Source organism: Eupeodes corollae, chromosome 1 (assembly GCF_945859685.1).
Source record: "Eupeodes corollae chromosome 1, idEupCoro1.1, whole genome shotgun sequence".
NCBI lineage: Eukaryota > Metazoa > Arthropoda > Insecta > Diptera > Syrphidae > Eupeodes > Eupeodes corollae.
Window position 1 is genome coordinate 229,933,644 of NC_079147.1, and position 71,674 is coordinate 230,005,317.

The window sequence follows — 71,674 nt, forward strand, 5'->3', positions numbered from 1 at the left end:
TTACGTCAAAATAGGTTCTCTCTCAAAAAGAACACACTCTCTTAAGAGACCCCATATTATCTATGCTAAAAGTTCAGGGTCAAAAATTCGCCCGAACCACAATCAACGCCACGCCGCGCCGCGCCGCCTCCCACTTTTAACATAGATAAAGGATTTCATTTTTACTCACCACTGCATCGGAATTAAGTTGTAAATATTGTGAAGTTGTTTTATACCTACCTACGGACCAAAAGCTTTCTACATATTTTCTAAAACGAATGCGCCAACTTCGTCTCTGATCAACCCTCTTTTTGTATAACATAAAATTCCAAGTGTCAACCCGTATAGATTTCATCCATATTAATTTGTCGACTTCCCCTATCAGTTTAGTTTTCGACTCTATATCGTAAACACGATATCAACGGTTTCTCACCGTAAAAGTAAGCGTGACTTTGAACTTGAAAATTAAAACCTGAGAAAAAATAATACAAAAAATCTATTAAACAAGTTGCAAATATATCGCTTTTCAATTGACACCTTACCGAGTAGTTTTATCGCCTAGTAAAAAAGTTGCAAGCACAAAATTATAATAAACTCAAGAAAAGAAAAACCCTTGAATCTTTCGCCCATAAGTGAAGTATCTACTTACAAAAAAAATCCAAAGGGAAGCAGCTTAGAAAAAATTTGATATAACCATGATGAACAATGGTGGTGCCTATGGCGGTGGTAAGGCTGGAGGGACATTTGATCCAATAACCTTTGCTCAGCGGCCACAGGTTATTTTGCGAGCCTTGTGTTGGGTAGGTTTGTATTGCATATATGCAGATAACATTTTGATTTAAGTTATTTTCATATTATTTGAAAAATCATTTATCGATTTTTGAAACTGATGCATGTACTGGTACATAATGTATACACAACACAATTGGCCAGTTTTGTGGGGGGGGGCTGTTGTGCAAATATGTATATCATATGTACGAAGATTCAAGTTCTACTCGTCAACGTAATAATAAGAAAGCTTTTTTCGATGCCATTATTCGCCCCAAAAATTAATGTAAGATTCTTGAAGACACCCACGGCCTCAAGGATTTTAAGGACAACAATGAAAACGATGTAATTTCTTGTTTTTAGAAATCAAATGTTTTCTTAATATTTTATTACAACTTGTAGTTTCTTTATTCTGAAAGGAAGAAGCGTAACAACAAAACAAAACTTCCGAAAATATCTCCAACCCCAAAAGTAGGTCAATCATTTTCGATTTTCGAATTTTTCAAAGCTTCAGTTTCAAATTTATTCATTCATCTATCCAAATATAACAAGATTTAACCTCGAAAAACAAAAACACAACACATCATCGAAGAAAGTGTATCTATGAAAAGAAATGTGCATGTAAAGGAATGGTGTACTTGTGGGGAAGTATCTGGAGGTCATGGCACATATACAAAGCGTATAGACTTTCTCGTTACCGTTATTGCAATTAAATTAGGAACATAGGTACCTAGATATTATATGAGATCATTCTTCATGAAATGCACATAGCTGATAGTTTATATGAACTTGGAAAAAAGTTATAAAATATACTTTATAAAACTATGATTGTAAAACACATTATTTGCCTAAGGGTTCAAAAGACTTACATAAACAATATCTTTTATTATAGATACCTATTGCTTGTTTGAGCTTTGAAATTTGCATTTTAATGATTTAATTTATTGTAATTTTATCTCAAAATTATCTTATTCATTATAAGGTTTCATTGATTGCTTTTGGGTTGCAGTTTGAATGTTCGAAATACATATTTTAGTTTTCAAAGGTGATGTATGATAAGAAATTTGTAATGATTGATTTTTGAAGCTTGTATCTACAGACATGTGCTTATGAACATTGTACATCCATAAATATGTGGAAAAACAGTCTTATTTTTGTGACATAGGAGATATTTATTTTACACATATAAGAAAACTAAGTATGTAGGTTTTAATTACATTGATTGTTGTTGTATTTCGAGCTGTAAAACTTTACGGGCAACTGCTTTTGAAAGTGCGAAGGCAAGTTGCATTAGCTATGAGTACATAGATACTCATGTCACTTTCTCAAAATCAATAAATTATGTTCGTATTAACATCTCAATAGATGTTATTGTATAATCGGTCCAATATACATATAATATAATAAAACAGTAGGTACACGAATATACATAAGTGCGTATAGTGAAGAGATTTCCGGTATATAACTTCTACATAATATAGAATAAAAATGTCAACCAATTGGCAAATGGAGAACCATTTTCCAGAGCTATTAGAATTCCTTAACTTGAGTGATGACGATTTTTTCTATAGGTTTACTCATCTAATAGTCCAGTGTCCAAAAATATGTATGTATTTGTCAGTCAAATAGTCATAAAGACTATTTCAATTTTGGTCGTCCAAATCTCATTAACTACATTTGATTATGTATTAACATACTTGTTGAAGCAGAACTATAGATGATTTTATGAGAGTGAGTGAATCTAAGTGACATTGTTTTTGAAAAAACTGAGTAAGTTAATTTTTATCTTCTACTTATATTTTTGCAAATGGAATCGAAGTGATATTGGACACATTTGTTAAAAACAAAAAATAGTGCAACAGCCCGTTGAGAACTACCTTACTCTACCTTTATAATATTTTTGAAGGTTCTATTTTACACTAAAAACAAGTTTAGGGACGTATAAAAGTGTTTTGACCTTCAATATCTCCCAAGTCCAATGTGATGGGATGTTATCACGAGGTGGAATCAGCTTAGGTGCTGATTTTTTTTATAAAGAAGAAATTATTAAATTATTTGCTTGTTTACAATTTTGATGATTGGCAACATAAAACATTGTAAATTTGGATGATTTAAAACATGAAAGGTTACAATTTTCAATGGTTAAGAACAAACATTTGTATTTTTAAGATCATTTAAAAGTTAAAGTTGAGTAGGTCTATATAGAATTTGCATTATTTATTAGTAAACTACTAAGTTAAATATTCCAATGAGAAGCGAGAATAGAAACCTGAGGTCTTTTACAGTTTTAATGATTTGAAATATAAAATCTTGTTATTTTAGATGATCTAAAACATTACGAGTATCAATTTTAAATTATCAAATATTTTAAAAAATATCTCATAACTTTACGATAGGACATGATTGCAAAAAAAGAACACAATGAACCAATCCCGAGAAGCATTTTAATGGGACTATTTAACTTCAGAAAACTTTGCTGGAAGTACATACATATAACCTTCGAATTTCCTGTAATATAGGACAATCTGCCATAAAATGGAAGATATTTCCAGGTTCTCTTCTGTTGCATAGACTAAAGGTTTGCTGAAGATCTGCTCTATGAGGTATAAACGCCTGCACTCCATGACACAATCACGTTTTGACATTAGTGGTAAAGACTTGATATTAAGAGGCAAGATCAATATTTGAATTGGGGAAAAATTTCCATAACAATGATTCTGCGTTTGATTCCGAATTTAGCTTCAGATTTTGTGTTCTTTCCATTTTTGCCAACATTTAAGTTTGATGGAAACAATATATTGAGGTATTTAAATTCGGTTACCACATCTATCGCCCCCTTTTCTTACCTTTTTTTAAATCATGATTTTCGTGTTTGATCTGTTTATATGAAGATCCCATATTATAATACGTTTGTGATCCATTTATTTGAAGTTAAAGCGAAAAAGGATTATCTGATTAGCAGCACCAAGTCATCTGCATAGAGAAGAACCTTTATAAAAAAAACTTTCGCACAGTGTACACCCCCCCCCCCCATTAAATTTCAATATCAAAATGTATCCCTATGGTTCACGTGCAGACGTATCAAACTATTCTGAAAGCTGCACTTGATGACGTCAAAAATTTCATATACATTTTACATTTTATTCTCTTGAACATTTTCATTGCAACTTGCATAGAGGAACTTGTAGTTCGGCGCGCCATCAACTGAACAAATATCCCTGATAATACGAAAACCAATAAGTTTATGTTGTAAGTCACTAATGAAGATTGTTGATTCTGCAAAAATTGTTCTTGAATCTTCATATGATTGCTTGAAAATGGAGAGTAAATTTATCTTTAATAGCTACAAATTGCCGCAAAAACTGTTTCAAATTACGACTCAAAAGTTGGTATTTAAAGATAGCTATGTATCAAAACTGTGACTGTCATTTGCAAACTACAGAATAACCTGTTCCAAATTACAACTCAAAAGTTGCAATTTAAAAAAAATAAGTATCAAAACATTAGTTGTCATTTGCAAACTAATGTATTTGGTCGCAGTCTAAGAAAATAAGGATTGAAATTTACCACTCGTGTTTATACATTTAAAAAAAAAACGATTCACAAGAAAACAATTTCAATCTACAAACTATTGCTGATATTGACGATAAACACAAACATTAAATTGATACAAATTAATATCAAATCGCAATTCGCTGTTTGCAATATTTGGTTTTTGCTACTGAAATAAAGTGAAATATAATTTTTGAATGTCGTTATCTTCATTTTTCTCATTAAATGAAATTAAAAACAAAAAGTAGCAATTTACTTATTTTGAATCTAAGGTACAAAGCTGGATTCATTTTTCGTGATTTGTAGCTTATTTTTCTTGATCTGATCTAAGAATTTCCGTGCATCATTTAAAATTTTGTTGAAACTCCAATCGTTTATAAATCAATGGCTGCCTATTAACAGTATAGAGTGCAAAGTCCACAAAACACACTTTTTCCTCTTTTCAATATTTCCTATCAACACTAGTTATATCAAAAATGTGATTTCTAGTTGAAAATGCAAAAGGGAAAAGAAATATTTATGACATTTTTGTCTCAATTCCAGATCCTTACAAAAAAGACTGCAACACTTTCTGAATAAGCTTCTATCCCTTTCAAAAACAAAAACTTTAACGCCAAAGCTTACGACTTTCGAGAAGAAAACTAGAGCAAGTAAATGGTTTTCCAATGAAACGCCTTGTTTTGAAATATACCATAATTTTCGGGCAGCTGTCAATTTTGAAGCAGCTTGTTGTTGTTTGTTTTTAATTAAAAGCTAAGCCATAGCAAGAAAAGTTTCGCGATCGTATTATTTTTGAACGATTACAACATTGAACTTTTTTCTTTGAAGCCACGTGAAAGGATGCTCCACGCTTTGAGAACCTTTATGATGTAATTGTAGCTATTGAGGAGATATTGGGTGATATCGTTTTACATTGTTATTCGTAAATGTTCTTCGTTACAATGAAATAAACATTAATTGATTTCTTTAAAAAGAATACTTTATTTTCAATACCAACATGAAAACTTTTATTAGAAAACTATTTAACCAAAAATGTCATACGTTTTATCAATTCTTAACTTCTTTCCAAACAAATATAAACATCAGGACTAATGAGTATGTGCATCATTCCAAAGTTATAAGTTTGCTAGTTGCAATAATTGTGGATACATTTTAATTTAATCTGAGAGGACGCTGCGAACAATGTTCACCTGTACTCGCCACAGAAAATTTAAATTTGTCTCCTTTTGTCGAATAGATTTTGTAGTACACGCATCTAAAATCACAGAGATCCCAATTCAAGGATTCATCTACTAGGTATGGGTGAGTGGCATCAACAATAGTTATGGTAGCCATGATAGATTTCTCTTAAAATCCATGGCACAATTGAGTCTACCCTGTGCATAGACATTGTACAATTTCATAGAGTTTTCAGCAATAAGGGTTTTTTTTTTTAAATTATTTTAAGTTTTTTTTACTGATTTTTGTTTAACATTTGGTTATTATTTTGATAACTGCCAACTTTTTCAACCTGAGATTAATGTTGTTTCAAAAGATTTAGCATCCGTCAAAGTGACAATGAGATCTCAATAAGATATTGCCTACTTACAAGAACTGAACTGAAGCATATATCCAATCAATACCACGAAAATCACCACTCTTTATTAAAATTATCTTTCTTAGGGGCCATTTCAATCATTGAAATTTGTTTGATAGGTCTGGTAGTTTACAGCTTACCTACATGAAAATTTCTGTTATTGATGAAAATGTCTTAATTGAAATTTTATGTGCATTTTTTTCTGACAGAAATCTGTCATTGGAATCGTGTAAACTGATTCAGACAACATAATTGGACTTTATTTACAGTCAACTGCGTTCTTTGAACGTACATTTAAGCAATGTATATGACAACTAGTCATATACATTTAAAACTCAGAACTTAACTTCACTATCCTCTACCTTCAGTTGACCTTGCAAAAAGTATAAAATATTACATAGTCGTTTTCCAATTTGACAAGGAACCCTTCTACATAAAACATTAAATCAAGTTTAGCTTTCAGTTGAATGAAAAATTATGATAAGCTGTCATTTTGACACAAGTGGAATTTACTTGAGAGATTTTTCTTCACTACCTTTCCAGTCAACTTTCCAATAAAGTTGCCTTTGAATTGTTTGAAGGCAATTTTTTGACAGCTGGCCAATCAGATTCTGATAACTTGCCTAATTTTCATTGAAAAACAATTCAGTGGAATGATTTATTTATTTTTTGGACATATGTAAACGAATCAGCTATTCAGAAAAACGAATTTCCGCCCGAAAAAAGAAAAATACATTTTTAACGACAACTACTGTGCAACCAAACTTTTGTTTCTCCAACAAATCTTTGTGAGCTTTTTAATCGTTTAGTACATAATTTGCAATTCTAATTTAAGACAACCATAATTAAATATCCATTCAAAAAATGTTTCGTATTAATTTTAATGATAGCTATTACTGGCCCCTATGCCAATGTATAAAAATAAATAATTTGTAAGGTTTTTGCTCTTGCAAATCTCTGAAAAAGGACAATGTGTATTTAAATGTTTACTAACTATATTTCAGCTCTTTTCAATAATTGTTTTCGGTTGTGTGTCCTCGGGAGCTTGGCGTGAAGAAAATGGCAAAGAAGTATGCCTCTTTGACAACGATGCAGCAGCATGTAAATACGGTTCGATTGTTGGAATCTTTGGGTTTTTAGCCTCAATGGGTTTCATTGCTGGAGAATATTTTTTCGAACAAATGTCATCCGTTAAGAGTAGAAAACACTACGTCCTAGGTGATCTAGGATTTTCGGGTAAGAAAAATATTAAGAATTGTTTCATTATTTTTGTTAATATTTCATTAATTTGTTGGTTTATAAGGCTTTTGGGCGTTCCTTTACTTTATTGCGTTTGTCTATTTGTGGTCTCAATGGAGTTCCGCTACACCACCACCAAATGGAGAAGGTGTGGGCTCGGTTCAAGCTATCATAACATTTTCTTTCTTTTCGATGTTTACATGGGTATGCCTTTGCTTTAAATATTACGTTTTATGAACGTTTAGTTATTTTTTTCAACATTTACAGGCTGGATGTGCGTACTTAGCCTATAAACGATTCTTAATTGGTGCAGAAGCTGCTTTCGCCTCAACATTTGAATCAGATCCAGCAGCTCAGGAGTATTCAAATTATCCAATGGAAAATGAAGCAGATCAATATAGTCAGTCACCGTTTACTGGACAGCAGCAACAACAACAGCAACAAGGTATATACTTATCCTAAAAACATAAATAATTCGTCCATACCTCAACAATAACTTGTAAGTGATCATTTCCTTAAGGAAAGCGACTTTGTAGAAGATAACCATTTTAACAACTTTACTAATTTACCATAAGACCCAAACTACCGATCGTCTCTCACGGAGATTAAAAAACCTGTCAGTTTGTTTTTCGAGACCGCAATCCTATTTTTGAGATTATAAGTCATGTTTTAACTATGTTTTTTATTGGAAAACAGACACCATTAATATATGTACTAAAAAACTGCTCTGTACTTTTCGGTGGAATGCTTTCATATTTTACAGAAAAAATACATTATTACTTTTTCACTATCCATGTATTATCAAAAATATCGTGTGCTCGACAATTTCAATGACAGAAGTTAACATCGTTGGAGGTATAGAAATAAGGATTAATTTGACGGATACGACACAAACTAAAAACGAGATTCTATTTATAAGACATTTTACACAATGTTTACAGTTTTACACTAATAAAAAGTGTAATTACGAAAAACTATTTTCAAATACTTTTGTAGTGAAAAATGTAATATATTTTTTTCCTATGAACTACGAATTTGCAGTGTACTGCATTCTTTTAACGTTAATACACCCATTTCAAACTTGAAACATAAATCACTAAACGTCACTTTCAGTTATTCGCACAGAAAACACCATAAACTTATATTTTTTTTTAAATCCTCACACGCTATTTCAAGTGAAACAGTACTTATTTCTTTTTCAATTTCATAAGGGATCTTTCTTTCCAGTCATTTAAAAGGAATCTGCTCAATATTGCGTGTCGTGAATAACCGTCCAAACTTTCCAATCAAAGTCCCAATTAAGTTGCCTAAATTGAAATGCAATGTTTATTCGGATATTAGAAACTTGTTTCACCACTAAATCCCTTATGTCATCCGAACTTACCCAATGACTTTTTGTCATTTTTACCATGGTAGGAACGTCAAAGCTGACATTTGATTCTCAACGCACAGTACGTAATAGCAATTACGTATAGCTATCAATGGTTTCTAGATGTATTCTACGAACATAAGACATACATTATTCAACCCAGAAATGTTCTTCTAGTTCATTTTTTATTTTTTAATGATGAAATAAGTATCAATGATCAGCTGGGGTGGAATCACCGATTTTTCCGTCATTTTACAATCATTTTGGAACTCAAAATCTAAACGTTTGACTGCTTTTTGTGAACATCTAGAAGTTATTTTTATGTCTTGACAGCTATCTCAATTAAGGTATCCGACTAGTTCAATAAGGTATATAAAAATTCACCTACACAGGATACCCTTTTCAACACGATATTGAACGCACCCAAACGTTCCACTAAAAGTAATTTCTTTGTTGTCCTACATGTCAGTTTTCCTTTCAATGATTAACTGTAACTCACATGCTTAATTTCAATCAAGAAATTTATGGCAGACATTGGGCAGGTTCAAACGACATAAGAGACTTGAAAGTAAGGCATGTTCTTAGCATATGATTGGCCAGCTGTCAAAAACTTGCCTTCCTATTAAGGCAACTTTATTGGAAAGTTTACTGGAAAGTTAGGCAAGAAAAATCTCCCTAAATATCAAGTCAAGTCAACTTTGAACTTGAAGTAGAGGTTGGTGAAGTTCTGAACTTGAAATTTATGACACTTAAAAAACCAACTAGTTGCTTTGATCAAAATTTACTTCAAAAAATGAAGCTAACTGCAAATGAAGCCCCTTATGTTTTCTGAAGCTGCCCATTTTCAATAAAAGCTATAACACCCCTGTCAAAAAATGGCGTTTTTCAATGGTGGTGTGGATATTTTTTTTCTAAACACACCAAATAAGTGATATCGAAATTCCGTTACAAAAATTACAACAAATTATATTGACCCAAATTTTAAACGACTTAATAAAATGTTAAAGCCATTTTTAGCACCTTAATTAGCTTAAAACATGATTTACCTAATTTTGAACGATCTTAAAATTTTACTATCTCTTACAAATTTTCTAAAGTTAAAACCACAGAATGGCTACTTTAACTTTTAGCATTTTGTTAAATCCATATGAATGATATCTTTACAATTATTCTTATAAACTCATTGGATGGAATGGTCCATTCGACAGTTGGGAAATTCCAATTTATAGGTCCGTTTAAGCTCATTTGCTTTGATTATTTTCACGAACTGTGACTTTTTAGACATGTTTGGATACTCTCGTTTTTAAGTAAAAGTTAATAAGCAATTTACTAGTAAGTAAATCGAAAAGAAAGGTTTAAAATGTTGGACTCCCTTAATAAATTGTTAAATATTAAGTAAATTGTTAATGCTTAATAAAAGGTTCTTTAAAATTTTGCGCCATCATTTTTAAAATTTCCTCAACTTCAAAATTTCTTTTTAGTTAAGCAATTTACTAGTTAGTAAAACGAAAAGAAAGGTTTAAAATGATGGACTCCCTTAGTAAATTGTTAAATATATAGTAAATTGTTAAAACTTAATATTAGGTTCTTTAAAAATTTCTTTTTAGTTAAGCTTAAATAAAAAGCTCTAATAATTACACTAAAATAAAATATGATTTTACGTTTTCTCCATATTATTGCAGTTCAAGGTGAATACCAACAGCCAACCTATTAAGCTTCAAACTACACTCACTATATAACATCTGCAAATGTACGATACCAAAGAGCAAAATCTTGTGTTTTAATTAATTAATTGGAATTTAGCAAACTACTGAAAAAAAAAGAAAATTCAAATTTGAAACAACTCAAACACCAACCAATAAAAATAAATATTATTATGAACAAAAAATATAATGATTGATTTTATGGTAAATAGCTACAAAAATGAAATAATATAAATAATAAAACATAAGAATTGTGAAACTTTAACAACAATCAATAAATAAAAATGTTATATTGTATATAAGAGTCATGTAATGTTAAACTTTACTTAGAAAAAAAGCAAAGAATATATAAATACTATTTATTAAACTGCGCATCGAGTTTGTAAATTTATTGCATGAAATAGGTATAAATATTAAATAATAAAACAAAATACATGTTTTTTGTATTATCGTATTTTTTTAAACAATTGTCAGGTCAGTGTCGTTTTAGGCAATTGGTCAGTAGTCAGTACCAAGACCATAATGATGTATTATTTGTTGTCTCCTGGAAAATGAAAATTACGGTTTGAAAGTTTTGTGTTTTGTAGAGAAACAGTGTAGTTTTTAAAGTCATTTCAATGCTAAGTAAATGGTCATTTTGAAGAAGAAGAAAAAGTATTAAAACTAAGCGTAATTTTGTTATGCTTTTCAACATAATGCTGGAATTTGTTAGCGCTTATGGACTTCTTCAAAACTGCCGATTTAATTTTAAGATAAAGATACATACATATTATGAATAGACATATGCCAAGTTATAATTTCTCATAGCTATAGAGATTATTTGATTCCAAATTATATTATTGGGAAAGTAAATGTTGTCAAGCATCGTAAAAACATATAAAATTAGAAAAAAGAATATGTTAAATTAGAAAAGTCAATGTTTTATGAAATAAAATATATAAATACCTCCAGAAATAGCAAATACAAAAATAACATCAGCAGAATTCAGATACTCGAAAATTAAATTTAAATAAATTAACGAGTATTTATATAAATTCATAAAGTACAAAATAACCACCTTGTTCTTGTGAATAGGTACATCAAACATTTTCACATGGTAGTGTATATTATTTGAAACCAACAATTGATTTCATTACCACACAATATAAAATACTTATAATGTCACACCATACCTAAAATGATAATGTCATCCTCCCATTAAGAAAAACTATATAAATGAAAAATAGAACAAGTTATTCAACCGAAAAAAACTAAATTATCATTTATTTAACAGAGATACTATAAAGATAAATATAAAATAAAATTATAAAGTATAAAGCAGAAAAACAAAATTCTAAACTAAAATTCAAACTGAAAGGAATATAATATCATGTTTACATTGAACAAAAAAAGAAAACATAAATAAATACCAAATAAGTTAAGATAAGCGTAATAATTTAAAGTTTAAGAAATAATTATAATTGAAACCGTTTTATTGTTAGTATATTTTTGTGTATACTTGAAATAGTTAATATTTTGTTATTAAATTCATTGAATAATTGTATTAGTTAATGGCGTTATTATGATTAAAAGTTTTAATTTATTTATTAATTATTGTTTGTGTCGAAGTTAAGTTTAAATAAAGAATTACTTATATATGGAGATCGGAGTGTAGTTTTATGTTCAACAATTGAGCAAAACAAACTTTTTCTAAAAATTGATCCAGTTATATTGATTTCGATTTAATTTTTTTCGAACTCAAAACTAAGTTAATTGTAATATCGATAATTGCGATTTTCAAGTGATTTGAATTAGACCAGATTAAGGTTAAATTTACTTACTTACTTAAGATGGCGCTACAGTCTTGTGTGAACTAGTTCCTCACTTAAGAAACTTCTCCATCACGCTCGGGCCCCAGCTACATGTCTCCATTTTCACGCTCCAAGTTTTGTGAGTTCGATATCCACTTGTGCGCGCCACTTGATCCGTGGTCTTCCTCTACAAGGCTGTCCAGTGGATGTTGATTCGAAGACTTTCCGGGGCGGAGCATTGGTTTCCGTGACCCAGCAATCTTAGTCGTTGGACTTTTAACCTTCTGGCTAAGTCTACGTCGCTGTACAGCCCGTACAGATCGTCGTTCTATCTTCTCCTCCACTTCCCTTCGATGCATACGGAACCGTAGATCACACGAAGAACTTTTCTCTCGAACCGACAAAGGTGCTTTCATCCGCTTTTGTCATAGTCCATGCTTCTGCACCGTATAGCAAGACGGGGATGATAAGGGTCTTATATAGCAACACTTTGGTCCCTCGGAATAGGACCTTACCACTCAATTGCTTTCTTAGTCCAATGAAACAGCGGTTAGCAAGAGTTATTCTGCGTTTGATCTCAGCGCTGGTGCTGTTTTCTGCGTTTACAGCGGAGCTTAGGTAGACGAAGTCCTTGACTACCTCAAAGTTACGTCTGTCGATGGTGACGTTTTGACCAAGACGTCGGTGTTGTATGTCCTTTCTTGACGACAGCATGTACTTTGTTTTGTCCTCATTAACCGTTAAACTCATTTTTGCCACCTCTGCCTCAATACTCACAAAAGGTCCATTGACATCACAATGAGTTCTTCCGATTATGTCAATGTCATCAGCATATGCTAGTATTTGGACAGACTTTTGAAAGATAGTGCAATAGTAGAGAGTAGATAGTACAATGTTAAATGCATGACAGCGCATCACTTTGTCTTAAGCCTTTTCTGACATTGCGAGGTTCTGTTAAGTTGTTTATAACCTTTTTGGTGCAGCGTGAGTTCATTATAGTCATCCTGCTGTTGACGATGGGCTTTAGACGTTAAAATATCATGGCAAATAAGATTTTGTAAGCTATGTTAAGCAGACTGTTTGCCTCTATAGTTGGTGTAGTTTAGAGGGTCTCCTTTGTTCAGGATCTGGCATGCTTTCTTCCGACCATATCTTACAGATTATAATGTGCATGCTCCTAACCAAATTATGTCCAGCTGCTTTGAAGAGCTTTGCATTCAATACATCTGCTCCAGTGGCTTTGTAAGACTTCAGCTTTGATATGGCAATCTTTACTTATTGTAAGTCGGAAAGACTGCCTGACGACGGAATTCGGTTCGTCATCGCCGTTATACAGTCTGTAGATGGAGGTGTATACTCTGTACGACTGAAAGTAAATCTCTCATTCCGCCTTCCCAGCCATAGTAGTGTGTTCTAGGCGGAGCTTTCGGCGATGAAAAAAGTCTTGTCCTGGCTTACAGAAAACGTGATATCAACATCTGATATCCGTATTTTCTAAGATAGTCAGGCCGCTATCAAATCTCTGGACTCTGTCTCTACAAACTCTATAACAGTCCATAACTGTCGATCATATCTAAAGGAGATAGCGGAACAGTTTAATATTCACCTTTGCTGGGTGCCAGGCCATGGAGACATTCTAAAAAATTGTTAAGCAGATAAACTCGCCAGGAATGGTACAGTACAACTCATTCTACAACGTTTGGCAAATGCTGGCATACCAATCACCTGTCATACCAATTACAGGACGCTTTGAAGAAGGAAAACACCAGATGGAATAACATCACCACATGTAAGGTACCAAAAATCATCTGGCCTACACTTGATTTAACTGGAAAGCACTCCATGCATCTAGGCGTATTCCCAAATGACTTTGCAGAAGTTTTATGGATGAAGAAGAAGAGGAAACAGTTCTTCGCCTTCTATTTACAGGCCCTGCTAGCTCAAAAACGCAAAAATTACCTATGAGAACTCTTCTATAACGATCTAAATCATTATTAGCTTAATCAGCGTCCCACGGTTTTTAAGGGACTCAAACTGGTTTTATTGAGCATAGAAGTAAGCCTCAAGATTTATGTGGTATATCACAATGGGCGATTAAACTGACCTTAGTGTTTCCTACTCCATCACGAACAACCACTTTAACCTAACCTAACCTGAGTGGTTGTCCCATATCCCCAGCGTTGTATGCTGTTCCGGGTTCTACATTTCGATATTTACGATTTTTAACTCATTTGAATACTACCAAATTAAGTTTGAATTTGACAAGAAAAACTCACATAAAGCGAATAAAACCTAAATTTTTACAAAATACACTTGGTTCGTGAGAAGTTGCAGCTTCTACTTTGTATTTGAGGACAAAACATTTAAAATGATTTTTCAACATACCAAATATCTTTCCTATAACATTTCCAATAAAACAAGGTTCTTTCAAGACACAATAAGAAGCTAGACTTTGACACAACCGATATTTGGAAACTGCAATTAACCTCAAATCTGCATAACGATGAATAAAAATTGTTAATTGACAAATGTGATATATTGAGCCTTTTCCGCCATTTTATGGTAAGACAATTTCAATAAAAAAAGAAGACTTAATTATTAAAATTTGCTAGTAACTCATGAAGCTTTGAAATCTTTGATTAATAATTAATAATTTTCAATACTGACCTAAGTGGTTTGAAGGACTAGCAGTAAGCTTTTGATTTGTCGTTTACGATATTATTTATTTTGGCGCTTATGACGTTTTGGGCGAAAAGGCCTCGATATGTCAGTTGCTTTAATTTGACTTCAAGTGATTTCGAAAACTTTTCGAAGTTATGAAATTAATCAAATGATAGATCCCCGAAAACTCTATTTTCAATTTAGATTTCGAGAACCTCACTGATAGTTCATGTATCATTTTCAATAAATAAGTACTCTTTTATTCAACTATACAAAAAAGGGAATTTCCATTTACCTAATGATTTATGTCAATTAAGACCTTGACAAATTTATTACCGATTTTACGTTTTCATGTTTCATTCAGCGTGACCCAAGAATTTGCAAAACGTGAAGTAGCTTCAAAACTCAGGCCTTGGGAAGAAAGTTTACTTATTTTTACACTTTTTAGTTTATTTATCCATTTCTTATATTTTGTTTTACAAATTTAACAAAAGAATGGAAGACCCCGCTAAACACACATTCTGAAATAAAATAAACAAAACTGCAATGACAATACAGTTGTCAGCTGTCAATGCCACACAAAATTTGCTTTGGCTTGAGCTTACGATATTTACGATCTAAAGCAAGTTCAAAGCTTAAGGTAACATTTTAAACTACCTTATAATTTCTGAAACACAAACAAGCTTCAGTTTTGACTTCGCCTGACGTTTACGAGTTCGGCCATAGGAATTCAATGCATGCTATCACAATGAAGCTTCGACCTCACGTGACAATCGTAAGGAAATAACGTCATGTGACTCCAAACGGAAGCTCTAGTTCGAATTTGCTGAACATTTGCTTTGTCTGACAGCTGAACAGCTGTACAAAAGTCAACAAACAAAATATATTTGCTTCTGGAGGAATTCCCATTGGTTATTATAGACTGTCTAAGCTGCTTCCGCCATAAATTTAATTTTTTCGATTTCAAAACTCATATTTTTTTTTATTTTGAGAAAAAATAACAGCTGTTAATGACAAAAGTGCCATTTTAGAAATGTCATATTGGAAGTGTCATTGAAAGCAACCTTGAAGCAGGCCCAGCGTAAGGCCGAAGAAGCCGAAGCTGAAGCGTGTTTGTGTTTTAGTCATAATAGTCCATTGATTCAATTCAATATGTCAAAGTTTGTACGACCAAACGCGTGATTGTGGTTAAACTATAAATAAAATATATTTTCTAATAATTAAATTCACCAAATTTGAACATGGTAGAAAACTATAACCAACATTTTAACGCAATTCAAGCAGACCCTTAAGAGCTGATGCGGTTTTCTAAGTTTCACCACGAACAGCTGTTCGTTCTTCACCGCTTTCAGGCAGAAACGACTGACATATAAGGTTTTTCATCGTTATACTTGTTATTCTGTGTTCTATAATTTATAATTTGTTTTTGCCGTGCGGTACGCTTACGCATCCTTATACTTTAACTAATGTTGAATAACAAAATACTTAAAACCATTTTTATAACTTAAATATCTTCAATAAGTTTATCAATTAACGTTTTCCTACTTAAAAAAGTTAAAATAAAGCTTAGAACATCCACACTCACTAAAAAGTCAACCGCCTGTAAAGTTGCCAGCGGCTGTTCCTTACGTGATAAATAACACATTGTTTTTTGTTTTATAAACTGAACTCGTATTGAAATGGATTCAAAACCTCACATGATCGATACTTATAGCATAAAATATGAAGAAAAAGAAGTCGAGAAACGCGACACCTCATTGGACATAAACTTATGCAAAAAAAAGTACGCCGAGTTAGGCGCGATCTTCGAACAAGTCTTGAAACTAAAAAAAGACAAGTCAACAAAGTCTGCCGCAGAATTGAAAGCTAAACGCCATGAAGCTTCATTGATGATTGTGTTGTTGAAAAAGGTTAATCGACTGGAGAAGTATCGAATTCGCACTGGACGGGAAGTTTTGCAAAAAGAGAAACTCCGCGTGGACAACAATAGACTTCACCTCCAAAATCTTCTCTATGAGATTAGTTATCTGAAGAAAGAAATCCAACGTTGCTATCAATTCACAAGCTGTGATGAGTACATTAATCTTGTTTCGGAAGCTGAATTCTATGAAAAAGCTCCATTGTCTATATCACGACCCGAAGCAACAAAGGTTTCGGAGCACATTAAGAGATTAGCAATGCTTGAATGGGAGCTACAGCAACGCAAGGAATTATCGCTGCTGTGTGAGGACTTGGTATGTCGCAAAGATATTGAGATTAAGAAAATCTCGAGCACAAACGAGCGACTAGAATCATTTGGGCCATCTCTATCAACGCTACTCAAAGCTACCAAGCGTTTGCAGACTATTTTGGGTCTCGACATAGAGAAAGAGTGGGAAGTGAATGGCATCGCTAAGCTCCTACCGCAGTCATTGTACATGTTGTACATGAAGCTTTCTTCCTTTGCCCAGTCATTTTGTCCTTCTTTGAATGTCACTGTAGAAGGCACAGAAGAAGACGTACGTCAGTATGAATTAAATAAGGGCGAAGATGAGTCTCAGGACTACGAACAAAATAGTGACGGAGAGGAAGTCGAATCGAAGCGAAAGAAACACTCAAACAAATCTGAGAACACTGAAAAGAAAACGAAAATTAACTTCGAGCCCTTTCCGTTGTTAATCAAATTCACTATTAGTCGGTGTGAAGAACCAAAAGGAAATATTTCAATCGAAGTCAGGTATTTCCCAACTCTGGGTTTCGCTACAGCTGCGTCTAGCTTGAATATGGATAACTTGCCCATGACGGATGTTATTTCATCGGAGAACATTCTCAACTACTTGTACGAGGCTGATTCCGGTGATATAAACCCATCGTTGAAGTCGAAATACCAGCTCCATGAAATAATGGGAAATGAAAAGGATTGCCTTAAATGTCTCGAAGAAAACAAGCATGGAAAACCCTATAAATGGGTTCAAAAACTATGTGGCTTAGAGTTTTTCGATCATGTTCAAGCCAATGAACCACAATCAAACACAGATAAGGATGTAACCGTTGGGGAAATTATCAAGAAAATCAAATCTCAATGGAGTTCCCGATTGAACTTGTACAAGCAACTTTATCAGTTGGAGAGCAAGAGTAGTAATATATTCTTGAAGAAGTTCAACTTTATCAATGTTTCGTTGTGCAGCAGCATCACACTGTGGGCACCAATCACCTGGGAAGACTTTTTGCAGAAGAACTCGCAGCACATGTTGAGCAAGAAGAAGTTTTTGAAACCTGGAAATTTACTTTATCGTGCTGTCATAACCCGAGGCAGCAATAAACTAGAGTGCTTTATAAGCATTTCACCAAACTTCCCAACGAAATCTCCTGTTTGGACATTCTCTGTATCAATGGATAGTAAGAACGCAGCTAGCAGAAGTACTGCTATCAAAGACATGGAATACTGGACGAACTCGCTGATTCAGTCACAATTGAAGAGCAAGTCGTCGTTGTTGCTATCACAGATGGTTCGAACTCTGTGCAGCTTTGATATATTTGTCGAAACGGAGGCGTCTGAACAGATATTGCCGGAATTTACACAGGATAAGGTTATGTTGAAATCACACTCGAAACGGAACAGGGGACTTCCGCTGAAATATCTTAAAAATTCTGTCTTTAAACACTTTTAACTTTAAAAAACTTATAATTACATAATTTCTTTAAGATCAGAAATACAAAAACAATGTTCACTTTTCAATGTCTCAGTTTTGTAATTTTTGTAGAAGACGTAAGACGTACAGCAGTGCCTCTTATCAAGGCCTGAATTTGCTAAAAGTGGTCGGGAATGTTTTTTTTATTTTTTTAATAAATAATTAATGACATATTTATTTGTATTTATGTTTTGCCGTTGAAATGTAGATTCTGCTTTTCAAAGCCATCCGAATTGAAATTGAATCCTGAAATTTTGGTTCGTAGGTACAGATGTGAATATCTTTATATAAATGACGCTGAGGGTGAATTAACTTTTATTAGCGGACAAGGACAGTCGGTTATAGACATATGTGCTGTATCTGGCCAATGGTTGATACCGATTGAAGATTTCGAGGTCCTGGCTGCGACTTTTTCTGCTCATTTACCATAGTGAAAGCTACTTTCTCTAAAGGAACTCGAAATATCGCAAACAACATGAACAAGTTGAAGTGGGTTGACTGCAAGGCCCTTCTTTATCACCCTTGTATGGCTTCCTCCATCACTACAATCTACGGGAGAAGCCGACCAAGTCGCAAAATGTGTAATGAGGATTATCAAGATGTCAGCACTATTCACACTCAGTAATAGCAAAATGTTTAACGCTGCAAAAATATGAAAAAAAATCGTTTCTTAAAACAATTCAGAACTACTAACGCCGACTTTTTTCAAAACCAGTACATTTTAATAAGGAATATAAACAGCTATGATCCTCAAAAAAGACTGAATATCTTCAAACTACTGCAAAAAACTTAGTGCACTGCAAGGACTCTAAAACATTTTGGAATAATGTTAGAGAATTAGGAGGGCGTAAACATACTCCTTCTAATAATAATGCTCTCGGAGCTGAGGTTTTGGCAGATTACATCAAATGATTGTTATCAGCAGACGAGTCTCTGTTATCGTTTAGTTACGCCATGCCAAACAAAGTTCAGGAATATATTGATGAACCAATATCCTTGTTTGAACTAGAAAGTGTTTTGAAAACAATGAAGACCAACAAAGCACCGGGTGCTGATGGAATTCCAACGGCATTTTACAAATATTCTACTGCTTACTTCAAAAACTACTTAGTGGACTCTATAATGATGCTTGCATACCCATTTGCTTTAACACATCCATTATTTAAGCTATTTTCAAGGGAGGTGAAAGGAGTCTTGCAGAAAACTATAGAGGCATATCTATCCTCAACTCCTTAAGAAAAATCTTAAACTCTAATTACGAGATGGATAGAGACAAACAACCGCTTAAGGATCTTCCAAGGTGGGCTTCAACCCGGTTTCTCAAGGGTAGACCACATTTTTGACAACATGTGAAGAAAAAGCTTTACAGCTTCTTCATTGACTTTAAAGCTGCTTTTGATACAGTCAATCGACAAGCATTGATTTACAAACTATCTTCTCTTGGTCTCCGAAAGATTTGTACTCTTTTATTCTGAGTTCAACGAAAGCCTTAGTATGGGATGGCAACAACTTATCTCAAAGATTTGAGACAGGGGCGGAAGTTCCCCATGGATGTATTCTAAGCCCCATTTTGTTTCCACTTTATATTGATGCGGTTTGTGAAATCCTACCGGGAGGTGTAATATTTGGCGAATCTTTGATTGAAGTTCTGGTACTTTTGCCGAATAACCCATTTTCTTTACAACTGCAAATCAATTGACTTAAAGAATATTGCGAAACTTGGGGTTTACGGATCAATACTAGAAAAACGAAGGTTATGATATTTGAATCTAGGCGGCATGCACGTGCTGAAGAATCATGGAACATCATAACGAGTGTATTGAAATTGTAAGTTTAAATATCTAGGTGTATTGCTGACCTATAACCTAAACTGGAGCAATCATGCGAAAAAGAAAACCAGGGAGGCCAAACTGGCCCTAAGCCTGTAGCCCAATTTTTTTAGCAACCAACTTATCGACCTCTCATCAAAGTACAGAGTCTTCAATGCAAAAATTAATACTTGCTTATGTTACGGTGTCCAAGCCTTTGGATACGCTCAAATAGACGAATTTTAGACTTTACAAAGATACTTTTTTAAAAGGCTTTTTAAACTGCCTAACGCTACACCTACGTACGCCATACATGTCGAATCAGTAATAGCACTGATATATATTCAGAATCTGAAACGGTATTCCGACTATTTAGCTTAGGTTATGAAAAGAGAAAATGGGCTTCATAACCCGATCTCGATAAGACTGCATCTCCCTTCAGAAAATGGAACGCCCTTGCTGCAGGACTTGATATACTACTCTCCTTACGGGAAAATAATGTAGAAGAATGGCAAAATGTGTTCACGGTTTTGAAAGTTAAAATTGATAAAATAAACTTTGTTTAGAACACCTGCAAAGTGCATCCTCATCGGCAAGCATAAACATATACAAGTGCTTAAACCATCAATTATCATCAACTTCAAACTATTTTTGAAAAGAAATGACTCCGAAAGCTATCAGCACCACTTTTTTAAGCTAGAGTCGAGATCCTTAATTTCAACTTTGTCCCCCATAGATCGGACCTCCCACAAATTTGCACTCTGCATTAGAATTAGAAGAGACCTGGAGGATATAAATCATTTCATAGCAGTTTGTCCAATATTACAAGAAATACGACGGCTATATTTCCAAGTGAGTTTTTTATCTATGGACCAACTTATTGGAATTCTTAGCTTTTGAGCGGTCATGTATCCAGATATGGCGATTGAGAATTTAGTATTTTTTGTGTTTCAAATCACGGCAAAGTTGAACTTGTTTTCATGTACTATAATTGTTTTTAAAAACGGGAAAGTTTATTTTAAGGATTTTGTAACTTGACTGTAAAACGTTTCCAGTGCTACCAATCATTAATGTTGGTTACTTGCAGTTGCAATGTACCTTTAGTTTTACTTACAAAGGTCAGATTTGCAATGGTAAACAATATAAGAGTACTGTGTAGAATTGCATTGTTTCCGGTCTTTTTCACTTTTGATCGAAATTTATTTATTAAATTTAGCGTTAGACTTGTATTTAAGAGTTAATTCCCCTTTTACCCTTGGCGAATGAATAAACGTGTGAGTGTGAGAAATTTGTATTACCGTTGGCGAATTGAGAACCGTTGATTCGACTTAAATGTTATACATTTATCGAAGATTGATCTCACTCTATTGTCGTTATCGAATATTATTTGTCGAACGTTAATATTGTGTCTGTGTGAGAAAAGATCGAAGCTTATGCAAAAAAATTGTCGGAAAATAAAACAATGTAAGGTCATAGGTATATTTCATTTCTTTTATAAAATAACATTTATGCATTATTATTCAGCTGCAAGAGAACTAATAAAAATTAGTACGAAAAGTTAGTCGAATTGATGGAATGGAACCGACATTGTAGCAGAGGTGTTGAAGAATTTGGTTCTTAAAAAAAAACCGTAAGGAGTGTTGGGATCAATTTGCTGTAACCCTCAACTCACTTGGGCCATCTACTTGAACGAAGAAATAAAAATATAAATACTACCAAAGAACATTGAACGTTCTGCTACTCCCGAAAAGCTACTCCCGAGGAAAAAACTTACTATCACTGTAATATCCATTTCTGCTAAGGTACTGATGACGCAACTTAATCGGATCCCGTCAACACATCCTATTACTCCTGGTAACCTGGCCGTTAAAATAAAACTAGTTTCGTCCGTTTTGTGTCTCAACGGATGATGTGATGAGACTGATCCAGGTTGGACATAATTTGTCTTCAATTGCACACACAACTTCTTTTAATACTAAGGAAACCGAGCATTGTGACAGGCCTAAGGCAAAATCTTTTCCCACGCTGCTTGATAACTCCCACTAGCAAAAAATCTAAGGGCACAAGCTAATTTTAATATAGCACGGAATGAAGAGGTGTTAGCATTTTTAAATCGACGTTCCAACTTGTTTATTACGAAAACAAGCGCTTCCCTATTCAGTTGACAATATGATCTGAAAATTAAGGAATTAATCAAACTTTCAGTACAAAATATTTTTTCTACTTTCAGATTATTAGGGAGTTCCAAGACATTAGAGTTGTCTCGAATATTCTTGCGCAGTCGAAGCATTCTTTGTTTTTTTCTGTAATTTTCGTGTTCTCCAAAAAACAAATATGCTATTATCAATTAAAGAACACAACAGTTCTGTTTTTGAAATTTCATGTGTTGACGTTTATTTATGTGTTATTTTTTTTTGTATGATAGCACTGCATTTCGAACTCGAATTCTAAAGTTCGCCAACCGTAGTATGTCGAGTGTGTTAGTTCGCATCTCAAACATCTCACTTCGAACATTCGATTCGCCAACCATAATAGGGGTATAAAACTTATGAAGAATAGCGTTGAAATTTTTAGGTGAATTGCGTACCACGCTCTTATTTTATGGCCAGGATAAAAATCAACTTAAAAACTTATTGAGCAGGGTTTTGTTATTGAAGGTTATCTTATTGTGAACAAAATTTAAAATTTTGACTTCAACTCAGTTAAACAATTTGGACATTATTTAAAATAATTTCTTATCGAAATACATTATACTTTATTTATTTACTTTATATTATAATCGATATAATTTTTATTCATATAAATCAGTTGTCTTTAATAAATGCCAAAAAATCTGGTTTCTTTGAAATAGGTTTTGCTTGTTTAAAAAAAGAACATTTTACTTATTGTTAAATTTTGCTGGTCGCTTCTCAACAAACGCAGTCATACCCTCCTTACGATCTTCCTGCAATAAAAAATAAATTAATTAGTCAATCGTTATCTAATAGTAAACAAACAAAATTGAATCATACAGTAGAGAAAGTTGCATGGAAAGTCCTCCGCTCAAATTTCAATCCTTCTTGCAAAGTAGTTTCATATGCAGTGTTTACAGCTTCCTTAGCCAATTGCACAATCAAACCCGAATGTGATCCAATTTTCTCGCCTAGTTTAACTGCTTCATTTAGCAATTGATCAGCTGGCACTACCTTACTGACCAAACCCATTTTTTCAGCATCTTCTGCGTTAATCATGTTACCGGTGAGACAAATTTCCATAGCTTTGGATTTACCCACGGCACGTGTCAAACGTTGAGTGCCTCCAGCTCCGGGAATAGTTCCCAAGGCAATTTCTGGCTGACCGAATCGAGCCTTATCACCGGCATAAATGATGTCACACATCATGGCTAATTCACATCCACCACCCAAAGCATAACCATTTACGGCAGCAATGATTGGCTTCTGACACTTTGCTACACTTGTCCAATCACTAAGAAAGTTACCCATGATACAATCGGCATAAGTGTTTGATTGCATTTCTTTAATGTCAGCACCAGCTGCAAATGCTTTTTCGCTTCCAGTGATGATTATTGCAGCAATGGCTGAATCCTTTTCGTAATTGGCCAGAGCTGTGCTTAATTCTGTCATTAAACCATTGCATAGTGCGTTGAGTGCTTTTGGTCGATTCAAAGTGATAAGTGCAACATTTTTCTTTTCACCAGTTACTTCGGTTTTTATGTATTCTAATGGACTGACAGCTGCAGATAAAGTAATTAAATTAATAATTAATAATCAAGTTGAACATAATGAATTATGTAAATTTGTTTTAATATAAGATTTATTATAAAATTTTCTAAATTCAGTCAAACGAAGATTACTTAAAATATAAGTTCTTTGTTTAAATATTTTTGTTATCAATGCTAAATTTGTTTACAATAAAAGTAACATCAATCCATTATAGGCTGGAGGAAAAATAGGGTTTAAGGTTTGATTAATCCATGAAATTTTATGATTGGAATCAAAGCAGCAGTGTTTTATCAACACTAAATGGTTGAATACAATTTTCTAAAATATATTCTTAAAATATTCAATATTTTTAAAAAGTGTCCAGCGTTTAATTTCATGGCAAATATTTTCCTGCTGGTTCTGAATTGGCCGGGGATTGTTAGTGTATCTTTTTAATTTGAGCTTTCCCCATAAAAAGAAATCGCAAGGCATGAGGTCTGAAACTCTGAATAACTCCGTACTTCAAATCAAATGGGGTGGCGCAACAGTCCGTTGTGAACCAGGGCCTAGTGACTTACAACTCTCAACCATTCCTGTGTGCGAGTACTGTTGTCAGGAATGGAAGGGACCTACTATTTTAGGACGAATCCAAACGGCTAGTTTGAGAAAGCACTTTTCCATGACAAGAATTACTCTTGAAGGATTTGTCAATTCCTCGCAAGAGGCAGTACCCGCGAAAATTATTTTTTTTTTTAAATTAAGGTGGCACAGGCAGAGATTGAACCCAAAACCCCTTGCATGACAGTCCAACGCACTAACCATCATGCTACGGGTAATACCCGTACTTGCTGATCAATTTATTTGAAAAACGTCAAGTCGACACCGTAGCTATGTGCAGGGTGCCACCGTCCTGTTGAAATAGTGTTCGCTTGTTGCAATTGCGGTAACAAAAACCCATCAATCATACGGCAATACACCAAATACCCTGCTCTATGAAATGGCACACCAACCATCGTTTTTAAACAGGGTAAACGTTTTTGATAGGGTTTTCTATGGTTCTTAGGGCACCAGTAAGGTGTAAGACATGAGATTTAGGCAGTAAATTGCAACAAACTGCGTCCTTAAAATGACAGTATTGGTAACTTTCGATTAGCTGAATATACCTTAAGAAAATTAATTGAATTATAGAATGGGTGTAATTTGGTTCTATTAAGCTTAGTTCAAGAACATCGTTTTTGATTATTGAAACAGAATTCTTAACCATGGGGTTTTGACAGTATAATACAAAAACGATTATTGTTTAACAGTAAACAATTCTACCTTATTTATTTAGCTAAGTGAAATGTTTGCTTTTTTTTGTTGTTGGTAGTTTAATTCAAAACAAATTGGCAATCGATCAAGTTCATGATCGATTCTTTCAATGTCTAAAAGGTGATTTTACTGTTAAGCTGCAACAAGAAGTCGTAGTATCAGATACGATAAATATTCCTTCAACAATTAGATCAAGAAAATTTATCTTGTGTTTGATAAAATGTATTTTTGTTTTTTCGTATCATTTAAGTGTTTTTAAAAAGTTCGCGTTTTCCAATTATCTGGAAACCCTCATTTATAACGAAAGTGCACAAGAAAGGTCCTAAAAATTAAATTATGAGTTACCGACCTATTGCTAAGCTATCTGAGATACCTAAATCGTTTGAGTCAATCGTATGTAGTGTCCTTTTTTTTCATTGTTGTTCAATTGTTTGTTATAACCAGCATGGTTTTTCTTAGAAAATGTTCGACAGTTACTAATATATTTAACTGTACCTTCTTTTCTTTAGTGTATTTACTGCTTTTAGTAAAGCACAATTTTTTAAACTGTTTCGTGAAGGTTTTAACGTCAATTTCTTTAATAGGATTGCATCACGCTTTGAAAGTAGACAATATACGTAGTCGGTAGTCGTGCCATAAATTCTGTTACAAAACTTGAAGGCCTTCTTGGCCAAAACATTAATTAAATAGAAAATGGTTGTCTTATATTTCGAAACCTTTACATTAGTAAGCAAAGAATAAATGTAAATTTGGTTTCAGTTTCGCTAATGTTATCATAAAGTGAGTCGCTAAAGAAAAAAGAATCTCCACATTTGCCTACCATAGAAAAGAAATGAGTTCTAGCGAAGATTTTTCGTTATAAAAACCTCTGGGAACCGCAAAATTGTTCGGAAATCGGGTTCTTCTCAGGTTTCCCATATCTTCAAAAGAAGACGACTAGCCTAAAAAGTACATTACACAGCACCTTGAGCAACTAAGGCTATGAAAGGTGATAACAACACAAGACATTAATACAAGACAGAAGGACAGAAGAGAAAGAACAACAGAAAGAAAGAACACATGACAACAGCACGCGGTAGGTTTCGAGACGGTCCCCCATCTTTCTACTAACCACGCTCACTGATGCTTGATTTCGGTGATCGATGGGAACCGAAGCTTTATCAGTGACTAGGCCGGCCGTTGCCCAGCCTAAAAAGTAGTTGTTCGCGAGTTGCCTACATTTGAAAGCAATTGGAGAACGAATACCACAAAAACCACTTGGAAAAAAAAGAATTGGATATATTAAACAGATCCATTTCATCTCTACAGATCATATGTTAACACCTCCACTTCAAAACGTTATCGTGAGAAGAGTCAAAAGCCTTTTATTTTGGCACGAGAGAAATGAGGATGAAATCAATTTTGTTTTTTGAAAGAAAAGATTTTTAAAACTTAAAATATCATTCTAAGAGTCAAAATTACTTATCACCACCTTTCTGAATGATTTGATTGAAAGTCTCACACTAAAGTGTCATTCAAGTTTTGGGGAAAAATGTGAAACGGTTGACAAGTTATGCTATATAGAAGTGTTAGAGAGGGTTTGGTAAATTGTTTAATAAATACTCTTTTCAATAGAGATAGATGAATTCATCTACAAGATTCTGGTGAGACAGACAAAGCCAAGACAACACAAAATCGCCTTAGCGTCAAAATAGTAGGTTTTAAAGAAGCTTAAGATTGGCTCTTGGGAAGTCCATATTTTAATCCTAGTTTATTTTTTTTTGGTTAGATTTTGAGAGCGTGCCTCAAAGATTTCTTACAGGAATTTTTGAACTCTTAAGATAGGGTTAAGGGCTTTTATTAAAGCTAAGGTCAGTCATTTTGAGTAAAACTATTTTCTGAATTAAACTAATATTATGAACAAATAAATTTATGACGACAAAAAGAACTCGAAAAATGTATGTCGATTATTTATCAAAGCTCAACAGGCCTGATGGGAATGACATTTGCGATTTATCAAAGGGGTTTGCCTAAGAAAAAGCTCCATAAAAAAATCCTTAAATAGTCGTTTAAATAAAAGATAAATGCTAATGGAAAATAATGCAAGGCTTCAGAACTCGTGTCCAAGACCGAACCCCAATTACACTACGCCTATCTGTCAGTCCTCAAAGCAAAAACATTTTTTTTCGTTTTTTTTTTAGAAAATCGAAATATGCCTCACGAAGAGGCTTCGATACGACCGAAAAGCAAATGACGTATGCGCTGGACTAATCGACGCAAATGAAACAAACCCAGGCGTTAAGTCTGCGCACAGAGTTTACGGCCAAGGTTCACGATCGACAATAGTAATCGTGAAATTAAAGTCCCGAACAGCAGTCCTAAACATATTGAAAAATGCTAAGCAACTTAAGGGGACCAGCGTAAGTGTCTACAAAGACCTGCCACTAAGTATGCACCAAAGAAGAAGCAAGCTCGTATCAGTAATGAAGGTGCTGCGCCAGTCAAAACCAAGAATGAAAATCTTTGCGAGAAACGACAGTACGTTGAAGACACTATTTTTACATGCGATTCATCGCATCGCAACGTCTGATAAATGGAAGAAACAGCGACAGTTTGAGGCTGTGGAAAAATTGCTTCGTTTTTTTATACGGAATACTTTCAAGCTGCCCGGTAGTTCACCAAATTATATGTTATACTTAAAAACAGGTATAGCACCGCTATTTTTGAATACGCTTAAAATACATTTCGATTATGTGACAAGAGTAATGGCAATGGGAGAAGAAAGGATTCCAAGATTGGTTCTCATGCAGCTGATATATTGTGGGGGAACTTGCGTTACTGAGTGGAACAAATTGGCCAACGAATCTTCAGCAGATTTTACAGTATCAACCACCGATAACAATGAAGCCATGAAGTTAAAATTAAAAGATTTGCTAAGGAAAGTTGGAAATATGATTTATGATAAGTTCACTGCAGAAGCAGAGTCGTCGCAATTCAGAACCTACTACAGCAAGCTGAATCATTTTTAAATACAAAAACGTATTTCTTGGCATAAAACACAACAGAACAAATCAGTATGCTATTTAAAATAAAAGGTGAAGTCATTGGTTTGAATTATATTCCGCATCGACCAGAACTATCATTATTGTTCGATCTATGCACTTTGAAAGTGCGCGAATATGTTTTCCACTTTGTGGGAATCTGTCCAATACTCAAGGAATTTCGAAGGCGTTTCTTTGCAGTGGAATCTCTTGGTATAGACTAAGTACTCAAAATTTTGAATGGAGAGAGCGGTTGGGACCCTCTAGTTAAGCTTGTAAGAGAACTTATGGCACGACTTTTGAGCCCGTTATTTATGAATTCTGGTGTGCACCAGAGTATCGATCTAGCTCCAATCTTATTTATTTTTATTTAAAAATGACTTGGTTAAGATCATACAAAATTCGTCCATCCTTATATATGCTGCTGAGATAAAACTTTTCAATAGAATTAATAACACTACATCTAACTGCCTAGTTTCTGAAAAAGAATTAATAATCTTGTTTTAAATGTTGACAAATCTAAAATTATAAGTTTTAAACCCAAAAAAGTTCAAATTGTTTTTGATTGCATATTTGATTCTCGTACCTTAAGTAAAGTATCTGTTTTTACTGACTTGGGTGTAGTTTAAACTCGAAACCTACATTTATTGATCATATTAGCATTGTTGTTAAAAAAAAGCAAATAGAGTCCTTAGCTTCTTAAGAGATTTAGTAGCGATTTCCTTTATCCTTATGTTCTCAAGTTACTTTTTGTTTCATTTATGAGGCTGATTCTGGAATATGCCGGTGTAGTGTGGGCACCTTATTATTCTACACACGAAATAAGATTTCAATTGCTTCAAATTTCCTTTTGTTTAATGGCAATATTCTGGCGCCTTTTCCACAAAGGTTCGCTCTTGTTAATCTTCCTTCTATGACAAACAATAGAAAAAATGTACACTTTTGTTTTGTTGCAGTAATAGGTTAGGTTAGTTTATAGTTGCTGTCCAAGATGGAAACAAGCACACATAGGCCAGTTTAATGACCCATTGTGATACCACATGAATCTTGAGACTTCATCCTAAGCTCAATGGAACCAGTATGATTCCTTTACAAAACGTGAGAGGCTGATTATACTGATATGGTTTAAATCGTTTAGATCGTTAAAGAAGAATTCTAATAGGTAATTCTTGAGTTTTCGAGCCAGAGCAGGGCATGTGCAGAGAAGATGAAGAACTGATTTTTCCTTTTCCTCGTCCATACAGCTTCTGGAAAAGTCATTTGAGAATACACCTACTCTCGTGGTGACTTTGTTCCACCTTGTGCCTGCCCTCCTCACAGCGTCTTGCATTAGGAACAGTTTACAAGTAGCGATTGGTATGCCAGTACTTGCCAAACGTGGTAGGATGCGCTGTACTGTACCGTTCCTGGCGAGTTCATCTCCCTTACAGTAACCTGGATTGTCTCTATGGCCCGGCACCCAGCAAAGGTGAATATTAAACTGTTGTGCCATCTCCACTAGAGATGATCGACAGTTATGGACTGTTATAGTTTGTAGAGACAGAGTCCAGAGATTTGATAGCGGCCTGGCTATCTGAGAAAATACGGATATCAGATGTTGATATCACGTTTTCTTTAAGCTAGGACAAGACGTTCTTTATTGCCAAAAGTTCCGCCTGGAACACGCTACAATGATTGGGAAGGCGGATTGAGTTCCGAGTACACACCTCCACCAACCCCTTCTTTTATTTTTGAACTATCTGTATAAAAATGGATTGACCCATCTTCCAGGAATGTCCTATCTTCCAAGACAGATCTGGGAGGTATAGAAATCTTGAAATTTCTTCCGAATTGCAGTGGGGGGATGGTGTAGTCTGTATGCTTTGGAATTGATTCTAAATTCCTAAGAATTACGGAGTGCCCAATGTTGTTGTTAGTTCACTGCGACGAAGCTTTGAGGCTAATAGCAGAGCTGGCAGCAATTTGTTTGCTAAATATGTCAAGATTTGTTAGGTAGAGAAAGGTGTCCAGTGCCGCAGATTGGGTCGTGCGAAGCGATCCGCTTATACATAGGCAAGCTGAGCGTTGGACTTTATTTAGCTCATCCCTGTTTATACCTTTATCTGAGACAAGGCCCAGGTATTTAGCCTCGTCTGAGAATTTTAATTAGATTCCTTTAATATGAAAGGGTTGACAAATGGAATTTTGTATCTCCTCGAAAATAAGACCAAATCGGTTTTGTGTGGGTTAACACTCAGTCCACACCAATCAGCCCAAAATATTTGTCCGTCCAAGCAATTTTGTAAGAGTTCTTTTAGGATGTTAAGATGCTTTCCTGAAACTGCTATAGCAGCGTCGTCCGCATAGGCTATCACTCTGAAGCCCTCCGCATCCAGACTAGTTAGGATTTCATTCACCACTAGGTTCCAGAGGAGAGGGGATAGAACACCACCTTGCGGTGTCCCTCTACTAACGAATCGTCTACCAGAAGAGTTGACTAGTTTTGAGTTAATTATTCTACTAGTAAGCATTAAATGAATTAACTCCCGAAGCGAACTCTCTACATTTAGAGATGTTAGTGCAGATGTGTTCACGTTGTTAACCCTAGAAAGATAACCTACGTCAATTGGACGTACAAATCATGTGTATCTCTTATGGCCTATGAAATATGGTTATCTTTCTAGGGTTAAAGGCACCTTCGATGTCAAGGAAAGCAACCATAGTGAACTCTTTATGATGGAGGGCATATTCGACGGTGCGTACTAAAGTGTGTAACGCTGTTTCCAAAGATTTACCTTTACAGTAGGCATGTTGAGACGAACACAGAAGTCTTGTATCGATACTTGCCCTCAAATGGATATCAATCAATCTTTCCAAGGTCTTAAGAAGGAATGATCATAGACTTATAGGTGGAAGATCTTTACTTGCGAGCATTTATCTGCTTTGGGTATAAAAACAACTGTAACTTCTCACCATGCCGAGGGAACATGGACCAGGTAAAGACAGCTGGTAAAAATTGCCTCAAGGACTGAATGCGGTAATAATAAATGAAATAATATAATCACCATTGGTTCTTATTCGTTTCAATTTTAGTTATAGTCGATCGGACATAAGACTCCAAAGACCACTAATTACAGTTTTAGCAGATCGAAATATGGTGCTCATAGGCCTCTTAATCAATTAATTGAAATATTTAATACATTTAATTTTTTTTTCATGATCAACAAATGACAATTTTAAGAATTTCAAAGTAAAAATAACGTTCTTATAACAATTTAGATTATAAAAAAGTGTTAAGTTGTTTTCACGTTAGCATTTAACGAATGTTGTCCCGACATCATACAATTTTAACAACAATTCATAATTCTTGATGGAACTTACACATATAAAAAGTATAAAGCATCGTCTTCGTTTATGAATTTACAAAGTGTTTTTTTTTAGCTTTGGGTTACGCATTTTATATAAATCATACAAAATGCTCGTACGTTGGTAAACTTCACAGTACCTATAATCATTGCTATAGTTCTCGTTTCAGGGCACCACTTAGACCAAGTCTCATACATTTTTGCCTTATCCCCTTTAAAACCGTCTGTTAACCTTAAAAGGGTACATGTAAGAGTTTGGAGCAGGCTTTGGACAAGAACCACACAAAAAATTCTGCATTGTGGAGTTAATTTTGATTTTGAGTCGAAATACTTATGAGGAATTTTTATCGTTTATAGCACATGACGGTTTTTTATCGGGTACCCTTTTTTAACTGACACTAACACTACTGTTTTTTCAATAAGAACAAGTCTTAACTACCTCAACAATTGTTGTTTTCAATGTACATACATATATAACGGTTATATAATTTTTAAAAATAAAAGCCGGTTTTGTTTCCTTAACTGGAAGGTTGTCTAAGACACAATAATGATATGAAGCGATTCAGTACCAAAAGTCTACACATTTCATCTTTTACATTTAACGCTTGACTATAATCTGAGCATTCCATTAATCAATTTTCAATCAGTGCTGAAATTGAACGTTCCCATTGTCATTTAATTAAATCACTTTAAAGCAATGGAATGCACCACTGTGGGTACAAAGTCCAAATATCTATTAACATGCATAAGAAAAACAGATAGAAAACAAAATACTTAATTAAATAACAAACACGTTTATTTAAATATAGGTACTTACCTGATGAATAGAAACGTGGGACTTGGTTCCATGTCGCAGCTTGAATATTACAAACACGACCGGCGAAGAGTCTTGCAATGTTAGCCATTGTTTTTAATTTTCAAGGATTCCTTTCTTGACAACCAAACTAAATAAATCACTGTGTCACACTGTTCAACACGAACACGTATTTTTTAGTATAGGAAAGTACTGATCTGATCTTCGTTCCAGAATCCAGAATTGACCCCGACTTTACTTATCACCTCTTGATAAATACTTGTTTGCTTGTTTCACTATCTCGATCAGTAGTTATCAGTCATAAAGATGAGACATTTTTTAACGTTTCACCCTCCAATGCCCATTTGTTTACATTTTTGTGTTTTTAATTTGGGGTTAGGGATTTTTTCAAAGCAACAATAAATAAAACGAGGTGAATTAATGTTCATATGAGAGCTCAAATTTGGGAATTGCTTTTCGTTGTTTTCAGATTTTTAAGTGATCTTTTGAGATTTATTTTGACGTGATATTTCTCAATTTACAAAAGATACAAAATAGTTGATACAAATATAAACAATTTTTAAAATTTTATAAATTGTATGTTATTATTGTTTTTCTTAGAATTTCACTGCTGTCAAATTTGTTGGTGTGATTAACAATACTCTTTAATGAAAACTTTCAGCCAAGTAGGTTGATAGTAAGTTTGTTTTAAAATTACTTTAAAAAAGATCTAAATTTGTATTGGAAATCTTATTGGTTTTAGATTAAATTTATGAAGCTCTAAATCTCGAAGAAGTGGATTTGAGTGTAGATTAAATACAATTGTATTCAAAATTACATCAAAAGGGTTGCAAGTCCATTTTTTAGCCTTATGATGTATAGCCGTGGCAATTTGCTGTATAAATAAGTTACAGCAAAATATATATTTGCCTTTCTAGTGCGTTTAGTGCAAAAAGGTGGCATGCCCTTACCTTGTAGACGCTTGTTGGTTGAGGCCCAGGTCCTCCCCGGACTGTAGCGCCACCTTAAGTAAGTAAGTAAGATATGTGTTACCTTGTTTTGCCATAAAGTCAAGTTTATGTAAAGATAACGGGCTGGTTCAGGAAACATAAGGGACTTCATTTGTAGTCAACTTCATTTTTTGACTAAGGCCGCAAATTCACGACACAAAATAACTGCGCAAACTGATGTTTGCGCAGTTTAGTTGTGTTGTGAATGGGGTTGTTTGAGCGTTTGTGCAGTTAACTGTGTAAAAATTAAAACAATTTTGATATTTTTGCTCAAGTCTTAAATTTGTGCAGTTATTTGTGTCGTGAATGTCAAAAACTGTGCAACCGCTCAGTATAAAAATTTTATTTACGCCAGTATACGTAGTTTTTTTTTTAATAACTGATGAACAAAAGTTCTGGAGCGAGATCCTCGAACTTTATAAAGAACATCCGGCTCTATGGAAAATAAAAAGCCCGGAATATAGCAACGGGATAGTGAAAAGTAAAGCCTATAAGCTTTATTTGCACAAGCAATATATAAAGAGCTAATTTTGAACTCATGTTCAACGAACGAAAACTTTTTTAAACTGAGAACTGTGCAGTTCACTTGTATCGTGTTTTGCACAAACCGACTTGAGTAAAATTTCAGTTTGCGCAGTTATTTTGTGTCGTGAATTGGCAGCTAGTTAGTTTTCCAAGTATCATGAATTTCAAATTCAGAACTTTACTTCTAATTTATGGCTGAAACACAAACACGCTTCAGCTCCGGCTTCGCCTGACGTTTACGAGTTCAGCCATAGGAATTCAATGCATGCTATCACAATGGAGCTTTGACCTCACGTTTCATTTGACAATCGTAGGGAAAAGAACGTAATGTAACGTAATGTGACTCCAAACGGAAGCTCTAGTTCAATTATCTAAACATTTGCTTTGTCTGACAGCTCGTCAGTTGTAAAAAAATGTCAACAAACAAAATATTTGCTCCTTGGAGGGATGAAATAATAGAAATGTCATTCAAAGCAACCTCGAAGCAGGCACACATACACGCTTCAGCTTCGGCTTCGCCTGCGTTACGTTAGGCCTGCTTCGAGGTTGCTTTGAATGACATTTCTATTATTTCATCCCTTCAAAGAGCAAATATTTTGTTTGTTGACATTTTTTTACATCTGATGAGCTGTCAGACAAAGCAAATGTTCAGATAATTGAACTAGAGCTTCCGTTTGGAGTCACATTACGTTACATTACGTTCTTTTCCTTACGATTGTCAAACGAAACGTGAGGTTGAAGCTCCATTGTGATAGCATGCATTGAATTCCTATGGCTGAACTCGTAAACGTCAGGCGAAGCCGAAGCTGAAGCGTGTATGTGTTTCAGCCATAACGCAGACAAAGACGAAGCTGAAGCGTGTTTGTGATTCAGCCATTAAGTTCATAGCGTAAAAACTACCAAAAACATCATCGTCAGACAAGCTTCCATCACGATTAGTGATGATTGGATGAAATTGTGCAGAAAATTAATAAATCATGGAGTAATAAAGTTCAGCTTTCAGTTGAATGAAAAAACATGATCAACTGTCATTTTGACAGCAGTAGACTTAACTTGATAGTTAGTCCGGTATTACACAGCGCATGTATTTAATGCGCATTAATTGGCTATTTTATTTTTAAGTGTCATTCGGTGATGCGGACATTATTTCACGAAGACTTTTCGGATGTTTAAGCTTGTGCATTATTTTGACAGATATCTTTTATTCCTACTTTCGTTGCTCGCGCAGTGTATCCGACCCGCGGTTCCCACATTGGTCATCATTTTTCACTTGGTCAAATGGTAATTTTTCATTCCATTTGGTCATATTTTTTCAGAAACAATTTGAGTAACGAAAACGTTCTTTTAACATACTCACTTGGCTAAACAGAAACAGCGGTTTAACTCATTTAAGCACCTTTGTGTAAATAATAACTTTATTAAAAATATAAACTCTTGATCTGAATTGGACTTTCGGAACAGAGAGAATTATCTACACATTACACAAGAAGTAAAAATTTTCAAAATCGAACCTTATTGCTTTTAATACGATTATTGTAAATGCAAACGCTTTACACGTTTATTTAGAATATTTAAAACGACTGTTTTTAATGGATTTCTCACCATCTTTAAGTGATGCCGACACAGATTTATTTTTATTTCTATTTCATTTTTTATTTATGCCTTTCTCTTTCGCACTTCATTAATGCAAGGAAAAACATGCGCTCTGTAATACCGGACTTAGCTAGATTTTTCTTGACTAAATTTCCAGTCAATTTTCCATTAAAGTTGCCTTAATTGAAAGGTAACTTTCAGGCAGCTCGCCAGTCAGATACTAGAAACTTGCCTAACTTTCAAGTCCCTTATGTTGTCTGAACCTGCCCAACGTTGGGTGCATTCATAAAGCTAGTAGTCAAAATTCAACTAGCTTTGTGAATGCAAAATTAAACTGCAAAGCTACTCCATTCAGAACTGTCATTTTAATGACAAATGCAAATATTCCAAATAAAGAACTTTTAGAGTAGAAATTTCAATTAATTTTGTAGTTTCATTTAGACAATCAGGATGCCTTGAATACTTAGCAACTTGCTTAGTGAATTTCCCAATTGAAATTGCCCCAGTCAGGGATGCGTTTATTCAAATAATTCCCTATTTTCAAGCCAACCTCTATGTTTTGCCTCTTGAAATGATGTACCACCATATCTGACCTTAATAATTTCTGGTGCACACAATTAGCACAAAATCATTAAATTTTGGAGCTTCATGCCTATAAACAGGAGAAAAATATTTCATTAGGTTTTTAGTGAGACTAACCCGTGTGAAGTCCAGGTATTTTACATGTTTATGTCATTATTTGAACATCTAATTGATAAGATAACATCATAACATAGTTTTTGAACATGTCCCTGATGTTTTTAAAATATCCAACAATTTAGTGGTGAGAAGACTAAATGTGTGTCTGTATTTGAATTGCTTGTAGGTAACTAACCTAACCTAACAGCAATGGCAGACTGACAGCTGCTGTGAGTTTTTGTTCCAGAGTCCAGACAGACTTTGTTTTTATTTTTATCAATTAATTACTAAATAATAAATCAAGAAAATATACTTTTCCTTAATCAAGATGCTTAGAGTGATTAGATCAAATGCTTTTTGGTCCATTGAAAAGTCATGTCATATGCGGCAAATGTCTTGTATAGCAAAATGTTTGAAATATGCAGAGTACGGTGAACCAGGCGAAGTCCTAAAAATATGTGAAGTAGAAATTCCTGATCCCAAAGACAATGAAGTTTTGGTTCAGACTCTAGCAGCTCCAATCAACCCAGCTGATATAAACACTATTCAAGGTAAGTCAATCGGCCCTACTCCTATTGCTACATATATGAATTGCTTTTGTTTTCCTAGGTAAATACCCTGTAAAACCTCCACTCCCAGCGATAGGTGGTAACGAGTTCATAGCAAACGTAATTAGTGTGGGAAAGAACGTCAAAAATATACAGCCAGGTGATCGAGTAGTACCAGCGACAACAGGTATTGGCACATGGACGTCACATGCCGTCTACCCTTCGAACGATCTCATGAAAGTATCGGACAAAATCGGAATTGCCGAAGCAGCCACAATAACAGTCAATCCATGTACTGCATACAGAATGCTCAAAGATTTTGTCCAACTCAAGCCAGGTGATACAATTATTCAAAATGGTGCTAACAGTGCTGTAGGGCAAGCAGTTCATCAGCTATGCAAGGCTTGGAATATTGCATCGGTGGGTGTTGTACGCAATCGGCCAGAAATCGATGATCTCAAAAAATATCTCAAGAGTCTTGGAGCAACAGAAGTTTTGACAGAGGACGAAATTCGAAAAACTGAATTGTTTAAGGGGACATTGAAAAAACCAAAACTGGCTCTAAATTGTGTTGGAGGAAAAAGTTCCACTGAAATAGCCCGCTATTTGGACGCAAAAGGTTTTCATGTCACTTACGGAGGAATGTCAAGAGAACCTGTTGTAGCGGGTACAGCTTCATTGATATTCAAAGATATTTCCTATGTTGGTTTCTGGATGACCAGATGGACAAAAGAAAACCTCGATAACGAAGAGAGACACCACATGTATTCTGAACTTTGTTGTCTCATGGAAGAAGGAAAATTCACGGCGCCAGTTCATGAAATGGTCGCCTTAAACAATTACAAAGACGCTGTAGAAGCTGTATTGAACTTTAAAGGATTCACTGGAAAGAAGTTTATTCTAGATTTTCAAGACTGTTAAAATCTATTGAATAAATGGCAACTATGTGATGAAAATCTTGGAATTATATTTTGGCTTTAAGATATATAATATAAAATTTAGTTTGTTTTATGTAAGACATAATAAAACTACGCATTCAAATAAAACTTATAAATACTGCCTAAGGGTTTATATACGATTTTTCTAGAGTATTTTTTTTTTTAATATTTTGATAGCGACCAGTTTATGTAGTTGTCTGTGCCATCTTTTTAACTTGAGGTTGCTAAAAGATCTAGCACAACTAAGAAATTTCAAATTGATCTTTGGGGTTTTAAAAAATTGCAGAATATTATTTTACGAAGGCGATCGAGAGTTTATCAAATCATAATTTTGTATATCTTCAAAAATTGTTTAGATTGAATAAAAATTATGATCAGGTTTAATCTTTTAAAAAACTTTTTGTTGCTAGGTTTTCTACAACTTTTTTTCCATCCTAAAATATTTATCTCAAAATGTGGGAATTATTAGAACTGGCATCTGTAATGTCGATGTTGAAAAGTCAGTGAAAGAAAGCACAACCTCGGGTGTGGTCCCGACTGAATCTATGACTCTTTTGTGACATTTTTAGCCCAAATCATCCAAGCGGAGCGCGTAAAATCGTTCGGTGAAAAAAGATAGCAAAAACTATTTTAATGTAATCTCAATAGTGCCTTCTAAAATTAGTTTTTATTGAAAAAAAAAAATAACTTCATACTTGAAAAGTCTTTTGTGGTAAAAATTCTGTAACTATTTCAAAATTGTGTTCTATTTATTTATTTATTCAATCTATCATACTTAATCCCCAGATTTGCTTTTAGAATATATACAATTTCGTTGTTATTATTAAATATTAATAAATATATTGAAGGGTACCAGCCACGAACCGAAGCCTGTAAAGACGATCAGGGGAACATCGTAGTAGAACCGCAGTCGATGCTGAGAATATGGAAAGATCACTTCTCCAAATTATATAACGGCGATGACGAACCGAATTCTGCTGTAAGGGAGATAGAACCACTCAACCTCGGCGACGCAGATCAACAATTCCGCCTACCCGATCTTGACGAAGTGAAGATAGCTACATATATCTAAACTTAAGTCAAACAAAGCTGCTGGAGCTGATGGCATCGCTGTCGAACTATTCAAAGTGGCAGGCGATGACTTGGTACGGAGCATGCACCAACTCATCTGCAAAATATGGTCGGAAGAAAGCATGCCCGATGAGTGGAATCTCAGCATAGTGTGCCCGATACATAAGAAAGGAGACCCTCTAAACTGCGCCAACTACAGAGGCATCAGTCTACTTAACACGCTTAACACGAATGCACGCTGCTCTATCAAGGTCGGAAAAGATCTTACCGATGCATTTGATGCCAAAAAAGGTTTTAGACAAGGCGATGCACTGTCATGCGACTTCTTCAACATCGTTCTGGAAAAAATTGTACAAAACTCAACTGTCAACACAATCTTCCAAAGGTCCATCCAATTACTCGGATGCGCAAACGATATTCACATAATTGAAAGATCAAAGCGTGATGTCAGTGGAGCTTTTTTGAGCATTGCGACGGAAGCGAAGAAGATGGGTTTAGTGGTCAATGAGGGCAAGACCAAGTATATGCTGTCATCAAAAAAGGACACTGAAAAACGACGTCTTGGACAAAACGTCACCATGGATAGCTATAACTTTGAGGTAGTTAAGGACTTTGTCTACCTAGGCACCGCTATTAATACAGACAACGACACCAGCGCTGAAATCAAACGAAGAATAACTCTTGCAAATCGCTGCTTCTTTGGACTTAGAAGGCAATTGAGAAGTAAAGTCCTCTCTCGAGCATCGAAAATGACCATCTATAAGACACTCATCATCCCGGTTCTCAATAATGGCGCTGAGGCCTGGACCCTGTCAAAGAAAGATGAGAGCGTCTTAGGATGCTTCGAGAGATAAATTCTTCGGGTGATTTTTGGTCCCGTACGCATAGATGGAGAATGGAGGAGAAGATATAACGACGAACTGTACGGGCTGTACAGCGAGTCCAACGGCTAAGATGGCTAGGTCATGTAGAGCGGATGGACATCAACGCTCCAGCCCGGAGGTCTTCGAATCCAATCCCGAGGGACGACGCAGTAGAGAAAGACCGCGACTCAAGTGGCGCACCCAGGTGGGAGAGGACCCAACCAACTTGGCGTGCGAAACTGGAGACAACTAGCTCGGGACCGAGCTGGCTGGAGACGCATGTTGGTTGAGGCCCAGTTCCGCCCCGGATTGTAGCGCCACCTTAAGTAAGTAAGTAAGTAAGTATTAATTTACATAAATAGGAACAATTAAGAGAAGTTATTATGCAATAATGTTAATAATGAATTTTTAAATTGATTTCTTGTAAGATATACATATATCTAGTTCATTATAGTTAATATTAAAAAAATTACAACAGAGGGAAATAGTTTCACGCTGGCCATAATTTGTAGAATGAGGGTATTCAATTATGAAATTTATCGTTCTTAAAGATCAACTAGGTGCATAAATATTAATCAAAGAAAGCAAAACTCGCAATCAATGTCATTTAAAAGAATAGGGGCGACTTTCCATTACCGCAGAACGAATTTCCTTCTGATTTTTTTTTTTACAGTTAGGTGGGGGTCTCAATAGAACATGTTTTAAATATTAGGGCGAGGAAACAACTTTAAGTCATAAAAAAAAATATTTTCTTTTTCGGACTTAACCCTACTTTTTTTGTATTGCATTTTTTGAGCCTAAAACAAGTTTTTTTTAATTGATAGCACGGCGTACTAACAGCTAGGTATGCAACCCCCCTGCTTGGGGTCACTATAGGATTTGGGGTGGGTGCGAGTTTGGGTATATGCAAAGTACTTTTCCATTTGAGCACTAAAATAAAAGAAATTACCAAGAAAAAAAAACAAGTATGGCAACGCTGAACAAAAAACAGGGAAGAAATGTCAAAATCAACCATTTTTGAGTGTTTTGTATGGAAAAAAGTGAACTTTAAAAATTAATTAAAAATAGAAATAAATGTTTCCTCGCTCTAAAATTGCTATAGTTATTATTTATTTGCACATATCTATCGAATAAAAAAAACCGCGAGTCGAAATTCGTGCTGCGGTAATGGAAAGTTGAGCCGGCATCTAGATTTATAATCAAGATTTGAGTAAGCATTTAAATTTAAAAATTTGTTTAAGAAAATCTCAAAAAATTCTTTTGGATATTTTCAATTCTTGTTAACAAGTTTTTAGGATCGGGATTCCAAATGGCAAAACAATAATCCAGTAATGGTCTAACAAGTAAACAAAAAATAGCTTTCAGTATGTATGGGTCTTTAGAACTCCGTTTAAGGAAACATAACATAGAGTTAACTTTTAAAACAATATAGGAGACATGTGAAATAAAGTTTAGTTTCTCATCAAATACTACGCCTATGTCTTTAATCTCGTGAACTCTTAATAGTTTGATTCCTTTAAGGAAATAATCAAAAATTATGGGTTTTTTAAGTGACTGTAAGTTAAAATAGAACACTTTGACAGATTAAGGTCAAGATTATTTTGCACTCACCAATTTTCAAACTTTAAAATGTCTTGCTGAAATGCAGCACAATAATTATAATCATTTGTAACTTTAAAAATTTGTATATAATCTGCAAATATTAAGCAGTTGGCTATTGATAAAACTAATGGAAAATCATTAATAAACAAGTCAAATAATGGTGGTCCCAAATGGCTACCTTCGGGAACACCTGAACAAACTAAGATCGGGCTAGACTCCAAGTCACCAATCCCAACAATTTGTTTCCTACCAATGGAGTTGAACCAATTTAGTAGTTTACCATCAAAACCATAACTTTTTTAATTAAAATGAGGTGATTTACTCTACTAAATGCTTTCACAAAATCGGTATAAATTACATCCATTTGAGAATGCTTTTCTCCTACGGTAGAATACTGATAAGAAAATCAAGCCAAATTATAAGTTGCGGATCGACCACTTATGAAACCATGTTGAAATTCAGAGATATGACATTTGATTATTTCATATAGCTTGTTTTTTACTATTTTGTCAAAAAGCTTCGGAATAATTGAAAGAGATTGGTTAAAAATAATCTGAAGGGGTAAACATAGAGTGCTATGTATAACAGCGTTTTAACAAAATTGGAAAAACACCAGTGTTTTCAAATTCAATAAAATCAAATTTAAGCAACTTTTTGAATGATTTATATTTGTATTTAAACACTAACCGATTGATTTCATTTTAAATTCGTGTGTCTTTACCGAGCAGCTGATTGTGAAACGTCAAAATCATTATCCACTAACTTTGTAGCCCAATTTTTTACACTACATCGGAGGTCAAATTTCAACTACTTTTGTAATTAGATTTAGCCAATTAGAATCCCTTGACTACGTAGCCACTAGCTTTGTGAATGCGACCATTGCTATTTTTAAAGCAGCATACATATGATGGATCCAAGTGTCACTTTCTGCACGATGGTAGGTTTTCAGATTATTTTGAAATCCGAAGCGGAATCAGACAGGGTTGTATTCTGTCACCAATATTGTTTTTGTTGGTGATAAACGATGTACTGCGCTCATCTCTGTTAAGTAGCGGAGGGATCCAATGGACTTTGACATCCTATTTAAATGATTTGGATTACGATGACGAGGTTTGCTTACTCTTTCATAGGATCATGGATCAATGACAAGAAGTGTGGAGAGAGAAGCAGAAGTTGTGGGGCTGAAAATTAATTCCGGCAAAACAAAAATGATCAGCCTCGGAACCCGACCATCCTCTCAAAGAAATATTTTCTCGCAACCGGTGGAAAAAGTGGAGAGCTTTCAAAACCTTGAAAGTATCGTTTCCATCGAAGGCGGAACTGAACAAGACGTCATCTGCCGCATCGGCAAAGCAAAAGCCGATTTCGTTATGCTGTCAAAAATTTGGAGGAATAACTCTATCAGCTTAAAGCCTAGTACATACTTCCTCGTGAAGTGAACGTTCGCCAGTGGAGAAAGTGAACTTAAGACATTGCTCACTGGTACACACTTGTGAGTACACGTTGTGAACATGAACAAACCAAATGTCAAAGCTTCACCAACAGTTCCCGTACATTTTGCACGTGAATTGCCCGTGAACGAAAACTCTCCACTTTGTTCTCCACTCAGCTTCACGAGCAAGTTCACGGGTGAACCAAAAACTGAAATTTGTATGGGTTCACGAGATGGTTCACAAGTATGTACTAGGCTTAAGAACAAACCTACGGCTGTTTCCCAAAATGTCGAAACTGTGCTTCTTTATGTGTGCAGCACTTCAAAGGTTACTTCAGCCATAACAAGAAAGCTGCAAACCTTCGTAAATAGATGTCTTCATAACATCCTAAGGATTTTCTAGCCAAACCGTATTTCAAATGAGGTCCCTCATAGAAGGACAGGTCAGGATCCTATCTAATCTATAATACGAAGACGTAAGTGACAATGGATTGGACATACTCTTCGAAAAGGTAACGACTGCATTGCAGGCCAAGCAATGCAGTGGAATCTGCTAACACAAGAAGGAAGAAGAGCTGGACGACCAAGAAGCACATGGCGCAGGACAGTCGAGGCGGAATCAGCGTCACTAGAAAAGATTTGGAGAGAGCTGAAACACATCTCCGGAAACCGTACACGATGGCGCGTAGATGTAGTAGAGGCCCTCTGCCCCTTAAGGGGTTCCAAACGGACTTTACAGGTCTGAGGACCTAAACAAAAAAAAAAAATTGTAAATACAAAATTTTATCCTACAGAATTTTGTCATACGGAATTTTGCGATACAATATACAGAATTTTGATCCCAACCCTAAAATAACATAATTATAATTGTTAAAGTATAAATTTCAATTACTGGTAATTTTAATTAAATAAATTGTATTTATTTTAAGTAATTGAAAATTTTAGTGAATATTCAAGTTTTTGAAGGAAAGCACTTTTAAAATACAGTCTAAGTAATTGATTTCTTCATTTATTTACTCATTCTAAGCAACTTACATAAAAGAACTAAGCATTTTAGTAAAATATATTGTAATATCGTAAAATGTAATTGATGGAAATAATATTTAATTACATTTCTGTGTAATCATTACAAAAGCTATAACAAGTGATCATTACTTTTTCTCCAATAACAATAAGCAATTGAAAAGTGTAGGGGGACTTCTATTGCAAGTAATTGTAATAGCAGGAAAAAGAATTCTGTTTCAAAGGCAATGGGCAGGTTCAGGCGACATAAGGGACTTCAAAGTAAGGCAAGTTTCTAGTATCTGATTGGCCAGCTGCCAAAAAAATGACATTCCAATTAAGAAACTTTAATGGGAAATTGACTGGAAAGTTAGTCAAGAAAAATCTCCCTAACTATCAAATCAAGTCTACTGCTGTCAAAACGACAGTTGATCATATTTTTTCATTCAACTGAGAGCTGAACTTTTTTACTCTATGATTTATTTATTTTCTGCCCAACTTCATTTAATGCTTTCTGTAAAAGGGTTCCTTGTCAGTTTGGAAAAGAAATAAGTAATATTTCTTTACAATACAAAATACAAATGGTGGATTTGTAGCTTGCCTGAGGAGTATTTTGTAGACAGTAATTTTGTTGGTACTTTTTGTACTATGAACTTAAAGTATAGGCTTACGAAGTAGGGATCTGAATTTAAAATTCATGACACTTGAAAAAGTAACTAGTTGATTTGGTCAAAATTAACGTTCAAAGAATGAAGTTGTCTGCAAACGAAGTTCCTTAATTGCCTGAACTTAACCAATGTCAGGGAAATGTATTCCTTTAAGAAAATGCTCTTCTGTGAAGCCGGTTCCTATTGTTTAAAAAAAGTTAACTATGTTATATTTTTAGTTGTACATTACAAATTATCTTTCGTGTGACCAATGGATTGAATGACATTAGAGTCATAAACCATAGTGATTCCACGGTCGTCGTTTTTCGAAATTATAAAATAGCTGCGTGCCTAGAGGTTTACTTAGGCTGGATGTTGATACCAACCTACCTATTAGACCTCCTTTTTAAGTTAACATAACTTTAGGTATACCCGAATATTAGTTTATTTATTACATGTTTTGCTTTTTGAATGAACAAAGTACTGACTGAAATTATAATTCATACACATGTACACTATTAACAAGCTAGTTTTCTTTTATTCTCCATTCACCGCACAATTGAATCATGAATTCATGAAAAATCTAAACTTGATGCAGCTGTCTTTTTACAAATTAAATATTTATTTGCTCTTTGGCAATAATGTGTGAATATTCTTTTCACAACCATCTGTTGACGAGGACACGCTTTGAGAACTTCTACGCCCAACAAAATCTTCCCACGAACTATTTAGAGGGTTATAAAGTGGTTTTAACTGTACAAATTCTGCAGGTGTAGAACTAGAAGTCCCTTTTGATGAGGGTGATTCTTTTTCTATCTGAAAATCATCGAGGAATATGTTTTTCTTGGCCTGGTCCGTGACAGAACTCGAAACATTCAGTTGGACTTGTAGGTTTTCTATGCGATTTCTTTGAGTCTCTTCTGTTTTCCCTCTCATAGCTGCAGCGATTTCCATACTTTTCGTATAAATATTGTCCCCAGCTTGATTGGTAAATTCTTCAAAATAACTTTCTTTCGGATCTCTGTAGAAGCTCGCATCCATTGCTTGAAATCCTAGTCGCAGTAAGAGTGAAATCTTAATATTGAAACACTCTAACCAACTTTTGATGGTTTTATAAATTCCAAGTTGAATTGTTTCACCACTCGAATTCCAAAAGTCCAAGAGTGTATTCTTTGTATAATCCACCAAAATAGACTTTTTCACTTCAGGATGCATCTTTCCCATACCATCTAAATGACGAAACGTTATGTCCAATAAGTGTTGTGGATGTTTGGTGACAAACATTTGCCATTTAAAAATCATTGTCATCAGATTCCAAAGTTTCCCCATGGATGCATCGTCTAGTCTCATCAGGGAACAACATGCAATGTCGGCCAGCATGAATTTGCAATGCTCCGCGGTAATTAAACTCTTTTGCTGTTGACTTCCAATGATAAGTCGTTCTATTAATTTGGGATCCAAAAAGACACTTGTTATATCACGCACCACTGTAAGAAGAACCATTTAAATAAAACTTGTCATAAATTGAGTTCTTGTTTATTCATCATACCTTCTGTGGACTTCTCTGCAGAGATTTTTTGAGCTTTAAGTCTTTGGTCAATGACATAAAGCATTTCACATCCAAGATTTACAACGATAAAAACATTCGCCTCAGGAGTCATAGTTGTTTGCTTTCTGGAATCTTACGGACTTACGGACTAACACGTAATAATGCAAGAAAAATGTGTCGAAACAGTGCTTCACAAAACGGTTCTATACCGACTAAGACAGGAATCCTTTTTAGTCTTTTGGAGTAGGTACCTATTTTTGAAGAGGATTATTTGCCACAATATGTGAAGTTGCTAGGGAACCTTTAATATGCAAACAATGCGTTGTTTTGTGAGTAGTTAGGTTGAAGAAAAGCGTATGTGCTGTGGCTCAACTAACATAGGGGGCGTCAGGTGAAGGAGTTTGTGAAGGTCAATTATATTTTTGCAAGGTCGTATGGCATGTCGGATGGGGTGGTACTTGGTATTGGCCTTGAGCATGAGACATAGTCAATAGACAAAACATCATAAGGTCAAAAAGTCCATATGCGACAACTTAAGATTATATGTACTTAAAACTTTAATTATCAGTCAAATTGTCCGAAATAAAGCATAAATTTAATGCGAAAGTACAAAATACGTAATATGGACTAATTCGGGATTTGATGATTTTGAAACCTGCGACTGTGCATGAATTGTTTATTCCAATTTTTAAGAATCCGATGAAAACTATTTTTTTTATAGTATGGGTTATGAATACTCTTATAATGATTAAACACAGTGCGAGCAATTAAGAAAGGAGCATAGGATTAGAAAGGAGAAACCGATGCACATCTCTTTTGAATGTCTGCACATTGTAATGAGTGATAAATATTGAGCTTGGTAAAGCATTACACATTCGTGTAGTGCGGCTAAAGAAAGAATCTTTGTACTTAACAGTACGTCTGAAATTCGGATCTAGGGTAAACTGATGGGCATTCCAAGCAGTACGGGTATTACCGTTGAATTGTTTAAGGAGAGCATTGTTTATAAAAATAACGATAAAACAATGACAGGCATGAGACCTTGCGGCGTTCAAGAGAAGCAAAAGTCTCGGTGAGAGAACGATCTCTTATCATTTTTAGAGCTCTTTTTTCAATTCTATCCAGGAGTCTCAAATACTGGGGCTCCAGCCCAAATATGAGAGTTATACTCGAGTTTAGGACGAATAAAAGATTTGTAAATTATAGCCAGATCAGAAGGAGTAAAACACTTCTTGCATCGTCGGCGAAAACCTTAACACTTAGCAACATTTTAGGCGATGTCAAATATGTGAATGTCATCCCTCCACAACAAGACTGATAGTTGTTCAATCCCCTCGTTGCAAGTGCAACGTGGATAGTGGCATTGGGGGAGGGTTAGGCTTTTGTGACAGTAGACAGCATTAATTTTCCAAACCATTAAATTCTACACGATTTTTGAATCACCATTAAACAATGCTGTCAAGATCGGAATTTAATGTGCTTATCATACGCTGCCGTTGGTAGTCCACATCCGAAAAAAGGATGAGAATCTAAAAACGAATATGAAAAGCAGAGGATATTGTCGTCAGCGAAACAATTTAGTGGGTTAGAAGTTTTAGACAAAAGATCATTTATGCATGTAAAGGAAGATAGTTGGAGACAAAACGGAGCCAGCCCTGGGGCACACCAGCGTTTATTTTGTGGATATCAGATTTGAACCCGTCCAATAAAACTATCAAGTGCAATAATCTTACTTTCTCCAAAACGATGTAAAGATTTGTTCCACTGTTCGATGAGATAAACAATGAGATCACCAGTGGACATATTGCAACGAAAGTCATACTGCCGGTCTTTAAGAAGCTTCCGTTCTTCAAGATATTTCTTGAGTTGAAAATTGAACAGCGTGTCCATGACCTTGGAAAGAAGGGACGTAAGAGCAATTGAACGATAGTTAGAGCGTATGAGAGGATTCGCCTTTTTTTAGGGACAGGCTTTACAAATGCAGTTTTCCATCCACTACTAAAGAGACCATTAGAATAGGATAGATGGAAAAGTTTACGCAGTGGTTTTTCCAGCCTTGAAGAACACGTCTTCATAACAATAGCGAGGCTACTATCCGGGCCAGCGGATTTGTGAATTTTAAGATCTTTTAGTACTGATCAATTGATCGGAGTTTCATAAAGTTCAAGATGATAATAGCTTTGATGAAATATCGAAAGGATCAGTGAAAATCATTTTTAAGTGACTAACCGGGACTCAGAAAAGGGAAAAGTCTGTAGCCAAAAAACCCTAAGTAACGTATTCGGTTACCATAAATAAGTTGTTATTGTGCAAAGTAATTCTTTTTTTTAATCGTTCAGAATCTTGTCCCAGGGCTTGTCTAGAGAATGCGAAGCGAATCGTTTTCGATTTGATATTTTGTTTGCATGAATTGGAATCTGACCTTTCAATTGCCCCATGATTGAAATATGTGTACATATGTATGTACCGTACCGCTTTAAAAATCTATTATACGGTTTTTTTAGGCTAAAGTGAAACAAAGCATAGTTCTTATGAATTATATGAGGTTTTTAAAAACATTGAAAACTATCAAATGCTTTAAAACGTGTTATTTTTCTGTGATGATTTCGAATCTAAGCTTCGATTTAAGCTGCCTGACCTAATTGTATAAATAACCTGAGGTTTTACTGAAAAATGTAACCAATTCATAAATTAATTTTTTTTTCTCAAAAACATGACTATAAGGCCACCAAATATAGTCAGAAAATTATAATTTAATTGAACAGGCGCAAGCAACTTAAGAAACTTAAAGTTCAACCAAGTTTCTAGTATCTGATTGACCAGCTGTCAAAAATTATTGGAAAGTTTACTGGAAATTTAGTCAAGAAAAATTTCCCTAACTATCAAGTCAAGTCTACTTATGTTAAAATGAAAGTTGATCATGTTTTTTCATTAAACTGAAAGCTGAACTTTATTACTCTGTGCTTTATTTATTTCTACATAATTCCATTCAATGTTTTGTGTAAAAGGGTCTCTTGTCAAATTGGAAAATAAATAGATTATATTTTTTTACAAACTTGCCTAAGAAGTGATTTGTACGCAACAATGGTTTTGGCACGATCATTTGAAGGCAGAGGTAAGTGAAGTAAAGTTACAAGGTCAAATGTATGACACTTGAAAAACTTATTTGCCTTGGTCAAAATTACCGTTCAAAGAATGCAGTTGACTAGAAATAAAGTCCCTTATGTTGTCTAAACTTGCCTATTGGCAAGTTGACCGAAAAGTTAGTCAAGAAATATAAGCAGGTTCAGACAATACAAGGGACTTCATTTGCACCCAACTGCATTCTTTGAACGTAAATTTGGACCAAGGCAGCTAGTAAGTTTTTTACGTGTCATAAACTTCAAATTCGGAACCTTACTTCACTAACCTCTACCTTCAGTTGATAGTGCAAAAACTACCATAAACATATTGCTGTATAAAACACTCCTCAGGCAAGCTATAAATCCATCACAATTTGTATTTTGTATCGTACAGAAATATTACTTATTTCTCTTCGAATTTGAAAAAACATGATCGGCTGTCATTGGGCAGGTTCAGGCGACATAAGGGACTTGTAAGTAAGTTAAGTTTATAGTATCTGATTGGCCAGCTGCCAAAAAAATGCCTTCCAATTAAGGCAACTTTATTGGAAAATTGTCTGGAAAGTTTGTCAAGAAAAATCTCCCTAACTATCAAGTCAAGTCAACTTATGTCAAAATGACAACTGATCATGTATTTTCATTCAAGTGAAAGCTAAGCTTTACTACTATATAATTTATTTATTTTCTGCACAATTCCATTTAATGTTTTTTGTAAAAGGGCTCTTTATCAATTAAAAAAGAAATAAATAATATTTCTCTACAATACAAAAGACAAATCGTAATGGGCTTGTAGCTTGTCTGGGGAGTGTTTTGTAGGCAATAATTTATTCAAAGAATGAAGTTGACTGCAAATGAAGTCCCTTATGTTGCCTGAACCTGCCCATTGACTTTACTTGTGAGGGAGACTTATCTTCACTAACTTTCCAGTCAACTTTCCAATGAAGTTGCCTTAATTGGGAGCTGGCTAATCAGATACTAGAAACTTGCCTTACTTGCAGGACACTTATTTCGTCTGAACCTGCTCTTTCTCCGTAACAATTAATTCAAGATTTGACTTATGTCAAAAAACCTGTTAATTGCATTTAACGGCAATTCATTTTTATTTTTAAGACTTTAACCTTGAAATTTAAATCTACTTTTACCGTTGTACATACATATATTTGTTCAAGCTCTGAATATAGTGTTCATAAAAATTAAAAATAGCAGTGTCCTTTGCTTTTAAAGTTTAAAAATGTGGAAACATTTTTTTTCTATTTTTCGATAAGTAAAACACTGTATTGAAGAAACGCAAAACCTAATAAGAAAACTGCAAGCGGAGGGGAAAATTTACTAGGATATTCAAGAAATGGTACAATTTTATTATTTAATGAAGCAATGACCTGAGAATAAAGTCCTTCTTTTTCGGATCCGATTGTCATCGGGAGTATGTGAGAAGACACAGCAAATGATCCACATCACACTCTGAAGACAGTGAAACATGACGGAGCGAATATAATTATGTATGTATATGGGTTTGCTTTTCGTACTAGGGGGTCGGTCCTCTTTATCTCAACAAGGTTATACCGTATGCAGGTGAGTATGCATGTGAAAATTCTGGAAATGATATACCTAAGTCTTATTTTGAAAAACCGTAGGAGTGCGAATGTTTTTGAAATTCGCTGCTGTCTAGAAAGATGACACTATAGTCAGCAAAAAACATATCCAGTATAAGACGTCAGTTGTCCAAAATTAGAAATTTTATGTATGAGGTTTTTCATGGACTGTCATGCGACAGGTCTTGGGTTTAATACCTTCCTGTGCCTTAATTTTTTTTAGTGCTTTCTCAAATTAGCCGTTCGGATTCGGCTTAAAATTGTAGGTCCCCTCCATAGGTAAGCTACTAGGCCCCAGTTCTCAAAGGACTGCTGCGCCACCAAATTTATTTATTTATTTTATGGAACTTAGTTGAAATTGTTTTTTATTTTTTTTATTGTCATATTGTGTAACTTCGTGTACGTGTTAACGAGTCCATTCGAGATGTCTTCAGTTTATATTCTTTAAGCCTTATTTAAATGAAAATACAATTAAAAACCTTAGCAGTGTTTGAATGCCAAAACTACAACTTGATTGCGTGCTAACACAGGGCTGGAATAAAATATATTTCAGGGGTGCCAACTGCCAACAGACCATCCGATTGAGAGAGATAGAAGAATCGGTGATGTAGTGAAAAAAACAACAAATAAATTTAATAACAAAATTTATTAACTTTTTTTTGTTTGTTTAATTCAGAAAATATTTGTATACTTTTCTTTTTGTTTTATTTGTATTGTTTTGTATGTATGAATGAATATTTCAAACAAATATGCAACTAAATTTAAAACATGTTAAAATTCGTCGTTAATACATTTCTTATTAATACACTTTATTGTAAAACTGTATTAACTTGTCCAGATTAAGTGAGTTTTGCACTATTTAAGATTTAAACAAATGTGAGTATGTAATTCTTTTCCATTGGACCAAATCACATTAAGGCATGCAAGGTAATAATGTTTCTGCTAATAAATACAAATTTTCGAGTAGAATGTTTTGCTTTAAAAAATCGACACAGAATAATTTAAAAAAAAAAGAAGTTATCAATTATAAAAATTTATAAAACATTACTTTTGACATGTACATATGGTTATTAGAGATACACAACAAAAACAAAAATTAAAAAAAGAAAAAACTTTAAAAATTATATTGCGCATATTTGTAATTTTTTCTTTTTACTTTTCTTGTGATAAATCTTTAGCTTGTTTCTTTGCTTTGAGTGGCACTGCATCCACCAAAATGTGCAAGGCCATTTTAAGGCTTTCCTCTGCATGACCAATCTGGGCACAGGGATAAGCTTGGGCGTATTGATTTAGAATCTCACAATAATCTCGATATTTGCTCAACGCAAACTCCCAGTCATAGTTCATTAGACGTTCGGTATCAGCCTCATTATTCACATATGGCACTCCTGGTTTGGGTTGCATTTGACTGAAGAGTGGGTATTCACCTTCACAAGCCTCGCATCTGCATGTGAAACGGTATTGCATTTGCAGATTTTCAATTCGATCCTTTTTTCTTTGTAGGGCAAAATGATTTCTAAAAACAAAAGAGAACAAAAATTATTAAATTTTTAGCTCAAAAAGATTTGGATTTTAATTTTAAATAATCGTTCATCAAACCTTAACCAACAGTAGCCGATGAATTATTTAATGTTTTCAATGAGACCATTCAGAAACTAGTTCAGGAATATGTAACTTATGGGTAGAAAAAATTAGATGCGAAAGCAATCGTACAATTTCGAATGTCTGCAAGAAAAAGATGTTCAAATGGTAGACATGTGCATTCAAGAGGACACAAGCGTCCACAGGTTTTTCTCAAAACCCACCTCTGTCTATCGACCCCTACCCTCACCTCCCAGTGTTGAACATCGGGTGCCTGGTACCTCAACTGGAGATTGGGTTCCAAACTTAGTGAAAAGTTGTTGGGGGTAGCTAACGAAAGAGGGGGGAGAGGTGTTTCCACTAAGGTACCTCTTCTTATCCAGACGGCAGCAGAGGAATTCCTGAGATGGAATCAACCTACAGTTCCTGTAAGGTTGAACTACTTAGTGAACACCTTATAGGGCTTCTACGACTTACGAGTATTAGGAGCACATGCCTATAAGAAGCGGTTTATCCGGCTGCCCGTCCTTGGAGTTATACTTAGGATCTGGCCCTTCAGGTTGGGGGTTGTACCGTCGGGGTGACTTCCTGACCACGTAAAAATATCCTAGTTGCGAAGTACCAACAAGCCTCGGACGGATTTACTGTTGACAACCTACGCAACGAACTTTGGATATGCACGTGGAATGTTAGGTCCCTTAAAAGACCACGTGTAGCCGAAGAATTAGCGGAGGCCCTATACTGTTATAAAGCAGTATCACCACCATCCAGAAAATACGATGGAAATGGTCGGGCAAAAAAAGGATACAAAACTGCGACATTTACTATGGTGACTGCTACCGAGAAAACCAACATCCAGTAGCCAGTACGCGTTTTCCACACCTCAACATCCACAAAGGAACTTGGAGTTTTCCAGATCAGTCTACCGAAAACCAAATTGACCACATTGCGATCGACGCCAGACACGCTTCCAGCTTCGAACGGCTACAATCGCCAGAGATCGCCATCCCCTTTTTGATCGAGTTACAAGTAACCTATTTCGAAGTTCTCTGCCGCCAACACAATGTATCGAAAACCAGTCGCAACATTGCCAAGATGCAATCAGAGAAGCCGCCTCTGATGTGCTGGATTTCAAACAGCCACCAACAAGGAACCCCTGGTTTGATGAGGAATGTCGGCAGGCAAATGCAGCCAAACAACAGGCACGCAAAGCGGCGCTGCATAAAAGGACGAGAGCTGATCATGAGCTATATGACCAGAAGAGGCGAGAAGAACACCGACTTCTCAGAAGGAAAAAGGGAGGGCATGAGAAGCGTGCGGTCAAAGATGTTGAGAGGTTTAAAAGCAGGAATGAAGTTCGAAAGTTTTATGAACAGGTGAAACAAAATGCACAGGTACATAAACCTAGAACCGAAGGCTGCAAAGACGAAAGTGGAAACATCATAGTGGAACCGCAGTCAATGTTGAGGATATGGAAGGACCACTTCTGCAGACTGTATAACGGCGACAACGAACTGAATTCCGCTGTCAAGCAGGATGATCCTTTCAACATAGACGACGAAAGCCAACAATCCCGTCCACCCGACTTAGACGAAGTAAAGATTGCCATATCTAAGATGAAGTCTATTAAAGCCGCTGGAGTGAATGGCTTGAATGCCGAGCTCTTTTTAAAGCAGCCGAAGATAAGTTGGTTAAGATCATGCACCAACTTATTTGTAAGATATGGTCGAAAGAGAAAGCATGCCCAATGAATGGAACCTCAGTATTATTTCCCGATTCTGAAAAAAGGAGACCATCTAAACTGCACCAACTTTAGAGGAATCAGTCTACTTAACATCGCCTATAAAATCTTCTCCGCCGTAATATGTGAACGTCTAAAGCCCATCGTCAACTACCTGATAGGTCCTTATCAGTGTGGTTTTAGACCAGGAAAGTCCACAGTTGATCAAATATTCACATTACGGCAGATCCTGGAAAAACCCCAAGAACACATTTGGTGTTCTTTTCATCGATTTCAAGGCCGCATATGACAGCATCTATATAATGGGAATAACTTAGCGTGGTCTCAATGCGGCTTTTATGAGGCGGCAAAAATGGGTCTAACTGTTAATGAGGGCAAAACAAAGTACATGCAAGGACTTATAACACCGACGTCTCGGTCAAAATGTCACCATCGACATGCGTAACTTTGAGGTAGTCAAGAACATCGTCTACATAGCTTTGCTATTAACGTAGAAAACAAGACCAGTGCTTAGATAAAACTAAGAATAACTCTTGCTAACCGCTGGCTGTTTCTTTGAGTGGCAAACCCTGTCGCGAAGGACGAAACTGTCGCTATATAAGACCCTCATCATCCCCGTGCAGAAGCATGGACTATGAAAAAAGCGCTTGAAAGTACCTTGGGTCAGTTTCAGTTTATTTATTTATAAAGCTACACAGTAAGATAACAGATATCTTATAAATTTGTGAGAGCCTATGACTTAACTTAACAATTTAAAATACAAAAGCAAATAATATAAAATAAAATTAAATTAAAATAAAATTAAAGAAAGAAGAAAAACAAAATTTATCGATAAAATATTATTTTACTTGAAAACAAAGAAATAATAGAATTAGAAGAATAAAAAAGGAGAAAAAGAAGTTAAGAAGAGAGGAAAGAAAAGAAGACTTTAATACTTTTTTGGAAAATGTGCATATCACTTATATCCCGCAGATGAGTGGGTAGTGAGTTCCAGAGTCGACATGCAGCTATGAAAATTTGCCTTTCTGAGGTCAAACAAGAAAAGCGTGGTAAAATTACCGATGTCGATCTGTTTAGATAGGCTGGTTGACGTGTTTTCAAGATTTTAAAAAACAGTATCAATGTTAGAAGCTTCATGAAGTCATTTAAAGGCATATTAAGTAGAATCTCTTGCAAATGTGAAACATGGTCGTACCTTCTTAATCCAAAGATGTATCGAATGATACTATTAATGGCTATATTTAGTTTATCTTTGCTCATGGAATCGCAGTCGTAAAAAATGTCGCATCCATGAGTGAGAACAGTTATAATCAGGGTCCTTGCTAGCATTAGTCTGGTCTTAAATGGAGTTATGTTTCGGGCGGTTCACAGCGTTCTAAGCGTTCCATAAGTTTTATCTATCAATTGGTTGATGTGATCATTTCAGGTCAATGTTCTATTGAAGATTACACCTAAATTTTTACTGGAATTTACGAATTCTAATGGGTTCTGGTTTAAAATTATGGAAGGAAAGTATGTTAGATCTAATTCTTTTCCTGATATGACCAGGCATTTGCATTTGCTTGCGTTGAGAAACAACCTTTTGCAAGACCCCCAGTAAGATATCTTTTCTAGTTCTTGATTCAGGGTGAAAACGCAGTTTTCAATTAAACCCAAAGGACAGATTTTGTAAATTTGAATGTCATCGGCATTAAAATGTTTTGATACTTCATTTATAATGAAACCGATTTCATTGACATATAATGAAAATAAAAGAGGGAATAAAATTGATCCTTGGGGAGCTCCTTGTTGAATCGGAGGAAAATCGGAGAGATTTTCATTTAAGAAAACGGCTTCCTTTCTATAATTCAAAAAGGAAGTAAGCAGTTTAAAAGCTTTTGAAGATATGTTGAATTTGTGACGCATTTTATTCAGAAGTATCGAATGCTTTTGAAAAGTCTTGTAGGACAAAAAAAGTTACTTTGTCAATATTGAGTTCAGTCCTTATGTCTTCGATTATTTTAGTTAGTGCCGTAATACAGCTATGTTGTGAGCGAAAATTGGATTGAACATCGACTAAAAAGTTTTTGCGACTGATGAAGCTGCTCAATTGTTTTTGCATTATCCTTACACATACTTTATAGAAAAGGGAGTATTGATAGTCTAAATTCGTTACAAAGCGAGTTTTTGGGGATAGAAATTATTTTGGCTTTTTTCTATGATGCTAAAAAATGCCAATGGTACGGATTGTATTTATTACATGTGTAAAGTAAGGTAGAAGTAGTGGAAGAATAGCTTTAATAAAAATTGGATTCAAATCATCAGGACCAGTGACATTGGACTTTATACGTATGCAACTTTCAACTATGTCTAAGGCGGACACACAATCGAAACTGAACAAAGTGACTGTAGAAGTTGGTGGTATGGTATTGTGTAGAAGCAAATTTACTCTTTAGCTTATTTATATTCATTGCAGCTGGAAAATTATTTCTTTGTTTGCCTATTCTTAGCTGGCGGAGGCTGTTCCATAGTTTACGACCATCGGACTTTAAATCTAGACGCTGGTCTAACCTCTTGAACTACTTTATTTCGTAGTGATTTGTACAACTCGCTGAGCTCGTTAACATGGAAACGTTTCCAGCGTCGGTATGCTAGATCACGCCGATTTATTAGGTCTTTAATCCTACTAGTAAACCATTGTTTATTTTCGCGAATCCTAGTTTGTATTTTCAATAGAACGTAAAGAAAAAAACATAACGGCTAAAATAGAGGCAATATCATTTTAAAAAATCCAGATATATGTCTTAGTATATGTGTTCAGGATGGTCATTGAAAGCTCAACTATCTACAAAAGAGTGACTTAGGCAAGAAGCATGTCGTGTCAATTGAGACTTTTTTGTATCACGAATAAATGTTTTAAATGAAATAAAAATAATGGATATTAGATTTGAAAATTTCACAATAACATATGTGACAATTGCAAGAACACACTAACTAAAGTTAAAAAGACACCAAACGAATTATTTATAGTAGTCCAAGAACCTATTCACGAGCTAGTTGGGACATTTTATTGGCAGAAAGGACTTATAACAAACAAACTCATTACAATAGATTCGTGAAACTAAACTTACGATAGATCGGGACTGTCAAATGCATTATATACAAAATAGAAACTTAATGGAAGTTCGCAGAAAAAAAGCATTCCAGAGGTAATTCAACGAAGAAAAGCTATCACAAGTCCAAGAATTCATGGTTAATATACATAGCTGTTGGGAATACAAACTTCTTTCATGGCAAAAGAGTTAGGTCATCAATACATTGCTTACCTACCAAAACATAGATTACATACGAGCAAGACTTTACATTTTAAACGTTTGTGTATTGCAAGTTTCATAGAAGGCATTCATAATTCACTTAGATTGTGCAATTTGTATGTACTGAAAGAACTCTTTGAATTTATATGACTCGGCACGATATGTTTTTACAAACAAAAGAACATTTTTAATTTCTGAATCTAGCCCATTTAAGTTGAAAATTTTAATTGTAGAGTGTTGTAATTGTGCATCTTCTATACTAAATCTAAATCTGAATAGACTTTTGTACATTAAAAGCCTAAAAAGTTAAGGTTTGTGGCTGTGAGTTTATTTAAATAAATAATTAGTAAATATTTTTATTGTGTGCTTACCCATAATTATCATATAGAATTCCATTAGCTGGAATCGGTCTTAAAACAAACAAAATGGCTTGGGTTCCTTTGTAGATGCGTATTGTGTTCGGTGCGCACGAATGGTTTAGCAAACTAAAGAACGCATACGCCCCCCCAGCGAATGTTTGATCGTCTTTAGTCTCATTCACCTGTTCCACTAAATCCATTCCATGCATATTCGAAGGTGATGTTTGCAAATGTCTAAACAGTAATTCCGTGAAAAAATTCTCGCCTTGCAGGGAGCCCAGGAATTCCTTTAACGGTGTGTGTTCGATGACGAACCTCTTCAACACAGCACAAACAACAGCTCGCTGAAAGAGATCGCTTATACTTCGGTGTTCTTGATTCGTGACCAGGCCATGTATTGCTCGATAATGTTCGCGGGGCGTCAAATTCGATTGGTCAATGGTAAATGCTGATTGGTTTTGGTTAATTGGATCCGCACAGAAGGCCATGCACTCGTCGATATTTGGAAAGATACTTAGGGCGGTTAGACAAGTCCTTAGAGCGATCTGATGAATTTTGTTGAACATTGTAAAAATGAAGTCTATTATGGGACATTCGTACTTGTGGAAGGTATTGTGTGCCTCTTCAAGGCATTTCTCGCTGCAAAACATCGTACTTGTGCAGTTCGGACAGGGGATCAAAGTCAAATAGTTCTCTCGCTTGCAATTCGCACATCGGATATACCGCATCGGAGCAAGCAAGGACGATGCGAATGGTTCCTCGAATGCAACCACATCACCGACAGCAAGGTCGCGGTTTGTGCAAATGTAACGACCCATTTCCTTGCTGCAGCGCAACTCCAAGCACTCAGCGATGGATGGAATGACCGGATGGCGGTCATAAGTCATTACGAACGTGTACGGCACAATCTCAGGTTCTTGAGTGGCCAGCAGTTGACAGCAATCGTTCTCCCTCTTGTCCAGTTTGTGCTGCAGACGTTTAGGGTAGTTGGCCTTTCGGGCCAACTCAATATTCTCCAAACACTCCCGATACTTCTTCCATTCAAACAGAACCGCCGAACGATTGGCATATCCGATTGATATATTCTCCGAATCGAGCTCAGAGAAGCAAATGCTCTTGTTGTAGAGCTCAAGTGCATGGAAATAGTTGCGTTGTTTCAGAGAGAACTGCTTGTTGCCGAGCATTCGAAACTCCTCGGAACGCTTGTTGCATTTTGGGGCGCGGAGTGTGCAATTGAGTTTTATTTTATCGAAATACTTAAAATCGTGTAACGTGTTTTCTACGAACTTAACTTTGGCATTATTGTCTGGCAGGGAATTAAATTTTCCAGATGCAATGCCTATTAGTTTCCAGTCGGCAAGTTTTCTAACCAAATCATCGCTGACTTCGTAGACATCCATGCCTTGTGATTTTGTTGCTCTTGCTCGGGATGAATTTTAAGAATTGAAAATTATTTGAGTGCAGGTGAGAGTGTGTGTGGCAGGAACCACTCAAAATCTTTATAAAAATAACAAATCGAATTAGAAAATTGGATTAATTTGAGAATAAAAATGAATTACAACTGTTTATTTAATACAAAAATCCGCGATCAACTTTTCCCCATGTGCGGTTATCGTTATGGTAGCTAAGGAATTTTTTTGACAGGTCCAAGAAAAAAGACAAAAATAAACATTATCGAGACTCGAACTGGATGTATGTCAGATACTGGTATACTATGACAGGGATGTCAAATTTTGCATTTTCATTTTGAACAACGATGGAGTACGTTGTTGTGCTCTTTCACAATTGGTATAAGAAGAGAATGCAAAACTTTGAAATCACATTAGTTGGATAGAGACAAAAGATAATATTTAATACGAAAATTAGAAAATATTTTCGGAAAAGCAAAAAAAACATAGCTCTAAAAGTAAAAAGGGGGCTTTAATTGAGCTACAGAGTGCTTTTCCATAGTTTAAAAATGGCAGTTAAAAGATACTTTTAATTTTGTTGTAGTAAAAATAAATTTAAATTTGGAAAGTATGTTGTAGGACAAATGTTGGAAATGCAACTCTTCGCACGAAACTCACAATTTAAAAGGAATTTTGGTGAAATTCTTGAAAAAAGTACAACAAAACATAGTAACAAAACCTAGAAATACACGACAGAGCCAATTGGCTCCAGTCCAAATGGACACGGTCCATATTTGCCCGATATACACGACCGAGCCAAAGCCACTTTGACAGATTGATTAATTTTAAACATGGCCGAAAATGGTTACCCCGTATAATATAAGTTGGCAGCTGACCCTGAAAAATTAAAAAGATGAACAATTATTAACTGCTTATTTAATATATTTCGAATTTAATAAATACAAAATTTAAAAACGGTACCTCCGAATGCCAAAAGAATACGTTCATTAAATTCAGATTCATCGGATAAAGTTTGTCAGTTTAGCACAATAGTTTTAATAAATTGATACTCGTTTCGTGGGCTCCTAGAAAAGATCCAAAGGTACAATTTTCGTATGTTTTCTTTCGAAAACCTATATTTTGTTTAGGTCCTCTTTGCCGGAGGCTCACGAAATTGAACTTTTTCCTGTAAATTTTAAGCATTAGCATTCTGGGAAATACATTTACTTACAACAAACTTCTCCATCTAACCATCTAGCTCGGTCCCTAGCTAGATGTCTCCAGTTTCACGCTCCAAGTTGGGTGAGGTCATTTTCCACTTTCCGGGCCGGAGCATTGGTGTCTATGCACTCTACGTGACCCAGCCATCTAAGTCGTTGGACTTTTACCCTTCCATCTAAGTCTACGTCGCTGTACAACCCGTACAGCTAGTCGTTCCATCTACTTCTCCAATTCCCTTCTATGCATATAGGACCGTAAATAACACGAAAAACTATTCTCTCGAAACGACCCAAGGTGCTTTCATCAGCTTTTGTCATAGTCCATGCTTTTGCACCATATAGCAGGACGGGGGTGATGAGGGTCTTATATAGCGACACTTTGGTCCCTTGAGAGAGGGCTTTGTCCTCAATTCTTTTCCTAGCCCAAAGAAACAGCGGTTAGCGGTTAGTTATTCTTCGTTTGTTCTCAGCGCTGGTGTTGTTATCTGCGTTAAGAGAGGAGCCTAGGTAGACGAAGTTCTTAACTACCTTAAAGTTACGTCCGTCAGTGGTGACGTTGGTGTTGTAGGTCCTTTCTTGACGACAGAATGTGCTTTGTTTTGCCCTCATTAACCGTTAAACCCATTTTAGCAGCCTCTTGCTCAATACTCACAAAATCCCCATTGACATCACGCTGAGTTCTTCCGATTATGTCAATGTCATCAGCATATGCCAATAATTGGACAGACTTTTAAAAGATAGATGTGGGAGCTCTGCAATATTCTTTCAAGTACGATGTCTAAAACCTTTTTTGATATCGAAAGGTTCTGTTAAGTTGTTTCCAACCTTTATAAATGTCTCTATAAAGCTAGTCCCTGTAAAGTTTTCAAACTTAAAAAAAAAACACCTATTACATAAAGAGAAACTATGGTTTAGATTTGAACTGGCTTCAAACCTCATGTAAATATGCATAGAATGATTTTGACTAGTTCAATTTTAAAATGTAAAACAAATTTAAGGTAATTTAAGGCAGGCCACACACGGCCGAAATAAATGTCTCATCGAACCAATTTTATTCGATTTTATGAACTATTCAAAATCCAGTGACTTACATCATAAAATGGCACGGGTGGACCCTTTCCAAAACTTAAACTCCTAGAAAATTATAAATCCAAAGACACATAGACAATTCTGTTTAGGAATAGATTTTCGAATTTTATACCTGGCTCAGACTAAGAAGTCTGTCTACAGCTTCCTCCAAAGGATACAAAGACGCCTGGCAGTATTGTTCTCCATCAGTAGCTGTGGAATTTTTTTATTTTGAGCAATTTTTTTTAAAGTTTTATATTGTAGTCCAACCAAACCTATTTGCAAATAAAAACTTCTTTAATGGAAACTACAAATTTTTAGAAACAAACTTTATGCCGATCTTTTCCTTCACGAAACGGAGGTCCAAGAGTTGTCAGTTCTTCTGCAAAACTTTCCCAATAATCTTTTTGGTCCCTTTTTGGTGAACTGAATACTCATATGCCGATAGCTATATCGGAATTCGTTTCCGTCAAATGCACCAGCCTTGCAAATTGATTTGCATTTGCCCTTAAAAATATAATTTTGTATTTCTTTTTTGATTCGATAGAAATTGACGTTTTGAGCCATTAAATTAGCGAACATTCGCTAATGATAATTTAACGATAAACAAGTTCGATAATGTTTTGACATTGCTAGGCTTTCCAAATGCTTCTACTTTTGGTTTGCCTTCCAGTTGCAGAAAAAGAAAATTAAATATGGACTAAAACATTGAAAAGAAAAATTGCTTACCTTTACCACCAGGCAATCGTCCTGTTGAAGCTGAAGGCAATCAATGGTTGGGTGAGAACCATGTATTGGATATGCTCATCAGTTCACCAGAACCAGAGGTACAAAAAGAAAAAAAAGCTGAACAGTGAGAGAAAGACAAGGTGATTATTCCAAAGCAGACAGGAATTCCTACTCCATTCCTACTACATTCATGCTGTAATATCCTTTCCTGTTAAAATACAAATGTTTGTTTGTTGGTGGAGCAATTAATTTCGCATGAGTGCCGTCGATGCATCCTATTACTCCGCCAATTTTATGTTCTTCATAACACTTCAAGCTTTTTGTCCTTTTTTCTTCTTAAGTCATTTGCATCTTGATCCATAACGGACAAATCTTGTTCTCAAAGAAATCTAATACATTTGAAAGGACTTTTGAAAATGACGATTGAGCCAAACCAACCTCATGATGTTTTCCCACTCATGTCTGATACCCACCTTCTGCAAAGAAACGCAAACACGCACTTATCTTAATGAAGGGAGGAATAGCGATAGGTTTCTTTGGCAAGAAATCAGACAACGTATAGTAACGATAAATAGAAACGGCATCAAAAATCAAATGTTTCAACTTACAGTGGTTCTGGTTGCTCTAAAGGATTTGAATGATCCCTTAAACTCCGCCTTACAATTCTTTGCTCATTTCGTCCTCTCTGTTATATCTTGTCAATTAATAATAAAAATGTTATTCTTTGCATTTTCCAACACTTTGTTTATAATTTAAGCACTGCACAAAATAAATAAACTTTTTTTTTGTTTACTGCAAAAGCAAATGTCAATGTCTTCGAAAACAATATTCGATTTTTTTTTTCATTTTCATGTTGGTAAAAGTTGTTCATAGGGAAAAGTATTCCGTGGGGGATTCCCGATAGAAGGAATGAGTTCCCGGAAACAACAAAATTCCGTAGGAAAAATATTTCCCAAGAATTTCCCGATAGTGCCAAATGCAAAGTTATCGAATTCCTATGTTTTTAAGGTCGGTTCGCTACTCATAATAAGGGCCGGGCGTAGTTAAACCATAAAATGTAAATACATATTTTATTCATTTCTTTTTGTATGTGGCCTCATCCTACTGACGCGCGTCTTAAGTGGTTTATGTTGTATTTCAACGATCGTTTCCAATTTACCCCTTTTATAAGTTTATAATTTCAAAGGTAGTCAAATTTTGCGGGTACAACACTTTCACCAACTAAAAAAGCGAAAATAGATTCCAAAAATGTGTGGCCTTATCCTATTAGTTTTCAGTATATACATATGTAAATAAAATTGACACCCTTATGTTTTTGTTTGATTTTCATATTATTTTATTCATACAATCTTTATTTGTCCACTCATTCGTTTCGTTTCAATCACTTGAATTGAAAATAATTGTCGCTTATTTTTGTCTTTCAATTTTTAAATTGTAAACATTTATGAGCATTTACATCTTTTGTATTAATTTGTTTTCGTTAAATAACAAACATTTACCTAAATGCCCAAGAATATTTTTGTTGTTTGCATTTATATGAGTATATTTAACTATATTAAAATAGGTCAACATTTGAACAGCCTGCACCGCACAAAGGAATAATAATATTTTATGGAATATAATGGAAACACTAATTAAACAGGCATTAATGTCTTTAGAAACATTATAAGCATGTTAACATAAAAATGTTGCGTATTTAAATTGAAACAAAAAGAATGAAATAACTTTTTTTGTATATATATTTTAAACAAATATTTTTTTTGTTATGAAAAAAAAAAGAATTTCACAAAAGTTTTAATGTTTAAAAATTAAAGAAAAATCAAAATAAAAACTACTAATGTTTGGCGTCGTCGCCTTTTGATATATTTTTTGTTTACAAAAAATAAAGCCTTGCGGAGCATCGAATGAATGGGCTCTAAATTTTATTAAGTTGTTATTTTTGTTTATGATTTTAAGGTAATTCATAATATGATATCTTATATACTTTTTTATGTTTAAGACAAAAATTAAATCTATATTTTCATTAAAGGTAATATTTTAAGTCTCGAAAGCTTAGTTTGAATCGTCATCATGTGACTCTTGCTGATCATTATGTTCTAGTTGTTGTTGCTGTTGTTGTTGTTGGTGTGTTGGTTCGTCTTGTTGTTCCTGATGTTGCTGTTGATGTTTAGTGTGTTTGGAACGAAAGTTACGACGTGCGGCTGCGTTGTTATACGGGTGTGGATGAACACTGTAAAATAATAACATTTATTTTGTTTATTTAGTTTTAACAGTAAGGTTTTATAATTTATTATGAATAATAATAATGCAAACAGTTTACAGCAAAATTAAATGCATTAACCAAAAGACAAAAAAAAAATAAACTGAATAAAAACATAGTTTAATAAACAAACAACTATTTATAATGGAAACACTTTGTATCAATCAATGATTTAATATTTAAAACTTGCAAAGTTGTACTTGTTTTTGTTTACAATATACTATTTTGATAATTGTTTCTATGAACAAACCAAGTATTGTTCTTCTTTTGTTTGCTTTTATGTACATGCTAACATTTATAATCAACACAACTTCCAGTTTTTATTAAATAAATCGTATAGCCTTTTCGATTGGTAATTCAGTAGAAATCTTCACAGTGGGTTAGATTTTGATTAAAATTTTCAGAGATCTTGGCTCATGGGCGCTAATCAATCGAAATGGGTTGATAAACTGAATCCATATTTATCGTCTCAAACTATGGATTTCTTATTATAATTTCGGCTTTTAAGTGTTCAATTCAAGACGACTCACAGTGAACTAACTAGCATTTAAACTACGATTTCATTATGTTAATTTTATAGTATTTGTGCAGTCGGCATTAGTTCACCATTAGTTTTGCTACTTTTGTTTCAGATGAAAGGTTACGGAAAATTCCATCAATTTATTTAACAGCGTATACACGTATTTTAAACTCGTCCAGTTAAAATCACTTTTCTATCAAAGTACTAAAATCAATTTAGACGATTCGTATAAATTGTTTCACAAATCCTCCCTTTGAAACAAACTATTTTAATTGCGTAAAATTTTGTCTGCATTTTCATATCGAAATTTTAATTTTACTTAAAATGTATCTCAGGAATTGTTAGGTATTGTTGTTTGTTATGATTGCAGTCCGTCAATTCGCTTATTATGCGGTTTGTTATCTATCTTTTGTCATCTGGTATCGTCATCTTGTTTTTAATTTAGGAGGACAATTTTGTAGTATTTTTTTTGCAATCTTATCGCATACAGGGGTGGCCAATTATGGGCAGCGAGAGCCAATATCTCACTGTTGTTTTCATTTTTATGAAAATTTGGATTTGTTCTTAACTAAATATCAGTTCAAAACACTTGTTTTAAATTTACTTCAAAATTCTTCTTAACTTTGTGTTGTTTACTTGTTATTTATTTTGAATAATCCACTTTCAAAAGTTATATATCTATTTCTATACCACTAAATTCTTTTTAATTATTATATAATTCTCTTTATATTATATTATATTACATTATATCATATTAAAATATTGTATATATTATACTAAGTTAAAAAGTGAAATCTGTGGATGTAAGATCGTAGATTGAAGTAAATAAATAAATAAAAAAAAAATAAGAGTGGATATTTTTTTTTCTTCTCACAATAGAATCTTTGCCTTAAACGTTTTTAATTAGAGCAAATTATACATTGGAATTTTCTTTGACTTGACTGGAAAACATTTCCAGTGCTACCAACCGTTATTGATGCTCACTTGCAATGTACCGTTAGTTTTACTTGCAAATGTCAGATTTGCAATTGTCAAAAAAAGAGTGCTGTGTAGAATTGCATTATTTCCGGTCTTTTCCACCTCTGATCGAGATTTATTTATTAAATTTAGCGGTAAATTTGTATTTAAGTGTTTCAAGTGCATTTATTTTTTAAGTAATGGGACGCGGAAAGCACTGCTCAGGGCCGTTTGATTCTCCAACTAAGAGATCAAGGCAAAACATACAGTTTATTTGCAGATGCTCTTTACCGATCTCATTGTGTTGTTGCTAGGGTGTTAAAGAAGCGAAGTCTACAAACTAATTTCACCTAAAAAAGGGACGCAAAAAAAAAAAAACAACTTTGCTGGGCAAAAGAATTGTTAGACAGGTGCTTTAAAATTCCTTAACAATTGCAAGCGGTATAAAAGCAAATCTATCATTGGATATCAGCTCTCTGGGGTTATTTATCTTTGCTGGAATAGGTCCTATCTATTGGATAAACAATAATATGAACAAGAAAACCTATTTGGACATTTTGGAAAATGTAATGCTTCCATATGCCGACGAAAATATGCTTTTAGAGTGAACCTACCAGCAAGATAACGACCCCAAGCACACGTGGAGACCAGGTGGTTTCAGAAAAATAATGTGCAGGTACTGCAATGGCCCACTCAATCTCCGGATCTAAATCGTATCGAGAATCTTTGGAAAGATTTGAAGAATAGGGTCTCGACAAAAAAAAACCTGTGGAAACATACTGAAAGCTCATCGATTCTATGCCTAGAAGATGCAATGCGTTGGTAAAAAAAGGACAACCTACCAAATACTAAGAGGTGACCCATATACTAAAACTCATGAAGAATAGCGTTTAAATTCATTTTTTTAATTTTTGGTCAGGATAAAAATCAACTGAAAAACTTATTGAGCTGGGTTTTGTTATTGAAGCTTACCTTATTGTGGATAAAATTTATAATCAGGGAGTATTTCCGAAAAATAAATGTATTTTTTTTATTGGAATTACAACAAATAAAAATTTGTTAGCAAACTAATGGAAAAAATCGGTTTCACTCTTATTATTTTGACCACCACTGTACATATGGCCTTAAAAATTAAAGATGACAGCCAATTGTTACATAAGGGCTGGTGAATTTTGTCCAAAAAGACACAATCTCTAATCTAAAATCGTCAAACCTTAAATCTTAAAACAGAAATCTCCACAAAGATAACCCCTACGTCGAAATTCTACAAGCTAAACCCTAAATTGCTCGATTCAATTCAATGATTAACTACATAACATTTGCTATTTGTTATTAAGGACAGGCTATAGCTATCAGTAAAAATTCGAACAGCAGGTTTTACTAATTAGCGTTTATGGAGGCTGGTTATATTATAGCTATCAGCATTGTATATTATAGAACTATATTTATTAAAGTACTATTATGAGACGAAATTTTGTATTTCATCTCCAGTACTATTGAGGGCGCTGCGTGTATCAAAATACTTGGTTCTTAAGAATGAGGGGAAAATTACTAAAGAAAAATAAATTTGTTTTAGTTTCATAAGGGAGTTAACCAAAATACAAATGTCAAACCAAGAAGGGATAATATTTGTTTACATTTTTTTTTGCTTTCACGTGTGAATGTAGAGGAAATGTGCATATACATACATATGTTTGTAGCTATGTGTAGTTCAACGTTGTAGGTATTGGAATTTAAAAATTCTTGTTTGATTTTAAATGTTCTATTTTTGCGAAAAATGAAATGTTGCCATATTTGGCATATGATCCATTGAAGATTTAAAATATATTCAATAGTTTTGTTGTTGTTATTATTACGTATTATTTGTTATTTGTACGACTCAAGTACAAACACAATCAAAAATTAAAAGGTATTCAAAACCAGGTCAATTTTTGTTTAGGATGAATGCATTGAAATTTAATTTTCCTTTTGAAATCAAAAGAGTCCCTTTTAAAGTAAAAGGTAATTTCTTAGCTATTATGGGTTAAACAGCTGACTCACGTTTCGTGTTTTGTTTCACTGTCAAACATCTTCAGTTTGGTTTATAATTTAACCAAGAATCCTCCTAGGAACGAACAACGCTTGCAACTTATTGAATTTTATTATCAAAATGCGTGCTCTGTTAAGAAAGTTCATCGTGCGCTTCTTCCATTTTATTGTCAGATTAATCGACCCACTGAAGCGTCTATTCGGGCTCTTTTTAATATCAGCTAGATCCATTGCAAGAGCTACCAATGCATCCAATATGGGTTGGTGTCATAACTGGACCGTACTTCTTCAAAAATGATGCGAATCGTAACGTAACTGTCAATGGTGAGCGCTACCGTGTAATGAAATCAAACTTTTTTTGCCCAAAATACAAGAGCTTGACTTGCATGACATGTGGTTTCAACAAGACGGTGCCACATGCCACACAGCACGCGCAAAAATGGACATATTGAGATTCGAGTTCGATGAACATTTTATTTTTAATTGGACTAAGCGGATGGACCATTTGAGTCGCAGTCAAGGTCAACATTTGCATGAAATAATCTTCAAACAGTAAATTTTATGAACCGTTCTATCGATGCTGGCAATAAGGGAGGCATGTAAGATACTTAAACATAGCCCAATCAAAACCGAAATGCGGCTATCTTCACAGACAGTCAGGCAGCTGTCAAAGCCATTAACTCGGGCACATCCGCATTTAAATGGGTCCAGCAATTTCCTCTGCAAATGTCCTGCTTTGGCAAACACTAGAATGAAATGCTTTGGAAAAGCATTCTTTCACGAACATGATGAGCTATCTGAGACAAAGATTAGAGACCTAATCTTTTTTCTCTATAAATCTTTTCCTTTCTATCAGTGGTCAAACGAGTTTTGGTATCAAAACGGCGCACTACAGCGCTAATAGGATCTAAGGCTAGGTACCCTTGCGATCGCTATTTCTACCACCACCACCATCGATTCAAATGAATATTTCATACACACATATATACCGCGTTTACAAGGAAAATTGAATCAGGATTTAGCGCCGTATAGACCTGGATCGGATCGAAATAGGATTACTCGACCCGATCCCACTGAAAGAGGTGAATCGAATCGAAAATTTGTTTGTAAACCTGAATCGGGGAATCGAGTTATTGGTGTGTGAGGTCTTGCTTGTGTGCTTGCGATAAGTTTTTTCCATCTTGCTTGTTCTAAGCAAAAATACTCCATTTAAATGGAGTATTTTTGGTTCTAAGCTGAATTTAATTTGGAGCTCGTCTTTGTGTTGAGAGCATTGTTATAAAATATGAAAGTTATTCACGTAGCAGTATGCACACAAATACAACCCAAATTTCATTTCGATTCCATTTGAATTCGATTCATGGATTCAGTGCCACCATATACCTGGATCGAAATCTCAATTCGATTCGATTCCTCAATCTCCTCTTGTAACCAGGGTAATAATGTCAAAAGGTTGTTTCTATTGTCTCACTCGATCTACTATTACATTTACATATGTTCTTCTCTATTTTCTGTCCTTTAATTATGGTTGATTAATGTTGAATTTTCCGTCATTCTCTACTGTAAACAACAATTGAGGGGTATGAAAAAAGGATCAAATTCAATTATTTCCACGCCTAGAAGATGTCACTTCGTTCGTTCCTCTTCATAATAGTACTATAATAAATATATATACAATGCTATCAGTGAAATGGAAAATTTGAAACAGGAGGAATCTGAACTGTTTACGTCATTAAATTGTTGTTTTCTTTCGATCATAACATCGAGCTGCGCGCCTTAGACTCAACTGTTGCTTTCATCAGCGAAATTTTTGATGATGTGATCGGAACAGTAAAAAATTGGAACACCAACAGTAAAATGAAATGGAATTTTTTGTTTGGCAGTCAGCTGTTCAGTAAAATGAAATGCCATCATTAAAAAAATTAAAATGGATTTATAAATTAAAGTAGACTTTTTGTTTCTTTTTGAATCAATCTTTTGCTGAAAATAAATGTGTAACATGTTCAAAAACTGAAAACAAAAATTTTACTGATAGCTATAACCAACCGCATAGCAAACATTAATTTTACGTCATTAAATTATAGGTATGAAGTACAGAGCTTCGCGCCTCCTTTTTTCCTATAAAATTGGAATTAGTAAGGCCCCAGTTATAGCTATCATTGGTTTTTATCATTGAAACAAACATTGTAATTTTTTTGACAGGTCGTTTATAGCTATCATTAAACATGTCTGTAATTTCCACTGAAAAACTTTTACTGGCAGAAATCTGTCATTTGAATTGTGTGAATTGTTGAATATCGTTAAGTGACAGTAATTAAGTGCAGCACTTTAAATGACTCAAAAGTATGCAGTACCATTAAATGTCAACTTCTTGTCTTGTGTCTAACTCACGTGCAACATTTTCCTTCGGAATTAATTTAGCCGATGTTATCAGGGAATTCTACTTGAAACTTTTTTCGATTTTCTCCAAACCAAACCCCAAATCTAAGATCTGTGTTTATATTCCCTATTTGATACCTAGAACCAACCTTAATAACTATTTTTAATCGCTTCTGTCAAATTTGCTGACAACACACAAAAACAAAATAACAAATTGTTTCAAACTACTTTAGAAAAAGTAGCTTATACTAATATCCATTGTTTTTACTAAATTTGAAAAAAGAAAACAAAATGGTTGTTCTACGAGTATATAAATCCTTTTTCTCAAATAACATGATACGGAAGAAGTTGCTTCGGTTTATAGCAATAAGTTAGTATTGAAAAAGTATGTGTTTTGCGACAGTACTTTAGGCGTGTTAATAAAAAACAAAATTATTTACCTTACCAAGATTATTGCATTTTTTTAAAGTAAGCATTAGGTCTTATAAAACTTAGGAAATAAACACACCATTTTTTTTTTGTTTTTAAACTAAAGCCAATGTACAATTTTCAGAATTTTGCGAAATATGCGTATTTGACGCCATAATTAAAAAAGAAAAACTTTTTAACTCAAGAATTGTATTCTAGGCAATTTGCTTACTTTTAAGTTCTTAACTGAAAAAAAATAATTATTTCTGTATTTTGTTTTTAAACATTTCTGTTACATTCTCTTCTTTTTCTTATTTACGGTAGAAGCGAGGATTGTACAATCTCCAGTCTCTATAATAAAAGATTTGGTTAAAATATATGTAAATATTTTTTAAGTGTTAATGTTTATTTAAAAATAAAAGGTGGGTAAGTTTCCTGAGATAATCTGTGAATCTATCAAGAACACATTTTTTTTACTGTTCATTTGAATTTTCGTTGGCTTTGGGTACAATGAAAAATTGTGCATTTGACGCAATGTCAGCAGCGTATCTAGTGTATTAAGTTCATTGACCCTGACTTTCTGTCTTCGGGAGACGGACAAAATAAATTGAATTGATTTTAAAGCTAGCTCACAGTGAGAACCTATTTCGTTGGCGCTTGTGGGAAACCGGGTAGGTCAATCGAATTAAAAAAAAGTTTAGTATGTCAAATCATATGTTTAATAATATCCTAAAAAATCAATTTATATACCGACGTACATACAGCTGCGTTTAGAACAAATAGGTGTGCATTTTTCTATAAAACTTAAACTTAAAGGAAGAGAAATGAAAGGATAGTATTCAAGACGATAGGAGTATTTCAAAAAGCAAGCCACAAAATGGGCGAGAGGCAACAGGGTGGCCATCAAATTTTGACTTTTTTCCGGACTTTAAAATCGCTGTATAACGTAAGGTTTTGAATTACTAGCAATCAGATAATACGTAAATCAAACTTAAACAAAAATAGAAACACGGCTATCTGCACTGACAGCCAGGCGGTTATTACGGCTATTAATTGCCACAATATCGTCTGTAGTGATCCAGCAATCGTCCGTGTTTTAACAGGAGTTTTTTCTTAAACGCCAATGCCACTTTTTGAGTCGAGTCACTTTTTTGGCGTTTAAGAGTCGGTATTGCGTTGCTTAAACGCTATTATTTGCAATCCACACACATTCGACATAAACAGCTGATTATGAGAGATTGATTATTCGAAAGAATAAATTCAATTTTAAAATTTTAATACAACTT

The 71,674-nt window shown here is 34.6% G+C and overlaps 7 protein-coding genes across 9 annotated transcripts in view; 3 read left to right on the plus strand and 4 right to left on the minus strand.

Annotated features, from left to right (window-relative positions):
* Positions 1-360: 360 nt before the first annotated feature.
* LOC129941843 (synaptogyrin) lies at positions 361-11,829 on the plus strand. Its single transcript, XM_056050595.1, has 5 exons — positions 361-779; positions 6,880-7,111; positions 7,179-7,318; positions 7,382-7,559; positions 10,166-11,829. Exons 1-5 carry the CDS (start codon positions 675-677, stop codon positions 10,195-10,197), a joined length of 687 nt encoding a protein of 228 aa, XP_055906570.1. The 5' UTR covers positions 361-674; the 3' UTR covers positions 10,198-11,829.
* A 4,245-nt stretch (positions 11,830-16,074) lies between these two features.
* LOC129941831 (THO complex subunit 5) lies at positions 16,075-18,355 on the plus strand. The gene has a single exon (XM_056050581.1). The coding sequence runs from the start codon at positions 16,317-16,319 to the stop codon at positions 18,285-18,287; it is 1,971 nt and encodes a 656-aa protein (XP_055906556.1). The 5' UTR covers positions 16,075-16,316; the 3' UTR covers positions 18,288-18,355.
* A 4,477-nt stretch (positions 18,356-22,832) lies between these two features.
* Positions 22,833-32,590, minus strand: LOC129941842 (probable enoyl-CoA hydratase, mitochondrial). The gene is made up of 3 exons (XM_056050594.1): positions 32,310-32,590; positions 23,128-23,849; positions 22,833-23,060 (listed from the first exon to the last, which is right to left on the minus strand). The coding sequence occupies exons 1-3, from the start codon at positions 32,395-32,397 to the stop codon at positions 22,995-22,997; spliced, it is 876 nt and encodes a 291-aa protein (XP_055906569.1). The 5' UTR covers positions 32,398-32,590; the 3' UTR covers positions 22,833-22,994.
* A 3,711-nt stretch (positions 32,591-36,301) lies between these two features.
* LOC129938512 (enoyl-[acyl-carrier-protein] reductase, mitochondrial) lies at positions 36,302-37,717 on the plus strand. The gene is made up of 2 exons (XM_056046125.1): positions 36,302-36,642; positions 36,701-37,717. Exons 1-2 carry the CDS (start codon positions 36,420-36,422, stop codon positions 37,558-37,560), a joined length of 1,083 nt encoding a protein of 360 aa, XP_055902100.1. The 5' UTR covers positions 36,302-36,419; the 3' UTR covers positions 37,561-37,717.
* Positions 37,718-44,705: 6,988 nt separating this feature from the next.
* On the minus strand, positions 44,706-45,964 carry LOC129939270 (protein OSCP1). The gene is made up of 2 exons (XM_056047235.1): positions 45,744-45,964; positions 44,706-45,681 (listed from the first exon to the last, which is right to left on the minus strand). Exons 1-2 carry the CDS (start codon positions 45,853-45,855, stop codon positions 44,816-44,818), a joined length of 978 nt encoding a protein of 325 aa, XP_055903210.1. The 5' UTR covers positions 45,856-45,964; the 3' UTR covers positions 44,706-44,815.
* A 5,120-nt stretch (positions 45,965-51,084) lies between these two features.
* Positions 51,085-59,083, minus strand: LOC129940501 (SET and MYND domain-containing protein 4). Its single transcript, XM_056048857.1, has 3 exons — positions 58,991-59,083; positions 57,444-58,928; positions 51,085-51,973 (listed from the first exon to the last, which is right to left on the minus strand). Exons 2-3 carry the CDS (start codon positions 58,829-58,831, stop codon positions 51,610-51,612), a joined length of 1,752 nt encoding a protein of 583 aa, XP_055904832.1. The 5' UTR covers positions 58,832-58,928; positions 58,991-59,083; the 3' UTR covers positions 51,085-51,609.
* A 4,060-nt stretch (positions 59,084-63,143) lies between these two features.
* LOC129938807 (myeloid leukemia factor) overlaps positions 63,144-71,674 on the minus strand; it is a 22,989-nt gene continuing 14,458 nt past the window's right edge. For 2 of the 3 annotated variants that reach the window (XM_056046584.1, XM_056046583.1), the window contains exon 5: positions 63,144-64,066. In XM_056046584.1, the coding sequence (XP_055902559.1) occupies positions 63,889-64,066 (178 nt within the window). In that variant the 3' untranslated portion in view covers positions 63,144-63,888. Of the gene's footprint in view, positions 64,067-70,620; positions 70,740-71,674 lie in introns of all 3 variants that reach the window. The other variant, XR_008780486.1, reaches the window with a different exon arrangement.

What these genes read in the sequence shown, in the direction of transcription:
- LOC129941843 (XM_056050595.1), top strand. Translation starts at nt 675, where the DNA reads ATGATGAACAATGGTGGTGCCTATGGCGGTGGTAAGGCTGGAGGGACA. An exon ending in TTTTGCGAGCCTTGTGTTGG is followed by an intron (nt 780 to 6,879) that starts GTAGGTTTGTAT and finishes ACTATATTTCAG; the next exon opens with CTCTTTTCAATAATTGTTTT. An exon ending in AGGTGATCTAGGATTTTCGG is followed by an intron (nt 7,112 to 7,178) that starts GTAAGAAAAATA and finishes TTGGTTTATAAG; the next exon opens with GCTTTTGGGCGTTCCTTTAC.
- LOC129941842 (XM_056050594.1), bottom strand. Translation starts at nt 32,397, where the DNA reads ATGGCTAACATTGCAAGACTCTTCGCCGGTCGTGTTTGTAATATTCAA. An exon ending in CCCACGTTTCTATTCATCAG is followed by an intron (nt 23,850 to 32,309) that starts GTAAGTACCTAT and finishes CTTTATCTGCAG; the next exon opens with CTGTCAGTCCATTAGAATAC. An exon ending in TCCATGCAACTTTCTCTACT is followed by an intron (nt 23,061 to 23,127) that starts GTATGATTCAAT and finishes TTTTTATTGCAG; the next exon opens with GAAGATCGTAAGGAGGGTAT.
- LOC129940501 (XM_056048857.1), bottom strand. Translation starts at nt 58,831, where the DNA reads ATGGATGTCTACGAAGTCAGCGATGATTTGGTTAGAAAACTTGCCGAC. An exon ending in ATTCTATATGATAATTATGG is followed by an intron (nt 51,974 to 57,443) that starts GTAAGCACACAA and finishes TTTTGTTTTTAG; the next exon opens with AAATCATTTTGCCCTACAAA.
- LOC129938512 (XM_056046125.1), top strand. Translation starts at nt 36,420, where the DNA reads ATGCTTAGAGTGATTAGATCAAATGCTTTTTGGTCCATTGAAAAGTCA. An exon ending in TGATATAAACACTATTCAAG is followed by an intron (nt 36,643 to 36,700) that starts GTAAGTCAATCG and finishes TTGTTTTCCTAG; the next exon opens with GTAAATACCCTGTAAAACCT.
- LOC129939270 (XM_056047235.1), bottom strand. Translation starts at nt 45,855, where the DNA reads ATGACTCCTGAGGCGAATGTTTTTATCGTTGTAAATCTTGGATGTGAA. An exon ending in TGCAGAGAAGTCCACAGAAG is followed by an intron (nt 45,682 to 45,743) that starts GTATGATGAATA and finishes TTCTTCTTACAG; the next exon opens with TGGTGCGTGATATAACAAGT.
- LOC129941831 (XM_056050581.1), top strand. Translation starts at nt 16,317, where the DNA reads ATGGATTCAAAACCTCACATGATCGATACTTATAGCATAAAATATGAA.